General features: G+C 44.2%; 1 protein-coding gene across 1 annotated transcript; it reads left to right on the plus strand.

Moving 5' to 3' along the window:
• Positions 1-1,192: 1,192 nt before the first annotated feature.
• LOC100553275 (bactericidal permeability-increasing protein) lies at positions 1,193-47,668 on the plus strand. Its single transcript, XM_062979202.1, has 15 exons — positions 1,193-1,431; positions 2,968-3,082; positions 6,158-6,286; positions 7,611-7,766; positions 10,167-10,230; positions 21,515-21,578; positions 21,815-21,906; positions 22,452-22,628; positions 22,919-22,978; positions 37,326-37,493; positions 38,551-38,618; positions 40,007-40,049; positions 40,323-40,386; positions 44,200-44,276; positions 46,165-47,668. Exons 1-15 carry the CDS (start codon positions 1,320-1,322, stop codon positions 46,201-46,203), a joined length of 1,428 nt encoding a protein of 475 aa, XP_062835272.1. The 5' UTR covers positions 1,193-1,319; the 3' UTR covers positions 46,204-47,668.
• Positions 47,669-72,089: the final 24,421 nt, after the last annotated feature.

Below are 72,089 nucleotides of genomic sequence, written 5' to 3' on the forward strand. Positions count from 1 at the left end.
TGAGACTCTACTGTATGTATTAATATCCCGCTTTATCTTTCCATACGGAGCTTCAAAGCGGCTCACGATCAAAAACATTACAATTCAAAATATACAAGTATGCAACAATAAAACAGTATATTAACAACAACAACAACAAAAGTTTATTACTGTCCATGACCAGCACAAAGAACAGTATATAATTATGTTTTATCGGTAGCATTATATTTAATATCTTTGTATTATTATGTTACAATATTATTGTGGGAGTTGGGAGTCCAAAACACTGGGAGGGAAGACAAAGTTTACAAAGTTTAGTTATGAATTCATAACTACCAATGTAGCTGTGTAGTGACTCCTGCCACAGCCCTCCCAGTTTCCGCTTACAGGGCAGCAGCTGCTTCCGTTGTCAGAGGTCTGTTCCCCTTTTGACCAGGAAGCAGCTGACTGACAGTCCCACTCTCTTTCCTAAATGATTTCCAGTGCAACAGTCAGAAACAGTGTCCCAGTTGCAATACCAAATATCATACAGTGGAATGTTATCTGCTTCTTGATTGACATGGTCACTGTGTATCTCCTAGACTAGGAAATCCATAGAGATTGTGAACACAAAAGAGTCACAAATGCCTTGTTCTAGGTTAAACATTAGTAGATTCTGGGCCTCTTTCTTATCTTTGAAGCTTGACGTGTTGTTATTGAGAGCCTTTACAAGATTTCCACTTTATGGCACATAAAAGTGAATGGACAAGACTTACACAGAGGTTTGTCATTGTCTTCCTATGGCTGAGGAGGGATTCAGACCTGGTTTCCAGAGTGCAGATTTCAATAATATTGATCTTTCATGTGATGTGTGAATTTGAATTTAAACCTTTGTCATTTCTTCAGCAGTGAAGAAGTTGGAGGGTTATAAAGTATATAAGTTGGATATATATAAAATAAGTTGATTTGTATGTATTAGATGGATACCATTGCAATAAAAAAAAATAAAAAAAGAGATTTACTGTGCAAAGACTCTAGAGCTGGGTGTGCTGCTAAGCCCAAGAAAATGCAAGAATGACCACACACCGGAGCAATAAAATCTATTTTGTATATCACAAAACACATTACCTGAAGCCCTAGTGCCGAGTGCAAAGAGAAACCAAAAGAGCAGCCCAGTTTAAGAAAACGACACACACAAAACAATTCTGGTAATTGCGCAACTTGGGGAAAACCCTGCAACAGAAATGTAGATATACTTCTTTGGGCTTCTTCCTCTTTCGACTCATTCTCACTTCCTTTCCGCATGAGCTGAAAGCCAACAATTTGTTTCTTCTGCAGAAGGATGTTTTAGGGCTCCAAGGATGTCCCTGGCGTCGCTCCTCCTCTCCTTTTGCTTTTTGGCCCCCTGTTCCAGAGTCCTGGGTTCGAGTCCTGGGTTTGTGGGCAGGATCACTAACAAAGGCCTCGATTATGGTAAGGCACCCTGTTTCATTTTGTTACCGTCTCAAACTGCATTATATGGCAGATCCAGCCGAAGTGGTATCAAACTGCAATGATTCTACAGCGTAGATGCACCCATCTTCTGCATTGACAGAGCTCTTAAACAAAACTGCATGACACCAATATACATATATTAAATGCACAGCTATAGAAACTATTCTACTAACCTCACACTTACTGGGTTGTTGTATGTTTTCCGGGCTGTCTGGCCATGTTTCAGAAGTATTCTCTCCTGACGTTTCACCCACATCTATGGTAGGCATCCTCAGAGGTTGTGAGGCAAAGGCTTCTCCTTTCATTTCCGGCTCTGGAGGAGGTACTCATATACCTCACAACCTCTGAGGATGCCTGCTATAGATGTGGGCGAAACATCAGGAGAGAATACTTCTGGAACATGGCCATACAGCCCGGAAAACTTACAACAACCCTGTGATCCCAGCCATGAAAGCCTTCGACAACACCTCACACTTACTGTCTGTTAATTTTTAGTGAGTAAGTAAGTACAAGTAACTTTATTTACTTTATTTTTCTATCCCGCCACCATCTCCCGGCAGGGACTTGGGGCGGCTAACATGGGACAAAGCCCGAAAACAATAACCAAAATACAACAATTAAAATATTACAAAGAGTAAAAACACAATAAAAACGACATTATACCGAACAATACATCAATCCATAAAAACTCATTTAAGGCATAAAATGAGTAACAATAAAATAAAATAAGATGGGCCCCTTAGTATCCTACTCCTGTTAAGTAATACTATAGTACCACACTTTTAATAACATTCCTCTATTTCATATATTTCATATATTTGCCAACATCATTGCTGTGAAAATCCTTCTTGAAGTTGGTCACAGGTTTCTCCTTGATGGGCACAGTCAATGTGTCCAACTCAGCTTGTTTGCAGATCTTGTTTGGGGACGGGCTGTGGTGCAGGCTGTTGAGCAGCCTGCTGCAATAAATCACTCCGACCATGAGGTCATGAGTTCGAGGCCAGCCTGTGGCGGGGTGAGCACCTGTCAATTAAAAATAAAAAATAGCCCCTGCTCGTTGCTGACCTAGCAACCCGAAAGATAGTTGCATCTATCAAGCAGGAAATAAGGTACCACTTATAAAAAAGTGGGGAGGCAAGTTTAACTAATTTACGACTTGGAATGAGGAAGTGCCGTCAGAGTGGATGATGAAGCAGCTGCTCCCCCTTGTGGCCAGAATCGAACATCCCCTCAGGAGAAGGTTAAATTGCCTCTGCGTCTGTCTGTCTCTGTCTCTGTTCGATGTGTATATGGGCATTGAATGTTTGCCCTATGTGTGTATAATGTGATCCGCCCTGAGTCCCCTTCGGGGTGAGAAAGAAGGGCGGAATATAAATACTGTAAATAAATAAATAAATAAATCTTCATCCGCCGTTCTTGCATCGGGATAATGGGTTCCTTCCATGGCTTTGCTTCCGTCTTGAAGGCAACGTCCTTCTTCTGACCTTCTTTGGTGCTCTCCTTGCTCCATTTCAGCTCGCCAAGAAGGGGTTGCCGTCCTCCAGCAGGAACTGGCCAGGATAAAGCTTCCCGATTTCTCCGGCTCCTTCCATGTCAAAGTGCTTGGAAACGTAGACTACAGTTTCTATAGGTGAGAAACCCTATATGTGCTGCTAGTGAAAAGCTGAATTACTGCCTCACATAGCATGAAGAATTTTCATGGATAGTTTAACTGTAGAACACATTAAGGATAGTAGGAAAGATCAAGATTTTGTTCCTGTTCTGAATCAAAATGATGGGGAGCTGACATGAAAAGGTTCTGATTGAACTAGGAGATGTTTATTCTGTGATAAAAATGTGCATAAATTACCAAAATAAAATCAGAGGGGAAAACAGGAACAAAAATCTGGACTTTTTAATTCAGTCTGAATAGGGTTGTTGTATGTCTTTTGGGCTGTGTGGCCATGTTCCAGTCTGAATATCTTGAAGCTCCGCATGGGTGCACATCCTATCTGTATGTATAAAAGTCAACATAGATATGTATGTGATGTCGAAGGCTTTCTTGGCCGGAATCACTGAGTTGCTGTGGGCTGTCTGGCCATGTTCTAGAAGCATTCTCTCCTGACGTTTCGCCCACAACTATGGCAGGCATCCTCAGAGGCTGTGAGGTCTGTTGGAAATTAGGCAACTGGAGTTTATATACCTTTGGAATGATGTCCAGGGTGGGAGAAAGGACTCTTGTCTGTTGGAGGTAAGTGTGAATGTTGCAGTTAGCCAGCTTGATTATCATTGAATAGCCTTACATGGAAATGAACAAAATTTGGCTCACAGAATTAAAAAAAAAAACCTCTAAAATCAGGACAGTGAATAAAGAACAACTCTCAGAAAATGGGAATTCCAGACAAGAACAATCAGGGCCAGTTCACGCCTCCCAATAAAATATTCCCCCAGGCAGGAAACAACCTGACTTTGAAGTTGCAAGGCCATTCAATTCTAATCAAGATGGCCAATTGCAACATTCACACTTGCCTCCAACAGACAAGAGTTTTTTCTTTCTCCCTGGACATCATTCCACAGATATATAAACCCCACTTGCCTAGTTTCCAACAGACCTCACAACCTCAGAGGATGCCTGCCATAGATGTGGGTGAAACGTCAGGAGAGAATGCTTCTGGAACATGCCCATACAGGCCGGAAAAGTCACAGTAACCCATATGTATGTATATTTGTTGCTTTATAGCACAAAGGATCCTCTGTGACTCAATGGATCTGGGCCAGACATGGCACACTTACCCTTCACTGCCCAGTTTGAATAATTGAGGGGTTATGACCATAAAATGCACCCCATTTGAGGGTTAAAGTAAAAAAAATGCAGTATATAGATAGAAAGGATTAGCTACTGGCCTCTAGGTATGCCTATATGCAGTCTCAGAGGCAACCACAAGGGGACAGTATATAGATAGAAAGGATTAGCTCATGGGATACAAAATAGCACTTTGAAGCCTACTACACAGTCCTAAAGGCTATAGAGTTGGGGCGTCCATCCCATAAGAAAGGAAGCAATTTAATGAAGAGTTATATTTTGGAAGCAGTGACTGTGATCTCCAAGGAAAAACTGGAGGAAGGAAGACAAAGAAAAGGGGGAAAGGGATGAGGGAATGGATGGAAGGAAAGAAAGAGAAGGAAGGTGGGGAAATGGACCAAAAAGAGAGCGAAGAATTTAAAAGAAGAAAGGAAGGAACCGAAGGAAAGGAAGGAAGGAAAGGAAGGAAGGAAGAAAGGAAGGAAGGAAGGAAAGGAAGGAAGGAAAGGAAGGAAGAAAGGAAGGAAGAAAGGAAGGAAGGAAAGGAAGGAAGAAAGGAAGGAAGGAAGGAAGGAAGGAAGGAAGGAAAGGAAGGAAGAAAGGAAGGAAGAAAGGAAGGAAGGAAGGAAGAAAGGAAGGAAGGAAAAGAAGGAAGGAAAGGAAGGAAGGAAGAAAGGAAAGGAAGGAAGGAAGGAAAGGAAGGAAGAAAGGAAGGAAGAAAGGAAGGAAGGAAAGGAAGGAAGAAAGGAAGGAAGAAAGGAAGGAAGGAAGGAAGAAAGGAAGGAAGGAAAAGAAGGAAGGAAAGGAAGGAAGGAAGAAAGGAAAGGAAGGAAGGAAGGAAAGGAAGGAAGGGAAGGGAAGGAAGAAAGAAAGGAAGGAAGGAAAGGAAGGAAGAAAGGAAGGAAGGAAAAGAAGGAAGGAAAGGAAGGAAGAAAGGAAAGGAAGGAAGGAAGGAAAGGAAGGAAGGAAGGGAAGGGAAGGAAGAAAGAAAGGAAGGAAGGAAAGGAAGGAAGAAAGGAAGGAAGAAAGGAAGGAAGGAAAGGAAGGAAGAAAGGAAGGAAGGAAGGAAGAAAGGAAGGAAGGAAAAGAAGGAAGGAAAGGAAGGAAGGAAGGAAGGAAGGAAGAAAGGAAGGAAGGAAGGAAGAAAGGAAGGAAGGAAAAGAAGGAAGGAAAGGAAGGAAGGAAGGAAGGAAAGGAAGGAAGGAAGGAAAGGAAGGAAGGAAGGAAGAAAGGAAGGAAGGAAAAGAAGGAAGGAAAGGAAGGAAGGAAGAAAGGAAAGGAAGGAAGGAAGGAAAGGAAGGAAGGGAAGGGAAGGAAGAAAGAAAGGAAAGAAGGAAAGGAAGGAAGAAAGGAAGGAAGGAAGGAAGGAAGAAAGGAAGGAAGGAAAAGAAGGAAGGAAAGGAAGGAAGGAAGAAAGGAAAGGAAGGAAGGAAGGAAAGGAAGGAAGGGAAGGGAAGGAAGAAAGAAAGGAAGGAAGAAAGGAAGGAAGGAAAAGAAGGAAGGAAAGGAAGGAAGAAAGGAAAGGAAGGAAGGAAGAAAGGAAGGAAGAAAGGAAAGGAAGGAAGAAAGGAAGGAAGGAAAGGAAGGAAGGAAGGAAGGAAGAAAGGAAGGAAGAAAGGAAAGGAAGGAAGGAAGGAAGGAAGGAGGGAAGAAAGGAAAGGAAGGAAAGAAGGAAGGAAGGAAGGAAGGAAGGGAATAAAGGAAGAAAAGAGAGGGACAAGATGACAGTGTGATGGAAAGGGAGTAAGAAAAGAAAGAGCCACATAAATAATGCCATGTATTTACACTATAAGGATCATCCACTTGAATTTCTACTCTGAACATTGTCTCACAAATGGCTAGAGCTCCAGAGCTTCACTTGTTCCATCTCAACCTGACTGATCTTTCCTCTCCCTCTTTCCTTCCCTCTTTTGCTTCCCCCAGTTTGGACATTCGGAGTTTCCAGTTGCCAAACTCAGCCATAACCCCAATCCCCGGCGTGGGCCTGAAGGTCTCCATCAGTAACGCTTTTGCAGAATTGACGGGAGACTGGAAGGTGAAGAAGAGGTGGCTGTGAGTACAACTTTGCTCGTTGTCTTATGGAAAGCTTCCAAAAGGCATGGGCCACATTGGTTCATTGAGAGTTTGAGTGCTATGCTGTATCCCATGCTGTTGAAGACGTGCTGGGAGAAGTCATTTGTAGCTATGGCGTCCCATTCCATCAGTACGCAGATGACATGGTACTCTTTCTCCGCAATCCAAGGAAGATGTTTTGGTTCTAATCAGTAATGCATTAGCTCAGCATTGAAACTGGACCTAGGGATGCTGAGAAAGGTATCCCCTCTAGACATTTCCTAGATTGTCCGGTGCAATTCTATGGTATACTTCCATTGAAAGTAATTAATTCAGCAATTTTTAAATAATTTTGTGGCATGCAAAATCCCGGGAAGCATCTCCCATGGATATTGGGGTTGCACTGTAGTCTTGCCTCTCTAACATCTGTGTTTGGTGCAATGGCTGGATCTACTGAATTATATGGGTCTAGCCATATAGTGCAGTTTGAGTCTGCATTTTATGAGTCTACACTGGCCATATAATGCAGATCCAAAGTGCTTAATATGGCAGTGTAGATCCAGACAATGAGCTGGTTCTTTTGAACAGTTTTTTGTGTGTGTGGGAAAGGAGAACCAAGGGAGCATCTACACTATAACATTACTGCAGTTTGTCTCCACTTTAACTACCATGGATCAATGCTATGGAATCCTGGGAGATGTAGTTTTGCAAGGTCTTGAGCTTTCCCTGCTAAAGAGGGTGCCGCACCAAATGACAACTCCCAGGATTCCATAGCTTTGAGTCATGGCAGTGAAAGTGGTATCAAACTGCATTTATTCTCTGTCAAGAAAGGGTTAAATTGAGACAAATTCATCTTCCATCTCAATTTACTTTCTTCTCCAACGATCTGGCATCTGCACAGTCGCACAGAAATAAATGAACACTTTCCAGCTGAAGCCAGCAGCACTTGTCTTTATTGAAGTAATATACATTATTTACATAGCATTGCCGGAGCGTAGCATTTGAGCATCCGACTTCATCGATATCTGCGAGGGAAGTGCACTATCTCTCAACTGTCGCCTCCCACATTCCAGAGCAGTGACGAATGTCCTGTTACGTATCTGGAAACCACACACCGTTTCCCTCTAGCAATAACTCTCTACTCTATGTATTTAACTCTCACACTACTGGAATGCTGCATTATTAGCACATTACAGGCACACACAAACAGTTTGCTTTAAACCATAAGTGAAATTTCAAAACTACACAATACAATACCTAAAAATTCTCTAGTGTGGATGCACCTCCAGGTGCCCATCCTTTGTTCTCTTGTGTTTCCAAGCAGCAAGGACCATGGCTCTTTTGACCTCAAAGTGGAAGGCCTTGCCATCTCTGTGGGACTGAAGTTGGGCAGCGATGCCTCCGGGAGACCCACGGCCGGCACCTTGGACTGCAGCGCCCACATTGCGGATGTCCAGGTGCACATCTCCGGAAGGTTCGGGTATGTTGACTCTGTTCATAACTTGGAAGAACTCATTACAAGTAATAATGCTATAGAAGCAGTTGGACATTTTTGTCTTGTCAGAACTTCTGCATTCAGTAAAACAACATTAGTAGACAGAGGTAAAACATGAGATCGTTGAAACACATTTATTAAAAGACATAGGGTGGATCTACACGGCAAATAATGCAGTTTTGGTCAGTGTAGGCTCTTATAATGCACTTCAATGCAGTTGTCTGTGGCTTGGTCTACACTGACCGTATAATGCAGTTTCAAACTGCATTATATGGCAGTGCAGATCCAGTCATAGACACAAGATTAAAACACATTAACATAATTTGCACCAATAAGATGTGGGTTTAAATTCATAGCTTAAAGTGTTTTAATTCTGTTTTAACATTTGTATACAGTAGAGTCTCACTTATCCAACACTTACTTATCCAACGTTCTGGATTATCCAATGCATTTTTGTAGCCAATGTTTTCAATACATCATGATATTTTGGTGCTAAATTCATAAATACAGTAATTACAACATAACATTACTGCGTATTGAACTACTTTTCCTGTCAAATTTCTTGTATAACATAATGTTTTGATGCTTAATTTGTAAAATCATAACCTAATTTGATGTTTAATAGGCTTTTCCTTAATCCCTCCTTATTATCCAACATATTTGCTTATCCAACGTTCTGACGGCCCATTTATGTTGGATAAGTGAGACTCTACTGTATTTGTATATTTTAAATTGTATGCTAATGCTTTCGTGTTATGCTGTTTGGAGTCTCCTTCAGGAAAGTTAAAGCGGATTAATGATGATGATGATGATGATGATGATGATGAAAATCTTGACTGGGTATCTGCTTCAACAATCATCATCATCAACAACAACAATAACAATAACATATTTAAACACGAGAAAATTATAAACAATGTGAAGGCAATAAAAGTGTGAATATAAGATATAGAAGTTAAAAGCAAACATCAAAAAGCAATAACATGCATTAAAATTTAAATTAATTACAACTGGATTGTCTGTACAATGCTATTATGCAGCAATGGGGACTATATGGACCTAAAGGAATGAATTGCATATTTTGTATACAGACAAACATAATCGCGCATAGATATGGGCATTGTGTATCCCATAAGCAGAGGCCCATTTAGTTCCACAGTATCACAATTCAATGGGGAGGCAATCCTTTCCTCATTTTGTTTTTGAAGGATGCAATGGGCAGTCTTATCAAAAAAATTTCCTGCTGTGGGAAACTCTCCAAATAGAACACGTGTAATTTGGGATATATTCTATGCAGAATTCACCTTTGGGTTTTAGGGGCAGAAGGTTACAATTTCTCCAAAGGAAACAGCATTATCTGCTCAGAAAATCACGTTTCTCTTCTACGCATAGAATAATGCTTCTGTTCTGCATGAAAAATAAAATTTCTATTTTCTGCAGGAAATAGTGTTTCTGTTCCATTCAGAATGTAATCCTCTTCTATGCAGAAAGTAATGTGTGGGACTGGAAGTTTTCTGTGCTATGTATTTTGGAAGATTTTAATGAGGGTGATGAATTCCATGTTTTTAGGTCCGATCTCAAAGGACCCTTCCACACAGCCATATAACTCAGAATATCAAGGCAGATAATCTACAGTATCTGCTTTGAATTGGATTATCTCCATACACATCTACATATATAAAAGCATAATGAAATTTCGGCCTAGGACAAAACAACAAAATTACACATCCCAGAAACACTAAACTTGGCAGCACAACCCGTCATCCATGCCTCTAGGTTCATACAACAAAAAGAAAAGAAAAATAAAGCCCTAATTAGAGGGAGAGGAATAATTGTTTTTATCCAATTGCTGCCAGTTAGAAGGCTAAGCTCCGCCCACTTGGTCTCCTAGCAACCCACTCAGCCCAGGGGACAGGCAGAGTTAGGCCTCACTTAGGCCTCTTCCACACTGCCTATAAAATACAGATTATCTGATTTTAACTGGATTATATGGCAGTGTAGACTCAAGGCCCTTCCACACAGCTATATAACCCATTTATAATGGACTTAATGTCAGGGGAAAACCTTTATCCTTTACCTTAACTACCACCAATTCCTCAATACTTTATTTCCCATACCACCATACTTTGCCACAGCAACGCGTGGCCGGGCACAGCTAGTTTCCATATAATTCAGTTCAATGTGGATTTTATATGGCTGTGTGGAAGGGGCCTAGGTATCTTATTATGGATGTATATGGAAAGGTATTCCAAAGGCCTAAATCTGTTCCCAAGTGTTTCGAATAAGAGTAATTCGACCTGTATTTGTAAGAAAGGAAATATTTTGCTTTTTGAGAATAATTTGGATGAACTGTACGTCCCAGCTGTGTTTTCCTTCCCTCCCCAGTTGGCTGTACAATCTTTTCCACCAAAACATTGAATCGGCATTCAGGAATACTATGGAAGACAAGGTACGGTCATGGTGGGGCATAGGAGTCTCTTTGGGGACCAGGGTTCAAATCCCACACCTGGGTAATCTTAGAGGACTCACACTCTCTCAGCCTCAGAGAAGGGCAATTATGGCAAACCGTTTCTCAATAAATCTGGCAAAGGAGACCCTAGGAGCGGGTCACCCTACTAAGGGAAATCACACTCTCTCAGTCACACAAGTGGTAACAAAGCTCCGCTGAACAATCTTGATAATTTACAACTTGTTACTATAGTCAAATTTATCGCTAGGTCCGCAGTTAAAAGGGATCCGTGCCTGGTGAGCCGTATGCTAACAACCAGCTAGATTAGGACAGAAAAACCTGTTAATGTGGGATTTGTGTATTGATATTTATTTACAGCATTTATATTCCGCCCTTCTCACCCCGAAGGGGATTCAGGGTGGATCACATTACACATATTAGGCAAACATTCAATGCCTTTTAACATAGGACAAAGACAAACAACAACATAGCTCCGAGCGGGTCTTGAACTTGCTCTCCCGTCTGCGCCACAGCCCTGGGCTGTGGTAGTGTTTAAATGAAATTTGTGTCTTGCCTGTATTGCATACTGATTGCATCATCCAGAATGTACTATAGTCTGGAAAGAGTTAATTACTAAGAAGCTGTGATGACCTTGATGTGTGGCTGGAACTGGGGAGTGTCCAGACACAAGTTTGTGTGCATTGCTGATTGCATCAGTTCAGTTCTGTTCTGTTCTGTTCTGAGTTGAGTCGAGTGCTGTCTGCTGAGAAGTCAAGTCCTGTGTCCATTGTCTTCAAGTCTGTTTGTCTTTATTACTGCTTTCAGTAAAACTTGTATATAGTTTTACCATCGTCTCTGATGTCGTTTCATTCTCTGTTCCACTGACTCCATCCAACTGCTGCTGCGCTGCGTAAATTACTCTGACAAAACCAACTCACCAAGTGGAAGACAAGCCACAGAGGTTTATTTCAGTTTGGCCAAAAGGGATGCATGTTATATAGCAAAATGTTCAAGCATAAACATACAGAGAAATACAAGGTATCTTGTACATTTCTGATAATCAGACTTAATAAACAGAGAGCCACCTAATTTCCAGTCCTGATACAGAAACAATGAAAATGGATTCTTATTCAGCATCTCAACCCCCTCCTTCTGTTTCTCTTTGTGCACAAGCTATTTGACACATGGGGATCCTTGCAAAAGAAACGCTAGGAGGGAAGATTGTAGATTTTATAGTCCCAGCTCCAGCGTGGACTGAGCCAACTGCAGCCTTTGCATCTCCTTCCAAAAGCCCTGCAGCATTTGTCTGGACTCAGCAGGACCGCTCCTCTTTTAACAAGCCTCTTGCTTTCCCACTTTGAAATAATCACCCAACAATGAACCCAGGGCATCCAAGCTCTGAAGCTTTTTGAGCTCGGAAAGAATTGTGCAAATGGCCTCAGTCTCACAGGTCTTTGGGACCTGACTTTAGTGGCACATGCCCTTCACAACAATGGGATTTTCTGTCAACGAACTGGGAAACCCTGCCAAGTTTTTGCAAGCAGGCTGTTAGCAATCCAAGGGTTCGTGGCAGTTCCTAAACTGATGGTGAAATGGTAGAGAAGGGTTTCTTTGAAAATTTGTGCCTCCTTTGGCACCATCCAGATGTTGATTAAAGTCTCTGGAGCAGAATGGTGGAAGCTAGACGGACAGGAATGTTATTACAGTGGTTTGAAAACAGGCAATAAAGTCTGACATTTCCATTGGAAGTTGCAAAGTGTGTGCATGAACATATCTCAAATCCTATTTGCATCTATCTGGTAAGAAATCATAGGACCTTGGCACAGAAGAGCTCTTCATATCTCTTTTGATGCCTCACTTTCTCATGCTCCACTCTTTCAATCCTTGCAAAGTACAGATAAATACCATTAGTTTAAGTCAGTACTTCTTGATTGGATCTGCTTGCACCCATATGCTCAATCCCAAAGCTTGCCTATGGAAAGAGCAAAGGATTTCTCCTGCATTCAAAAGCGATATACCATACATTATGCCATTGACATTTGTAAGCATTGGGTTCCATTTTTCAATCGATTCAACTTTCAAAGAATTTGGCATTTGTCAGATAAGAGCGAGCTTCCTGTATTTTCATATAAAGAGAAATTGCTAGTCCTCTGTAGCTATAGATTGTGCATTCATGGATTTCACAGTCCATAGCTTTAAAATATCCGTCCGACGTCCCATAGATGAACCTTGGTTTTGCCCTTTTATGTAAGATCCACCACTGTATACAATGGGACATGAGGATCCATGGACTTGGGAGATAAGGTTCTAAATAAATGCACCTTCTTATTCCTAAAAATCACCTGGAGATGGTACGATGATGGAAAATTATTGGAGAGCCAGGACTGGTCCCCTTTCATTTAAACATAACTGCTTCCTGAAGGTTTTGAGGAACAGGAATTTACATCTTTTGAAAATGGTCAATAATTTGTCTGTGTTTTCTTCAGTTTGTGATTGTTCAAGAATCTTTAGGAAAATGTAAGATTGATTAACTGTTAGGTGTGCGCAATTTTTTCATTAGTCCTCGTAAGTCAGTTCAAATTTGTTAAATTTGTACTTACGAGGCGATATCCGACATCTGGGCATGGCCCACACCAAAATCTTAAAAATTGAAACTTACCCAATACTTGTTCGTTTTAATTTTGTAAATCTTGGAAGTCTCCCAAAGTCAGTTTCATGTTCAGCACAAGGAAGCAAAGCAAAGCCAAAAAAAACCTGCCTTTTCTCTTTGAAATAATGGCTTCTTGCTGTTAGGGAGGGAAGCAGCAGGGAGAAAGCAGAGTTAGCTGGGAAAGAGACTGAGAAAGCACAGAATTCTGGGAAATGTAGTTGGGAAGGCAGGGAGGCCTATGCCAGAGAATGCAAAAGGCCCTGCCCTAAACTACATTTCCCAGAATTCTGCTTAGCATCAGGAACCCCCAATCAGGAGAGGAGAGAGATGTGTCCCTCTGTTGCAGCAGCCAACCAGAATTCCAATGAATGGTTGAATCTGCAAAGAGGAGAACTGGCTGAGACTGGGAAGAAATCTCTCAATGGAAGTTGTATTGGTTAATATGAGAGATATTCAATGAATCATAGAATCATAGAATCCTAGAGTTGGAAGAGACCTCATGGACCTCCAGTCCAAACCCATTCTGCCAAGAAGTGGGAAAATCGCATGCAAAGCACCTCTGACAGATGGCCAATGAGATAGCTGTTGTGGCTTTAAAAAAATGTTTTGTCAATTTTTTTTAAAGATTCCCTAAAATCAGTAGATGTGTGAATATTTCTGAAAGTTGGTGGGAATGATCCCCTGTTATCTTGCGTCATTATATACGCAAGGGGCCGGGCTGTGGCGCAGCTGGCTAGTAACCAGCTGCTATAAATCACTACTGACTGAGAGGTCATGAGTTCGAAGCCCGGGTCGGGTTAAGCCTCCGACCATTAATAGCCCCGGCTTGCTGTTGACTTATTGTGATGTCTCATGGGCCTTGTAGTCCCGTTCCTAGTACTATTGTGGCAGACGAAGAGGAAAACATGGGATTTACACCGTTTCAGCCAGAAACGGAGCCCCTGCACCTGCAGGATGTTTGCCCTCAAGAAGTTAGTCAAACAAGCCTTGGGCAGAATTCTCCACCGTTTTCTAGAAAAGACAATTATAATAAAGATAGAGGCGCTAGGGAGGCGAATCGCCGAAGCGCCAGGATCGCAGCCAAACAATTAGCTGATTAGGTCTGCTTCCCTTGGGAAATTCTAAGGAGTCATGCATCTGGACAGAGTTGAGTTTCATTTCTAGTTCCCCAGGGAAAATGTTATTCTGGCGGGAAACGAGACCCTATTTAGGTGTTTTCCCGCGAAGGAAACCTTGCGGAGTCAATTCGTCAGCTTGAGGAGTGAGATCGTGTGTAGACTTCGTACTCCAGTTCCCTGTTTCCCGGACCAAGTTTCAAGCCGCCTTGTTTCACGGACCTTGCCACGGACCTAGTTCTTGTTCCTTGTTGCCTCGTATCAAGTCTTGCTTAGTCAAGTATCTAGTTGTTTTCCAGTCTTGTTGTCAAGCTTCCATGGACTAAAGACCTTGTCATCTCCCCACACTTTGCTTGGCAAAGTGTGTGTTTCGGTTATTGGATTATAACTTTGGACTCTAATATCTCATATTGGACATTGTTTTCCTGGACTATATTTGACCTTTCCTGAAAGGTCTACTTCTGAACTATATTCTTCATTTGTTTTTATTGACTTTATATATTTCCTTAATAAAGATATTAGTTTCTGGTCTCTGCGCATGGTTATTGGTGCTCCGCAGCCTGGGTCCTGACAGTTTGACTCCGCCACCCTAAGCACCAATTAACCTAAGGCCAGAATGTCTACAGGAACCGAGGCGGAAGCCCAACCACTCAGCTACACCATTTCCAAGGAAGAATTCGACAGGATCCGAGATACTCTCCGAACACAGGAGGGTGAAATTCTGGGCTTGAAGGAACGCGGAGCGCGCCTCCCTGCCCTAGCGCTTCCAACCAAGTTTACTGGAGAAGCCTCCAAGGTTCATGTTTTCCGTCGCCAGTGCCAGGCGTACATAGAAGCCCGCCAAGCCGAATTTCCCCACGAGGATGTCAAAGTGGCATGGATTTACAGTCTCCTAGATGGGCCTGCGGCCAATTGGGCGACGGCGCTGTTTGATGCGGCTTCCACGCACCTAAGCTCCGCGCAAGGTTTCTTGAACCATCTTAGGAGGACCTGGGGGATCGAGGACAACGAGGAGGCGGCCGGCCATAAACTCCGGCGACTCCTTCAAGGGGACAGGCCGTTGTCCCGGTACATAGCCGAGTTCCGGGTGCTGGCTCAGAACACCGGTTGGAACGATATCGCCCTCAGAGGACAGTTTCGTGAGGGCCTTAACTTCGAGATGCAGGAAGAAATCTCTAAGGTGGATCCTCCAGAGACTCTTGAGAGACTCATTAATCATTGTCTACGAGCCGAAGTCCTGCTTGCCAACAAAAAACAGTGGCTCCGAGGTCAGAGTGGAAGAACCGGGGTGATACTTCTACCAGTATTCAGCCACGACCAGTATGGAAATCCCCTCCGCCAGCCCCAAACCCCATAGGAAGCGAGGAAGAACCGATGCAGTTGGGCAATGTGCGCCCCAGACTGGATGTTGCCGAAAAGGCCCGTCGCCAACGTTTGAATTTGTGTTGGTACTGCGGGAATGGGGGCCACCTCGCCAGAGAATGTCCAGCCAAAAAGAAGCCTGCCGCCCGCCTGGCAGCGGCGTCCTCCGTGGAGCCGGAAACGGCCGAGGCGGCTGGAGCCAAGCCGGCGGGGGAAGCCAACGACCGGGCGTAGAAAGGCTCGCCAACCCGGTCAAAAACCCCACTCAAGAGCCGCAGACCGGGGTCCTATTTCTCCTAGTGGTCACGTTGTGGTCAGCGAAAAAGGGACCCGTCATGATCCATGCCATGATAGACTCAGGAGCAACAAACAATTTCATCGATAGAGAGTATGCTGACTCTCTGGGATTACAATATCATGATTTCAAGAATGCCCGGGTGGTGCAGGCTATAGATGGTCGCCCCTTAAAGACGGGTCCAGTAAGCCAATGGACTGAACCCACCAGAATGTGGATAAGGGAACATGGAAGAGATTTCCTTCTTCGTTACCGAGGTGCCCCACTTCCCTGTGATTTTGGGAATTCCATGGCTGTCAGGACCCAGGCTGCAAGGCACCAATAACCATACACAGAGGCCAGAATCTATCTAATATCTTTATTGAAGGAATATATAAAGTTAATAAAAACAAGTGTAGAAAATAGTCCAGAATTAGACCTTTCAGGAAAGGTCAAAATTAGTCCAAAAAAGCAATGTCCAATATGAAATATTAAGGTCCAAAGTTGTAATCCAATAACCGAAACACTCACTTTGCCAGGCAAAGTGAGGGGAGATGGCAAGGTCCTTTAGTCCATGAACTTGAACAAGGCTAGGAAATAACTTGATACTTGAAACAAGGTTTGAATCGTGGAACAAGGTAGCAAGGAACAAGAACAAGGTCCGTGGAATAACTTGGTAAAATCCGTGAAACAAGGCAAGGTTTAGTCCTGGGAAACAAGGCAAGATCCGTAGGTAAACAAAGGCTGGGAAACAGGAGCGAAGGCTGGAAACAAGGACAAGGCTTGAGCAGGAACGAGGCTTGAAACGGAGCGCGCTGTCCAGACACAACTCGCTCCGGAGGCTGACGAATTGACTCCGCAAAGTTACTTCGCGGGTAAAACACCTATATAGAGTCTAACTTTCCCGCCGAAGCAGTTCTCTGGGAACCAGAAACGAAAGCTAAACTCTGAGGCCAGATGTTTGACTCCTTAAAGATTCTCACGAAAAGCAGGCTTAATTGGCTAAATTCTTAGCTGTTATTCTAGCACTCCTGCGCGAGGCTGCTTCCAAACCTCTCTGTTGTTTACAAAATTCATGGCGAGAGAACACAGGAGATGTAGGCTCAGGGTTTGTTTGACATACTTCTGGGGCACAACTTTCTTGCAGGTGCAAGGTTCCCAGATCTGCCTGGGAAAGATCTTGCTGAGAAGATTCCAGTTCTGACTGGGAAGGTAAAAAACCCAAGTTTTCTTCTTCATCAGGCATCACAATGTCATGAGCAGGACTACAAGGCCCATGAGTCATCACAATGGCTGACACTCCACGACCCAAACATCTCCTGGACCAACAGAGAACTACAGTTTGCTTCAAAGTATTGCCAAAACCATTGTCTAGTAGCCAAGGTCTGCCATGCCACAGACACTGAGCCCATCATCACCTTGCCCAAGAAATATTCAGACTTCTGGGACGTTTTCAATGAAAAGGAAGCCGAGAAACTACCCCCACATAGACCCTACGACTGTGCCATTGACTTGGTGGAGGGGCCCCCGATCCCGCGAGGACACCTCTACTCCCTGACTGAACCAGAGCAAGAAGCTCTCAGGGAGTTCATAGAGTCAAATCTTCGCAAGGGATTCATCAGACCCTCTCAATCCCCAGCTGCTTCCCTGGTGATGTTTGTAAAAAAGAAGTCAGGGGACCTACGCTTGGTTGTGGACTATAGAGCATTGAATAATATCACGAAGCGGAACCGCTACCCCCTGCCTTTGATCTCGGACCTATTAGACCGGCTTCGAGGGGCCAAGGTTTACACCAAGCTGGATCTCCGGGGGGCTTACAATCTAGTTCGCATCAGGGAGGGGGACGAATGGAAAACCGCCTTCCAGACCAAATTTGGATTATTCGAGTCGCTGGTCATGAATTACGGATTATCCGGAGCTCCCGCAACATTCCAGCATTTTGTCAACGATATCTTCCAGGATTATCTAGATCGGTTCTTGATCATATACTTGGACGATTTTTTGGTGTTTTCTAGATCACAATCGGAGCACGAGAAACATGTCAGAATGGTGCTACAACGATTGCGGGATCATGGACTATATGCCGAGTTAGAAAAATGCGCCTTTGATCTGCAAGAAGTAGACTTCCTGGGATACCGCGTCTCGCCACAAGGGCTCTCCATGGACCCGGCAAAGGTTTCAGCAGTATTGGAATGGCGGGCGCCAACCAACAAGAAGGAAGTGCAACGTTTCTTGGGGTTCGCGAACTACTACCGCAAATTCATCCCAGACTTTGCCCGCTGGTCTAACCCAATCACCAGCTGCATCCGTGGGAAACAGCCTTTCTGCTGGACGGAGCAAGCAGAGAAAGGGTTCCAACAACTAAAGAAGTTATTCACGACCCAGCCAATTCTACAGCACCCTGATCCTAAAACCCCTTTTGTTGTGCAGGCTGACGCCTCAGATGTGGCAATTGGGGCTATACTCATGCAACCAGTGGGAGAACATCTTCATCCTTGTGCCTATTACTCCCGTCAACTAACAGCCCCAGAGAGGAATTACACTATTTGGGAGAAAGAACTTTTGGCCATAAAGGCAGCCTTTGAAAATTGGAGACATTGGTTAGAAGGTGCCAAAATTCCCATTGAGGTTCACACTGATCATCGAAATTTGGAACACCTAAGGACCGCAAGAAAGCTAAATCAAAGACAACAGCGCTGGGCCTTATTCTTTGAACGTTTTGACTTCCAGATCCATTATGTGACCCCGGCTCAGACCAAGCAGGCAGATGCCTTATCACGGAAACCTGAGTATGCTGCAGGACGCAGAGAGACCTTCGAATCTCAATTGCTGCAGCCCGAAAACTTTGCCACGCTCACAGTGGGAAACACCAAATCCACTCCAATTGAACCAACACCTCCTAACCCAGAACCCCTTTGCGCTGAAGAGATTAGAGCCAGTCAGCAGGCAGATGCCTGGGCTCAAGAACAGATTCGCCAAGGACTACGTTTCCCTTTCTCACTTAAGGATGGGCTACTGTGCTACAGGAATCATGTTTACATCCCTCCAGGCCCCGGCAGAGAAAAGACACTTCGTCTGTGCCATGACAGCAAGCCAGCAGGGCATTTTGGACTTTTTAAAACCATGCACTTGATTCTACGAGATTTCTGGTGGCCCAAGATCCGCAAGGATGTGGAGAAATATGTCAATACCTGTCCTGTATGTCAGCGCTCCAAGACACGAAGGGAGAAGCCGACAGGGCTACTGCACCCCCTTCCCACTCCTTCTAGCCCATGGGAGATAATTTCCGCGGATTTTATCACTGACCTACCACCTTCCCTTGGATTCACCACGATCCTAGTGGTGGTGGACCTTTTTACCAAGTTGGCCCATTTCATTCCCTGCGATGGTCTCCCCACGGCCAAAGAGACTGCAGATTTATTCCTTCAGCATGTTTTCAGACTACATGGATTGCCCAAGAGTTTAGTCACGGACCGTGGATCTCAATTCACCTCTCGTTTTTGGAAGGCACTACAGAAACTATTGGGCATAGACTCTCGTTTATCTTCAGCTCATCATCCCCAAACGGATGGGCAAACTGAGCGCACCAATGCCACTTTGGAACAATACCTTCGCTGTTATGTAAACTACCAGCAGGACAATTGGGCTTCCCTGTTATCTCTATCAGAATTTGCTTACAACAATGGTGTCCAAGCTTCAACTAAAAAAACCCCATTCTTTGCAAACTATGGTTTCCATCCACGTTTCTTCCCTTCTGTCATTGAAACCTCAGAAGTCCCTGCAGCGGAGGATTGGCTGCAAGAACTCACAGCAGTGCAACAACTCTTGCACCAGCAACTGGATCAAGCCAAGGAGGACTATAAACGCCACGCTGACGGCCATCGCCAGCCCAGCCCTGAGATCAAGGTAGGAGATCGGGTTCTATTGTCCACTCGCTTTTTGCCCTCCCACCGTCCCTGCCGGAAGCTAGATGCACGTTTCATTGGTCCCTATCCAGTGGTGGCACAACTTAACCCAGTGACTTTCAAACTCCAACTTCCGCGCTCCATGCGCATTCATCCGGTGTTTCATCGTTCCCTGCTCCTTCCGGCGGATGGGGTACGCCCCGATGTGGACCAGCCGGCCCCCGCCCCTGTTTTGGTGGATGGGGAGGAGGAATTTGAGGTTCAGGACATTTTGGATTCTCGCTTTCATCGCCGCCGCCTCCAGTATCTCATTGACTGGGTGGGTTTTGGGCCCGAAGAACGCTCTTGGGAAGACGCTTTCACAGTCCATGCCCCCGATTTAGTTCGCCGCTTCCATCAGGCCTACACTGCCAAGCCGCGGCCCCGCACCTCGGGAAGAGGGCCCATTTTGGAGAGGGGCCTTGAGGAGGGGGATAGTGTGATGTCTCATGGGCCTTGTAGTCCCGTTCCTAGTACCATTGTGGCAGACGAAGAGGAAAACATGGGATTTACACCGTTTCATCCAGAAACGGAGCCCTTGCACCTGCAGGATGTTTGCCCTCAAGAAGTTAGTCAAACAAGCCTTGGGCAGAATTCTCCACCGTTTTCTAGAAAAGACAATTATAATAAAGATAGAGGCGCTAGGGAGGCGAATCGCCGAAGCGCCAGGATCGCAGCCAAACAATTAGCTGATTAGGTCTGCTTCCCTTGGGAAATTCTAAGGAGTCATGCATCTGGACAGAGTTGAGTTTTATTTCTAGTTCCCCAGGGAAAATGTTATTCTGGCGGGAAGCGAGACCCTATTTAGGTGTTTTCCCGCGAAGGAAACCTTGCGGAGTCAATTCGTCAGCTTGAGGAGTGAGATCGTGTGTAGACTTCGTACTCCAGTTCCCTGTTTCCCGGACCAAGTTTCAAGCCGCCTTGTTTCACGGACCTTGCTACGGACCTAGTTCTTGTTCCTTGTTGCCTCGTATCAAGTCTTGCTTAGTCAAGTATCTAGTTGTTTTCCAGCCTTGTTGTCAAGCTTCCATGGACTAAAGACCTTGTCATCTCCCCACACTTTGCTTGGCAAAGTGTGTGTTTCGGTTATTGGATTATAACTTTGGACTCTAATATCTCATATTGGACATTGTTTTCCTGGACTATATTTGACCTTTCCTGAAAGGTCTACTTCTGAACTATATTCTTCATTTGTTTTTATTGACTTTATATATTTCCTTAATAAAGATATTAGATAGTTTCTGGTCTCTGCGCATGGTTATTGGTGCTCCGCAGCCTGGGTCCTGACACTTATGCAGCCCCGAAAGACAGTTGCATCTGTCAATTAGGGAAATTTGGGTACGCTTTATGCGGGAGGCTAATTTACAACACCATAAAACTGCCAGCAAAACACGAGGAAAGGAATGAGTACAGCCACTACTGGACGGTGAAGCAACAGCTCCCCTTGTGGCCGGAATCGTGAAGCTGGAAAAATGTGAAAAATGCCTCTGAGTCTGTCTAATGTATGTTGTTTGTCTGTTGGCATTGAATGTTTGCCATATATGTGTTCATTGTAATCCGCCCTGAGTCTCCTTTGGGGTGAGAAGGGCGGACTATAAATACTGTAAATAAATAAATAAATAAATAAATAAATATAGAAAATTCAAGGAGATAGCTCTTGTCATTTTTTCCGAAATGTTGTTTATACAAACTTTGAAAATTCCCCAAAATCTATGGATAAGTGAAATGTTCTGAAACTGGATGGGCTCACAGTAGTCAATGCGTTCTACCATTGGAGCAAGTTTCAGTCCAATAGCTAAACATGAGGGAGAACGGAGCCCCTGAAGTTTCTCCACTTATGTAATTAGTACTATAATGAAAAAATAACAAAGAGGGCTTTGAAGAAGATCCCTTTGGGTATGATTTTGTTCTGCTTATTTTAATTCTTCCTTTCTCCCAGATCTGCGATGAGGTGAGCAGTTCGGTCAGCTCCCAGCTGCAGCCTTTTCTGCAGTCTTTGCCAGGTAAGGTGATAGATCCTCAGGACAGGTAAAGAAAGACTTAAAGGGATGGAGAATGAAGGGAGCATCTGCTTAGCAGATGTGTGCTCCAAGCTCTCTTTGCTTCACATGAATACAGTTGGGTTTGGTGGTTTGGGACTCCAAGAGCATCTCTCTTCCTCTGTCGAGTATCCTTTGTCCCAGTATTCTTCCTGCACTGCCTTCTCAATTTGTCTTCTTCCTTTCCCCCTCCTTTGTAGTCACAGCACAAATCGACAAAATCTCTGGGATCGATTACTCCCTGGTTGAGCCTCCGGCTGCTACAAATAGTTCTGTGGACCTGAAATTGAAGGTAGGATGAAATTTATTTATTTTTATTTACAGTATTTATAGTCCGCCCTTCTCACCCCAAAGGGGACTCAGGGCGGATTACAATGAACACATATATGGCAAACATTCAATGCCAACAGACAAACAACATACATTAGACAGAGGCATTTTTAACATTTTTCCAGCTTCACGATTCTGGCCACAGGAGGAGCTGTTGCTTCACCGTCCAGAAGTGGCTGTACTTCCTCATTCCTTTCCTCGTGTTTTGCTGGCAGTTTTTATGGTGTTGTAAATTAGCCTCCCGCATAAAGCGTCCCTAAATTTCCCTAATTGACAGGTGCAACTGTCTTTCGGGGCTGCATAGGTCAACAGCAAGCCAGGGCTATTAATGGTCAGAGGCTTAACCCAACCCGGGCTTTGAACTCATGACCTCTCCGTCAGTAGTGATTTATAGCAGCTGGTTACTAGCCAGCTGCGCCACAACTGGGATGGACTGAGACATCTTGACCAATATTTGAGGTCCTTCATGCAGGTGTTACCTCCATTTTTGGTTTTCTTGCCCCGCAGGGTGAATTCTTCTCCTTGACCCATCGCTCTTGTCCTCCTTTCCCTCCGCCGGCCTTGGATTTCCCAGTGGATCATGACCGCATGCTGTATTTTGGCCTCTCCACCTTCTTCTTCAACACGGCTGGCAACGTCTACTATGAGGCAGGAGCAATGAACTTCACCATCACCGATGATATGGTAAAAGAGGGGCAAAAAGAAGATCATCCCCCATAATCCTTGAACAACAGAGTCCTCTTCCTCTCTGCTCGGAATAGTGGTCTCTAACATTAAAAAATATGAGCAATCCATATGAATATAATTCTGGGGCATCTCTAAGCAATGGAAGAAACCATAGTGTCCCTCAACTATGTCCTGTTAGAAAGTAGGAGATGAAGAGGAAAATTAGGGGAAATTAGGGGAGATAATTTCCCTTGTTTTCATGAATTGTACATATTTTATTACATCATTAATACCTCTTTTTCCTCCAGATTCCCAAGGAGTTCAAAATCCACCTAAATACGTCTTCCTTTAAAGCCTTCATTCCACAGGTGAGGAAGTTCTGGCCTCCATCTCCTTTTATTCCAATTTCTGGTGTTCAGGTCCAATGATGGTGCTGACTGAGGGTACTTCATGAGTCTATTTTTCCAACCTTTGCTATGCAAGAATATGCTAAAGCACTCCTGAGAGATGTCCATCCAACCTCTTATTGAAGAGCTCCAAAGTTGGTAATGCCGTGGCTCAATTCTGCGGGATCCTGGGAGTTGCAGTTTGGTGAGGCACCAGCAATCTTTGGAAGATAAGGTTAAAGACCTTTTCAAACTGCATCTCCTGTGATTCCACAACACTGAGTCATGCTACCTAAAATGGTGTCAAGCTACATTAATTCTGCAGTGTAGATGCACCCTAGGAATGTATATATCTCCTCCAGTTTGACTTTACGGTCAACTTTTTCTGGATAACAGTGGAAAACTGTAACCAAATTGCACTTAGAGAAGGAACTGAGTAAAGCTTGGAATAACACACTGAGATGGAAAGGGTTATTAGGGAGCAATGTCAAGACTCAAGTTTGATCTACACTGCCTTATATCCCAGGATCTGATCCCAGATTATATGGCAGTGGAGACTCATATAATTGTCAGAACCCTGGCAGCAGAGCACCAATAACCTTACACAGAGGCCAGTCTCTATCTAATATCTTTATTAAAGAAATATATAAAATCAATAAAAACAAGTGAAGATTATAGTTCAGAAGCAGACCTTTCAAATGAGGTCAAATATAGTCCAAAAATATATTGTCCAATAAATGATATTAGAGTTCAAAGTTTTAATCCACTTGACCGAAACACACACTTTGCCAAGCAATAGTGTGGGGAAATAACAGAGTCTTAGAGTCCAATGAAGCTTGACAACAAGGCTGGAAATAAACTTGATTCTTGGCTAGATCCGTGACTGGAGACAAGGCAAACATGAAGCATGAAACAGAGTCCGTGGTAAAACCGTGAGACAGGGCAAGGCTTGAAGCTTGATCCGGGAAGCAAGGAACTGGGATTACGAAGTCCACACACGATCTCTCTCCTCAAGCTGATCAATTGACTCCGCAAAGAATCCCTCGCGCCAAACACCTATATTGGGTCTCGTTTTCCCGCCAACAGAACTCTTTCCCTAGAGAACGGGAAACGAAACCCAACTCTGTCCAGATGCAAGACTCCTTAGAATTTCCCAAGGGAAGCAGACCTAATCAGCCATTTGTTTGGCAGCGATTCTCAGGCTTCTCCGATTAGCCTCCCTGACTCCCCTGTCTTTAGAATAATTTTCCCTCCTGGGAAACGGGGGGGAGTTCTGCCCAAGGCCTGTTTGGCTGAATTCTTGAGAGCAAACATCAACATCCTGCAGGTGAAGAGACTCCGGCTCTTGCTGAACCGGCGAAAACCCCATGTTTTCCTCTTCGTCTGCCACAATAGTAGAATCATAGAATCATAGAATCATAGAATAGTAGAGTTGGAAGAGACCACATGGGCCATCTAGTCCAACCCCCTGCTAAGAAGCAGGAAATCGCATTCAAAGCACCCCCGACAGATGGCCATCCAGCCTCTGCTTAAAAGCCTCCAAGGAAGGAGCCTCCACCACGGCCCCGGGGAGAGAGTTCCACTGTCGAACAGCCCTTCTCACAGTGAGGAAGTTCTTCCTGATGTTCAGGTGGAATCTCCTTTCCTGTAGTTTGAAGCCATTGTTCCGTGTCCTAGTCTGCAGGGCAGCAGAAAACAAGCTTGCTCCCTCCTCCCTATGACTTCCCTTCACGTATTTGTACATGGCTATCGTGTCTCCTCTCAGCTTTCTCTTCTGCAGGCTAAACATGCCCAGCTCTTTAAGCCGCTCCTCATAGGGCTTGTTCTCCAGACGCTTAATCATTTTAGTCGCCCTCCTCTGGACGCTTTCCAGCTTGTCAACATCTCCCTTCAACTGTGGTGCCCAAAATTGGACACAGTATTCCAGGTGTGGTCTGACCAAGGCAGAATAGAGGGGGAGCATAACTTCCCTGGATCTAGACACTATTCCCCTATTGATGCAGGCCAGAATCCCATTGGCTTTTTTAGCAGCCGCATCACATTGTTGGCTCATGTTTAACTTGTTGTCCACAAGGACTCCAAGGTCTTTTTCGCACACACTGCTGTCAAGCCAGGCGTCCCCCATTCTGTATCTTTGATTTCCATTTTTTCTGCCGAAGTGAAGTATCTTGCATTTGTCCCTGTTGAACTTCATTTTGTTAGTTTTGGCCCATCTCTCTAGTCTGTCAAGATCGTTTTGAATTCTGCTCCCGTCTTCTGGAGTGTTAGCTATCCCTCCCAGTTTTGTGTCGTCTGCAAACTTGATGATCGTGCCTTCTAACCCTTCGTCTAAGTCGTTAATAAAGATGTTGAACAGAACCGGGCCCAGGACGGAGCCCTGCGGCACTCCACTTGTCACTTCTTTCCATGATGAAGACGACGCATTGGTGAGCACCCTTTTGGTTCGTTCGCTTAGCCAATTACAGATCCACCTAACCGTAGTTTTGTCTAGCCCACATTTTACTAGTTTGTTTGCCAGAAGGTCGTGGGGGACTTTGTCGAAGGCCTTACTGAAATCCAGGTACGCTACATCCACAGCATTCTGTGATGACCCATGGGCCTTGTAGTCCTGCTCAGGACATTGTAATTCCTGATGAGGAGGAAAACTTGGGTTTTTTACCTTTCCAGTCTGAACTGGATTCCTCTCAGCCAGATCTTTCCCAGGCAGATCTGGGAACCTTGCACCTGCAAGAAAGTTGTCTCCCAGAAGTATGTCAAACAAGCCCAGAGCCTACTTCTCCCGTGTTCTTGCGCCGGGAGTTTTGTAAACAACAGAGAAGTTTGGAATCAGCTTCGCGCAGGAGTGCGAGGATAGCAGCTAAGAATGTGGCCAATTAAGACTGTTTCTCGTGAGAATCTTTAAGGAGTTTAACATCTGGCCTCAGAGGTTAGCTTTCGCTTCTGTTTCCCAGAGAACTGCTTCGGTGAGAAAGTTAGACTCTATATAGGTGTTTTGCCCGCGTAGTAACTTCGCGGAGTCAATTCGTCAGCCTACGGAGCGAGTTGTGTCTGGACAGCGCGCTCCGATTCAAGCCTCGCTCCTGCCCAAGCCTTGCCTTGCTATCCAGCCTTCGCCTTGCTTCCCAGCCTTTGTTTATCTGCGGACCTTGCCTTGTTTCCCAGGATCGATCCTTGCCTTGTTTCACGGATTTTACCGAGTTATTCCACGGACCTTGTTCTTGTTCTTAGTTACCTTGTTCCACGTTCAAGCCTTGTTTCAAGTATCAAGTTATTTCCTAGCCACGCTCAAGTTTTATTGGACTAAAGGACCTTGTCATCTCCCCTCACTTTGCTTGGCAAAGTGAGTGTTTCGGTTATTGGATTACAACTTTGGACCTTAATATTTCTTATTTGACATTGCTTTTTTGGACTAATTCTGGCCTTTCCTGAAAGGTCTAATTCTGGACTATTTTCTACACTTGTTTTTATTAACTTTATATATTCCTTCAATAAAGATATTAGATAGATTCTGGCCTCGGTGTATGGTTATTGGTGCTCTGCAGCCTGGGTCGTGACAGTTTGACTCCGCCACCCTAAGCACCAATTAACCTCGGCCAGAATGTCCACCGGAGCCGTACCTGGGCCGAGCGGCCAGCCGATTACCTACACCATCGACAAGGAAGAGGTGGATCGCATCCGCGACAGACTCAACGCCCAGGATGGAGAAATAAAGGGCTTGCGGGAGCGCGGAGTCCGCCTCCCGGCCATGGCGTTGCCCACCAAGTTTACTGGAGAAGCTTCTAAGGTTCATGTTTTCCGTCGCCAATGTCAAGCTTATCTAGAGGCCCGAGATGCCGAGTTTCCCCAAGAAGACATCAAAGTGGCGTGGGTTTACAGTCTTCTAGACGGGCCAGCGGCCAATTGGGCGACGGCACTGTACGATCAAGCCTCTCCACACCTAAGATCAGCGCAACACTTCTTGGACCACCTCAAGGAGACTTGGGGAATCGAGGACAATTTGGAGGCAGCCGGTCACAAACTCCGTCGCCTTTTCCAAGGAGACAGACCTATGTCTCAGTATATAGCCGAGTTCCGAGTGCTGGCCCACAACACCGGCTGGAACGATGTAGCCCTCAGAGGACAATTCCGGGAGGGTCTCAACATTGAAATGCTGGAAGAAATCTCCAAGGTGGACCCTCCCCAGACCCTCGAGGCACTCATTGATCAATGTTTACGGGCTGAAGTCATGATTGCCAACAGGAAACAGTGGGTTCGAGGCCAGGGCAGTAGAGCCGGGGCAAAACCCCCCGCTCCCGCCAGCGTTCAGCCACGACCAGTGTGGAGACCCCCACCGCCAACCCCATACCCCAGAGGAGGCGAGGAGGTGCCGATGCAGTTGGGCAATGTACGTCCCAGACTAGATGCCGCCGAGAAGGCCCGTCGTCAACGCTTAAACCTCTGCTGGTACTGCGGGAACGGGGGCCACTTCGCCAGAGAGTGCCCAGCCAAAGGGAAGCCGGCCGCCCGTCTTGCGGCGGCGTCCTCCACGGAGACGAAGGCGTCTGAGCCGACTGGCACACAGCCGGCGGGGGAAGCCAACGACCGGGTGTAGAGAGGCTCGCCAACCCGGTCAAAAAATCCATCCAAGAGCCGCCAACCGGGGTCCTGTTCCTTCTCGTGGTCACTTTATGGTCAGCAAAAAGGGGACCCGTCATGATCCACGCTATGATAGACTCTGGAGCTACCAACAATTTCATCGATAGAGAGTATGCCGACTCTCTGGGATTACAATATCATGATTTCAAGAATGCCCGTGTGGTGCAAGCCATAGACGGCCGCCCCCTCAAGACGGGCCCCGTAAGTCAGTGGTCGGAACCCACCAGGATGTGGATAAGGGAACATATGGAAGAGATTTCCTTCTTTGTTACCGAGGTTCCCCATTTTCCTGTGATTTTGGGAATTCCATGGCTGACTCTCCACGACCCTAACATCTCCTGGTCCAACAGAGAACTGCAGTTTGCTTCACCGTACTGCCAAAACCATTGCCTCGTAGCCAAGGTATGCCATGCCACAGACACCGAGCCCATCATCACCTTGCCAAAGAAGTACTCCGAGTATTGGGATGTATTCAATGAGAAAGAAGCCGAAAAATTACCCCCACATAGACCTTATGACTGTGCCATTGACTTGGTGGAGGGGGCCCCGATTCCGCGAGGGCATCTCTACTCCCTGACTGAACCAGAGCAAGAAGCTCTCAGGGAATTCCTAGAGACAAACCTTCGCAAGGGATTCATCAGACCCTCTCAATCCCCAGCCGCCTCCCCAGTGATGTTTGTGAAGAAGAAGTCAGGGGAACTACGCTTGGTGGTGGACTACAGAGCATTGAACAATATCACCAAGCGGAACAGCTATCCCCTGCCCTTAATCTCGGATCTACTGGATCGGCTTCGAGGAGCCAAGGTTTACACCAAGCTGGATCTTCGGGGGGCTTACAACTTAGTTCGCATCAGGGAAGGGGACGAGTGGAAGACCGCCTTCCAGACCAAATTCGGATTATTCGAGTCCCGAGTTATGAATTTCGGTTTATGCGGAGCTCCCGCAACGTTCCAGCATTTTGTCAATGACATTTTTCAGGACTATCTAGACAGGTTCTTGATAATTTACCTGGACGATTTTTTGGTGTTTTCTAGATCACAATCAGAACATGAGAACCACGTCAAAATGGTGTTACAACGATTGCGGGATCATGGACTTTATGCCAAGCTGGAAAAATGCGCCTTTGATCTACAAGAGGTAGATTTCCTTGGTTACCGCATCTCGCCTCTAGGGCTTTCCATGGATCCAGCCAAGGTTTCAGCAGTATTGGAATGGCGGGCGCCAACTAACAAGAAAGAGGTGCAGCGTTTCTTGGGGTTCGCGAACTATTACCGCAAGTTCATTCCAGATTTTGCCCGCTGGTCCGACCCCATCACTAGCTGCATCCGTGGAAAGCAGCCTTTCCGCTGGACTGATCAAGCAGAGAAAGGGTTCCAGCAACTAAAGAAACTATTCACCTCCCAGCCAATTCTACAGCACCCAAATCCTGGAACCCCTTTTGTTGTGCAAGCGGACGCCTCTGATGTGGCAATTGGGGCTGTACTCTTACAACCGGTGGGAGATCACCTCCATCCCTGTGCCTTTTACTCTCGTCAACTAACCACACCAGAGAGAAATTACACCATTTGGGAAAAAGAACTACTGGCCATAAAGGCAGCCTTTGAAACTTGGAGACATTGGCTAGAAGGGGCCAAATTTCCCATTGAAGTCCACACTGATCATCGTAATCTAGAACATCTAAGAACTGCCCGCAAACTAAATCAGAGGCAGCAACGTTGGGCTTTATTCTTTGAACGTTTCAACTTCCAGATCCATTATGTGACCCCAGCCCAAACCAAGCAAGCAGACGCCCTGTCACGTAAACCGGAATACGCTGCAGGACGCAAGGAGACCTTTGAATCCCAACTGCTACAACCCGAGAACTTTGCCACGCTCACGGTGGGGAACACCAAATCCATTCCCATTGGTTCAACTTCCCCTACTCCAGGACCCATCTGTGCTCAAGAAATCCGGGCTAGTCAGCAAGCAGATGCCTGGGCGCAGGACCAACTTCGCCAAGGTCTGCATTTTCCCTTTTCGCTTAAAGATGGACTGCTATGCTATAGAAATCATGTTTATATCCCACCCGGACCGGGCAGGGAGAAAGCGCTTCGTCTGTGTCATGACTGCAAACCAGCAGGGCATTTCGGACTATTTAAAACCATGCATCTGATCCTAAGGGATTTTTGGTGGCCCAAGATCCGCAAAGATGTGGAAAAATATGTCAACACCTGCCCAGTATGCCAGCGCTCCAAGATAAGAAGGGAGAAGCCCTCAGGGCTTCTGCATCCCCTTCCTACCCCATCTCGGCCATGGGAAATAATTTCTGCGGATTTCATCACTGACCTACCACCTTCCTGTGGATTCACCACGATCCTAGTGGTGGTGGACCTTTTCACCAAGTTAGCCCATTTCATTCCCTGTGAAGGTCTTCCCACGGCCAAAGAGACTGCAGATCTATTCCTTCAACATGTTTTCAGACTACATGGATTGCCCAAGAGTTTAGTCACAGACCGTGGATCTCAATTCACCTCTCGTTTTTGGAAGGCACTACAAAAACTATTGGGCATAGACTCTCGCTTATCTTCAGCTCATCATCCCCAAACAGATGGGCAAACGGAGCGCACCAATGCCACTTTGGAGCAGTATCTTCGCTGTTATGTAAACTATCAACAGGACAATTGGGCTTCTCTGTTACCACTGTCTGAGTTTGCCTACAACAATGGAGTTCAAGCTTCTACAAAAGAAACGCCGTTCTTTGCAAACTACGGCTTCCATCCACGTTTCTTCCCCCCTGTCATTGAAACTTCAGAAGTTCCCGCAGCAGAGGATTGGCTGCAGGAACTCACAGCGGTGCAACAACTTTTGCTCCAGCAACTGGACCAAGCCAAGGAGGACTATAAACGCCACGCTGACAAACATCGCCAGCCGGGCCCCGAAATCAAGGTAGGAGATCGGGTTTTCCTGTCCACTCGCTTTCTGCCCTCCCACCGCCCTTGCCGGAAGTTAGATGCCCGTTTCATTGGCCCCTATCCAGTGGTGGCGCAATTAAACCCCGTGACTTTCAAACTCCAACTTCCGCGTTCAATGCGCATTCACCCAGTGTTTCACCGTTCCCTGCTCCTTCCGGCGGATGGTGTGCGTCCTGATTCAGACCAACCGCCCCCCCCTCCTGTTTTGATGAATGGGGAGGAGGAGTTCGAGGTTGAGGACATTTTGGATTCTCGCTTTCATCGCCGCCGCCTACAATATCTCATTGACTGGGTGGGTTTTGGCCCTGAGGAACGCTCTTGGGAAGACGCCTCCACAGTCCATGCTCCTGATCTAACCCGCCGCTTTCATCAGACCTATCCCGCCAAGCCGCGACCTCGCGCCTCGGGGAGAGGGCCCCAGTTTGGGAGGGGCCTTGAGGAGGGGGATAGTGTGATGACCCATGGGCCTTGTAGTCCTGCTCAGGACATTGTAATTCCTGATGAGGAGGAAAACTTGGGTTTTTTACCTTTCCAGTCTGAACTGGATTCCTCTCAGCCAGATCTTTCCCAGGCAGATCTGGGAACCTTGCACCTGCAAGAAAGTTGTCTCCCAGAAGTATGTCAAACAAGCCCAGAGCCTACTTCTCCCGTGTTCTTGCGCCGGGAGTTTTGTAAACAACAGAGAAGTTTGGAATCAGCTTCGCGCAGGAGTGCGAGGATAGCAGCTAAGAATGTGGCCAATTAAGACTGTTTCTCGTGAGAATCTTTAAGGAGTTTAACATCTGGCCTCAGAGGTTAGCTTTCGCTTCTGTTTCCCAGAGAACTGCTTCGGTGAGAAAGTTAGACTCTATATAGGTGTTTTGCCCGCGTAGTAACTTCGCGGAGTCAATTCGTCAGCCTACGGAGCGAGTTGTGTCTGGACAGCGCGCTCCGATTCAAGCCTCGCTCCTGCCCAAGCCTTGCCTTGCTATCCAGCCTTCGCCTTGCTTCCCAGCCTTTGTTTATCTGCGGACCTTGCCTTGTTTCCCAGGATCGATCCTTGCCTTGTTTCACGGATTTTACCGAGTTATTCCACGGACCTTGTTCTTGTTCTTAGTTACCTTGTTCCACGTTCAAGCCTTGTTTCAAGTATCAAGTTATTTCCTAGCCACGCTCAAGTTTTATTGGACTAAAGGACCTTGTCATCTCCCCTCACTTTGCTTGGCAAAGTGAGTGTTTCGGTTATTGGATTACAACTTTGGACCTTAATATTTCTTATTTGACATTGCTTTTTTGGACTAATTCTGGCCTTTCCTGAAAGGTCTAATTCTGGACTATTTTCTACACTTGTTTTTATTAACTTTATATATTCCTTCAATAAAGATATTAGATAGATTCTGGCCTCGGTGTATGGTTATTGGTGCTCTGCAGCCTGGGTCGTGACACATTCCCTGTATCGACCCAACTCGTAACTCTATCGAAAAAAGAGATCAGATTAGTCTGGCATGACTTGTTTTTGGTAAATCCGTGTTGACTATTAGCAATGACCGCATTTGTTTCTAAGTGTTCGCACACCACTTCCTTAATGATCTTTTCCAGAATTTTGCCTGGTATTGATGTGAGGCTGACCGGACGGTAATTGTTTGGGTCGTTCTTTTTTCCCTTCTTGAAGATAGGGACCACATTCGCCCTCCTCCAATCTGCTGGGACTTCTCCCGTTCTCCAAGAACTCTCGAAGATAATTGCCAGTGGTTCTGAAATAACTTCCGCTAGTTCCTTCAGTACTCTTGGGTGTAGCTGATCTGGCCCTGGAGACTTGAATTCGTTTAGAGAGGCCAAGTGTTCCTGGACAACTTGTTTCCCTATTTGGGGTTGGATTTCCCCCAATCCTTCGTCCATTCCGTGTTGCTGGACAGGACTACAAGGCCCATGAGTCATCACAATAATCCAGTTCAAAGCTGGGATCAGATCCTGGGTTACAGGGTAATGTAGATCCAGCTGCCTTGAGATGTAGAGAAGGGATGATGGACACATGGATCAGGACTTGATAAGGGAAAACACCAGGAACAGCTGGGAGGCTGACAGAATGGAGAAGGGCGGCTGGAAGGATAGGCAAGAGCAATTATTTTTTTATTACTTTTTAAAATTTTATTGTATGTTGTTTATGAGCAGAAAGCAAAAATCAAGTACAAATAGTACAGTAATTAACAAAAACAGTAAAATTACATCATCATATCAAACCCATACCCTCCTTCCCCAAACCCACGAACCCACTGCCTATGACTTCTGACACTACTCAATATGAATCTTGTCGGGGGTTAATTAGCTGCGAACCACCCTGATTAATTGGTTAGTCAGGCCTCTCACCAATCCATCCTCCATCAGACTTTGTAAGCATCCGGCTAAGCAGCACCGACAAACAACACCACAGTCATTATTCAGCTGTTCACAGCGGTTCCAAGGCTTTATTATATATACAAACTATATACAACTACAAAGTCCATCGCTCATAGGACCCATGCATGTCCTCTCTCTTTGCTGATCGTCTGCGAAGCTCTTCTGCCAGCAACTCCCACATTCCATAGCAGAATGACGAATGTCCTGTCTGCCCTTCTGAGATTGGAAGGCTTGACCTATTGGCTAGGCAGGCTATCATTCAAGCTGGCCTGCCATTAACCAGTGTGCTGCTGGAAAGCATGCCGGAATACACAGTTGCAAAACTCCAACAGCAAAACACTTGATTCAACATTTCACACAAAATACACCAACAAATCTTATTAAAATCTCCACTTATATCTGTTTTAATAACCCATCTTGCAGCTACTTCAAAGTCTTGCCAAATATCCAAAAGCCAGCCCCCATTGGGAAAGAAAAAGGGAGGGAACTGGATTAAATTTCTTCAACCTTGAAGCCCTGGACTTATCACAGTGACAGACAGATAAGAATTGTAATATAAATAACAGTTGGCATGAAACAGAAGACTTTGGATAAGCAGTTAGCCAGGCTAGGACTGAACATAAGCTCCATCTAGTGGCTTGTGGTTTTATGATTTCATTGTACTGAATAGAACCAAAATAAAGACTTTGGCTTCACTTACACTGCCTTATAATACCATCTGAAACTGCATTATATGGTCAGTGTAGACTCATATAATGCAGCTAAAACTGCATTATATGACAGTGTAGATGGAACCTTTGTTACTTGTTATTATGGTTTCAAGGTTCCACTTCCTATGGAGGAGGGCCAACGAGCGACAAGGACATGGAGATTCCTAAAAAGGCGTACTCTCTAGAAATCTCTAGGCTCTCCAGCATGATCCTACAATCAGCCTCTGGATAAAGTTGACCATAGAATTGCACTGGAGGACATAGAAATTTCTAGAGAAAACATTTGTAATCAAATCCATGAAATAACCAAAACTGCAAAAGTCAAATCTGCAATTGCAATGAGTTGATTGTATTTCTTCCTTGTTTTTAGAATGCTTTACCCTGTCCTATCTATTAGTCTAACTTTTCCAAGCTGTTGGAAGACCTGGGACACCCTTTTCTCGCTATGCTTTTACAATGTGATAATAAAAGGACAAGAATGGGGTTGGGAAAAAAGGAAGAGAAACAAACAAATTTGCAAATGGCAGTCGCAGAATATTAACAATCATTTTGCAGATCCAAATGCCCCAGAGTAGCGTCGTGATTTTAGTAACTGCAACAAGGAATTGCAGAGCAGATTAAAAGTATGGAATATTTCCTCCATATGCAGCCAGTCAAATTAAAGCTGCATTAAATAGCGTTAAAGTTTTTCCCTGGTATTTAATGTGATGATCTGGGGGGCCAGATGGCGAAGAATCCTCATTTACCGATAAAATAGAAGCATGCCAGATATCCGAAAATGTTTCTTCCTTACTAAGCCTCCAGCCATTAGAGTTTCCACGTTGGTTTTTCTAAGAATGAAGTTTCTCAGCTGAGGATTTTTCCTCCATCTGGCAATTTCAATACAGGATAAAGCCAACAGCTTTGATGTAATAAGCTACCTGCTCTGCTTTGCCAATTTCAGGCCTTTCAAAGGGAAATGGGTTGGAACTGGTTGCGCATTTGCAAAATGGAAGGTGAAACATAGTATCCTAGAGGTTTTTTTGTTGTGTCAGAAGCAACTTGAGACATACTGCAAGTTGCTTCTGATGTGAGAGAATTGGCTGTCTACAGAGACGTTACCCAGGGCATGCCCAGATGTGTTACCATCCTGCTGGGAGACTTCTCTTATGTTCTCGCAAGCTAGAGCTGACAGATGGAAGCTCATCCATCTCACGGATTCGAACCGGCAACCTTCAGGTCAGCAACCCAACCTTCAGGTCCACCGTCCAGCTGGCACAAGGATTTAGCCCATTGTGCCACCATGGCTCCTTATCCTAGAGTTGGAAGAGACCCTTAAAAACCATCCATTCCAACTTCATTTTTCTTGTAGGAAAAACCAATCCAAGCCCTCCCGATTGATGGCCATCCAGCCTCTGCTTAAAAAACCACCAGAGAAAGAGACACGTATCACAGTCTCCTACCAAACAGCTCTTACTGCCAAGAAGTTCTTCCTAATCTTTAAATTGAATCTCTTTTCCTGCAGTTTGAATCCAGTTCTGCATTGTGTCCCAATATAAGAAGCACTAGAAAACCACCTTATCCCTTCTTCAATGGGATGTCCTTTCAAACATTTAAACACAACTCTCAACGTGTTGTCGAAGGCTTTCATGGCAGGAACCACAGGGTTGTTGTGTGTTTTTCGGGCTGTATGGCCATGTTCCAGAAGTATTCTCTCCTGCCGTTTCACCCACATCTATGGCAGGCATCCTCAGAAGTTGTGAACCTCACAATCTCTGAGGATGCCTGCCATAGATGTGGGTGAAACGTCAGGAGAAAATACTTCTGGAACATGGCCATACAGCCCAAAAAACACACAACAGCACAGCTCTCAACCTTCTCTTCTCCAAGCTAAACATGCCTATATCCATGTATTTCACTTCTGTTAGATAGATAATGCACCGTTAGACAGGAATGCATTGGCTGTAACCCTATTGTGTAAAACTGGTGTAGAAATACAGTTCTAATGGACATGTGGTCACAGACCTGCTGCATCATTAAATAGCTTAGGGGACAACTGAGTCAAGAACAAGTGACATTCATGATGAGGGTTGCATCATTCCTTTTTGTCCCTGGCTGATGATGACATGTTCTTTTTCTTGGCTCTCATCTTGCCATCTTTCCATCATGCTGTACATTTGTTATCTGTTGCTCATCATGAGTAAATCTTTGTATATGCCATTGACTGATAGGAGATCAGGGGATCCTAATTTCTGTGTATATATTTGTACATAGAGCAACATGTCAAGATTAAAGGCCTCCTGTTAGTTTGGATGAAAACTGAATCAGAGTTTTCTGAAACAGTGAGCAGCACAAGGTCAGACAGCACAGTTACACTCTGCTAACAACTGATAAGTACTCTGCTATGTATGGGTTTATTTTTCTATCTTGCCTCTGAGACAATCAGTCTGGAGCACAGTGTATCTAGGGAATGCATGACTAGAAGGAAAATTATAAATAACTAGCTGTGCCCGGCCACGCATTGCTGTGGCATTGTCTGGTGGTGTTGGTGAGAAATTTGAGTTAGTGGTGGTATTGAATGTCTGTTGTATGGTTGTCTTTATGTTTAGTATGTACTAGAGTCAGGCCTCTCTGAGTATACAGCTATCCTTTTTCTATGTGAAAAAGATAAGCAAACACTCTAAAGGTTCCAAACATAAAAAGAGATGTGACATGTCAGGACCACAGAAATAGTCAGCCTCTGCAAACCTTAGGATTGTATGATGATGTTGTTATTATTATTATTATTATTATTATTATTATTATTATTATTATTATTATTATTGAGAGGCTGGGTGGCCATCTGTTGGGAGTGCTTGGATTGTGTCCTGCATGGCAGATCGTGGGAGGTGTTCGCTGGCCCTGATTGTTTAGTGTCTGGCATTCCCATGTTTTAAGAGTGTTGTTTTTTATTTGGTGTTGTGATTTTAAGCTTGTTAAAACATTAGGAGAGAGATTGTGTTGTTTGTCATGGTTCATAGCATATATTTCAAATATAGAGTATTAAAATGGGTTGGATATTGTAGAAGGTTGGAGTGGAGATAAATGATTTGGATGATGGGCGGGCGCTAGGACCCAGGGGACAGCTTTTTCCCATTGCCTGCCTTCCCTGTTGCCGGCCAGCCATTATACTTTTTGTTTCCCTCCCGGGCATGGCTCCCGATGGTGTGTTGTGGGTTCTCTCCATGTGGAGGTGCGTGAAGTGATTTTGTGTTGTTTCAACCTTAAGGCGTGGATGATGGGTTGTGTTGTCCAATGTCGAGGTTGGGGGCCCCGTAGTTTAGTTGCTTTGCTCGGTGCCGCGATTCCATCACTCTTTTATATATATAGATGCATCTATCTCATCTCGAAAATTTATTCTTCCTAAATTAAGTCCTTTCCATTTCTCTCTGCTGACATTCAACTGGATGGCCATCATTCGGGAATGTTTTGATTGTGTGTTCCTGCATATCAGTGGGTTGGCCTAAATTCTATTATTCTGTTATTCGTTTTGTTAGTTTTGACCCAGTTCTGTAATCTAGATGTCCCTTCAAATCTTAAGAGGCAGATCGTATTGTAGGGACCATCAATAGGATGAAGGCCAGAGTCAACCGGATGTGTAAACATAAACAAAATGTCTTCTTTACTCTCCATCTCCAGCTGGAAAAACTGTATCCCGATATGCTCATGATGCTCAAGGTTTTGCCCTCTGCTGCGCCATCATTGACCATTACGCCTGAAATTATGTCCTTGAGTCCAGACGTTGATGTCCAAGCCTTTGCCATTCTCCCAAACTCGACCTTGGCTCCTCTCTTCGTCTTGGACGTGGTAAGTTCTCCACAAAACCTCAACAGTGTCTACATTTTGGAACAGTTTCCCAACCACCAATGGTCTCCTCCATCTTCATCTGTTTCTTTGAGTGCATCGACACTGTGGTTGGACACCACTTTAAGTGCCATGGCACAATGCTATGGAATCATAGGAGTTGGAGATTTACAAGGTCTGTGTTGTGACTCAGCTGGAGCCTCAGAGTGACTCTGATGGGGATTATGGGATTCAGGTTCAAGACAATGGGATTCAGGTTCAAGATGACTCTGATGGGAATTATGTGATTCAGGTTCAGAGTGTTCCTGCTGTGGAAGATGAGGAACAGGGAGGCTTTCCCACGGCAGAGAATGGTGCTGATGATACTAAAGCTAGCCAGGTGCAAAGGGAAGACAGATCCCAGTCTGATCACATACAGACAGACGCTAACGCTAACAAGCTGTCTGGCCTTGACGAAACAGAATCTCTGGATTGAGCTGGTCGTTTGGAATTCAGGGGTCATAGAAGTGTTAGAATAGCAAGCAAGAGGGAGGTCAAAGGCCAAAGAAATGCCTTCATGCTATGCAAGAGGTATTAAAAGAGTGTGCTGAGAGAGAAACCTTTGTCAAAGCAACTTCTCGGTTGAGTCAAGAAGCAAGCTTTTCTTTTCCCGGATTATCTGCAGCCTTTGTGTGTTCATGTTTCTGGGACTTTGTCATGCATTAATGGAACCTTGTTTTATGCCTAATGTTTTCTTGGATTATTCTTTACAGCCTTGTTTTGCAACAATCTTTTGGAACTTTACTTTTGCTTTTAAATAACTATTTATTTCCTATTTCCTAATAAATTACAAAAGACTATAACCTATGTGCAGCCTGGTGTATTTAGCAAGATGAAGCTAACCTGAGGTGCGACAGTCTTGAGCCTTCTCTGGTTAAAAGTGCCGACTCCAGATCAAACAACAACTCCCAGGATTCTGTAGGATTGAGCCATAGCAGTTAAAGCAGTGTCAAACTGCATCAGTTCTGCAGTGCAGATACCTGCAAGCTAGCTTCACCTGCCTCTCTCTTTTTCTTTCCAGTCGACTACTATATCGGTCAAAGTTGCCATCAGCTCCACCAAAATCACTGGCTCCCTGCAACTTGGCAGGTAAGTTCTAGTGCATTGTCCACATTGGTGTTCCAACACCTACACACACACACAGAAAATACATCTTTGGTTGCATTTTTTTTCATGTCAGGAGCAACCTGAGTTGCTTCTGGTGTGAGAGAATTGGCTGTCTGCCAGGATGTTGCCCAGGGGACATTGCCCGGATGTTTTTGATGTTTTTACCATTTTTGTGGGAGGCTTCTCTCATGTGCCCGCATGGAGCTGGAGCTGATAGAGGGAGCTCATCCCCACTCTCCCTGGGTTGGATTTGAACCTGGCAGCCTTCAGGTCAGCAACCCAACCTTCAAGTCACAAGGCTTTAACCCACTGCGCCACCGGGGGTTGCATAATGTTACCATGAAAATGTACTGCCTTTGCTACTTGTTTATACATGGCTGGTGAATAAGGATGCAATTCTAAAGGAAGAAATGAACAATTATAGTTATTTTCTTCCTGCACTGAGACAATATTTCAAAAACACAGTTTTCAAGGACTATTGGCAATTCAGTAAAGTAAAAATTGTACAAAGAAACAGTGTTTCCTATACAGAAAATGTTTGTTATACAAGTCTACCTAATGTGTCAATTTTCCGCAGAATAAACTCTGAATTTTGAAAATTGTAGTCAGCCCAGGATTCCCTTTTTGTGGTGCATCTATACTGCAGAATTAATGCAGTTTGACCCCTCTCTAACTGTTTTGGCTCAGTGCTGTGGAATCATGGGAGCTGTAGTTTCCTAAGGTATTTAGCCTTCTTTGCCAAAGAGTGCGGGAGCCTCACCAAAACTACAACTCCCAGAAGTCTGTACCATGGTTCCATAGCACTTAAGTGGCAACAAACTGCCTTAATTACATATATAGTACTAGCTTTGCCCGACCACGTGTTGCTGTGGCTTATGGGAATCCTTTGTTGGCCAGATGGAATAGCAGTGAATAGCCTTGCAGTCTCAAAGCCTGGCTGTTTTCTGAAGTAGCTGGAGCTTTTTGTTGTACGAACGTAGAGACATGGATGAGGGGTTGTGCTGCCAAGTTTAGTGTTTCTGGGATGTGTAGTTTTGTTGTTTTGTCCTAGGCCGAAATTTCATTACCCTTTTATATATATAGATAGATGTACCCTTTGGTGCATCTAGGATTTCTTCACTCATGAAAAACATTTTAAAACATTTTTTCAATATTTTCAATATTCTTTCCAGTTCTGTGAGCTGTCATCTTTACAATACTATAGGTTTCTTGGATTATTATGCATGTACATGCCTGTTTATTTCATATAGGCTTGCCATTATACCATGAATTTTGCTCCTCTGAATTATTTCCACTCATTTTTTACCATTGACTCTTTATAATCTTCTTTATTTAGAAAGAGGCACTTATTTTCTTCAATTCCCTTGTAGATTGCAGCTGTCCTTGAAGCACTCAGACGTTGGACCCTTCTCGGTAAGAGCTTTTGGGTATCTCAGGGTGCATCTTCACTGTAGTATTACTGCAGTTTGACTTCACTTTAATTGCGATGGCTCAATACTACCTGGGAGTTATAGTTTGACAAGTTCTTGAGTATGGTGCCTGACCAAACTACAACTCCCAGGATTCCATAGCATTGAGTCACGGCAGATGAAGAGGTCTCAAACTGCAACCATTCAACAGTGTAGATAACTTGGTGTCCCTCTGAAACGTCTAATCTTGTTTTCCCAATTCTCTCCCAATCTCCAGGTACAATTCATGCAAACCCTCATCAACTTCTTTGCTGGAAGCATTCTTCTCCCCCAGATTAATGGTAAGGATTGTAAGGCAAATTGCTTTGTTAAATCTCTTCCCAACAACACCACAAAGCACACTTCTGTTATGCTTGTTTCCTAGGCTGCTTCTACACTGTAGGATTAATGCAGTTTGACACCATTTGAACTGCTATGGAATCCTAGGAGTTGTAGTTTCACAATGTCTCTAGCCTTCTCAGCCAGATTGGAGTCCCAGGAGGTGCAATGGGTTAAACCATTGTGCCAGCAGGACTGCTGACCTGAAGGTTGAGCTGCTGACCTGAAGGTTGCCAGTTCGAATCTGGGGAGGGCAGGTGAGCTCCTTCTATCAGCTCCAGCTCCCCATGCAGGGACACGAGAGAAGCCTCCCACAAGGATGGTAAAAACATCAAAACATCCGGGCGTCTCCTGGGCAATATCCTTGCAGACAGCCAATTCTCTCACACCAGTAGTGTCTTGCGGTTTCTCAAGTCGTTCCTGACATGAAAAAAAAGCCAAAGATTGCAAACTTCAGCTCTCCAAATTCCGTAGCTTTAAACCATGGCAGCCAGAGTGTCATGAAGACTTTTACAACAAAAGTTAAAACATCCTGCTCAGACTGAACAGAATATCCCACTTCTGACACCAAAAATGTTATGAATAACTTTTCAATAACTTTAAAGCATAGGTTCTTTTTATTGCAATTTCAGTCTGAGAGGTAGCAGAACAAAGAACATATTTAGACATACAAACATACAGATTCTATGCAACTACATTGGATTCACAAACAACCTACAGTTACATTGGCTAAGAAACAAACAAAGGGGGGGGGGGTTACATTTTCATTCTTCATTCACACACAACATGCATCCATCTTCATGCACACAAATATTACCATATTCTTTCTCCCTCCTTGGAGAAGCACCTGCTTAGGCCAGACCCAGCTTCCACTGCTGCCTGCCAAGACATAGTTCCAAAACGCCAAAACTTCAAAAAGACCATGACTTCAAAATGCACTCCTTCCTCTTTCCCTGAGAAAAAGAGGCCCCAAAGAGTGAACTGCTGAATCTGCTTTCCCAGAGCAGATCTGCCACTCCCAAGGACACCATCTCCACTGAGCATGGCGGGTGAACAGCGTCGCTGTCTGTCACACCTTCTGGACTCTCATAAGGTCACTTATATAGCAATATTTTGCTGATGATGTTGTCCCAAAGTTGCAAATGAGTGATAGACGTCTTCCATCCTGGAATGTCCTCAGTTTCCTGGACCAGATGTTGATTCCTCTTGATTGGTGTTAGCAAACACAAGCAAAAGTTCATCAAGTCAGCAAATGTTGACAGATGTTAACAGATGTAAACATTTCTCTTATCAGTCACAGTTCTTATCACAGTTTGCTGGGCAGGTCAACTGTTTCAGGTCTCGTTAGCAGGTTTTAATTACAATTCCTGTGCAGGTAGTTAATGGTTTGCAGGCCTCAAATTTCTAGCTCTCTTTCACTCTTCCATTCATATCACATATCATATATGCATATTTTGGTCACAAGAGTGGTGTCAATCTGCATTCATATTACAGTGTTCTAAACTGTATTCATCCCCCTCCCCCCCCCCCATAGGAAAGGGATTAATTGGGGAGCCGGGAATGAATACCTTTAATTTGGATTGCAATTTGCCAGTAAGTCTCTGGACAAAGCATGGAGACAAATATCACATATGTGTATTTATTATTATTATCATTTTATTATTACTATTTTACATTTAAATGCTTAATATATATTGCTACAAAACACAAATAACACACCAGAACACCAGTTGTCCTCAGTCACACACTCTTCTGCTTTGATCAGACCTCCTCACCTGAAATAGTCTTGTGTCCATTTCAAGAAGGAGATGGATAAGATGGAAAGTGTCCAGAGAAGTTCAACCAAAATGATCAACGATCTGGAGCCATGAATCCCTTTGAGGATCATCTGAGGGAGCTGGAGATGTTTGCCTTAGAGAAGGAAAGGGGACATTAGAGCCATGTTTAAAGATTTGAAATGAGATCCTAAGAAATTGCCTCCTGTGGACAGGTAGTCCACCTCCTTCTTGAATTGCTTTGTCCAGAACTGTGTGACAAATATGATGTGTGGACTGAATGAAATTGAATGAAATTTCAATTGGCAGACCTCAATTGAATGGCCCTTGAGGTCTCTTCCAACTCTATGATTCTATGCTTCAATGATTCTATGAAATTGTGACTTGAAGGTTGGGTTGCTGATCTGAAGGCTGCCAGGTTTGAATCCAACCCGGGGAGAGTGTGGATGAGCTCCTTCTATCAGCTCCAGCTCCATGCGGGGACATGAGAGAAGCCGCCCATAAGGATGGTAAAAACATCAAAAACATCCGGGCGTCCCTTGGGCAACGTCCTTGCAGACGGCCAATTCTCTCACACCAGAAGTGGCTTAGAGCTTCCTAAGTTGCTCCTGACACGAAAATAATCTATGAAATTGTATGAAAGGTGTAAGAATGGGGTTTGCCAAAGACTGAAGACACCATCCTGGAAAACTACAAAAGGAGGTGAAGAATTAATGAACTGCTGAGCTTCTGACATGACCAGAGACAATGATTAACTCTTGGGTTGAAAACAATATGTTTACATGGTCAAAGATTCTTTAAGTCAGGGGTCCCCAAAGTTTTAAGTGGAGGGCCGGTTCATGGACTCTAAGACTGTTGGGGGCCCGGATTATGATGATATAGTCCAAAGTTAGGATTGTTGTTGTTGTTTGCCTTCAAGTTGTTTCAGACTTAAGTCAACACTAAGTCTAAAGTTTAGGACAGGGAGGGCCACATCCGGCCCATGGCCTTAGTTTGGGGACCTCTGCTTTAAGTCAACACAACAGTTCCTTACATTAAGAAGAAGAGCCAGCATCACTTAAGAAAGAAACCAAAATCTGCCAGGAACTGGTGGAGCCGGCATGTTTTAGTTGCAAAACAACCTGTCAGTCATTTACAACATTTTGGAACAACAACAGCAGAAAATTGTTATGCAAAAGACCTTTTTACTATCCAAAAGTCTGGCAGACAGTGGGGTCTGGTCACCTACCGTTTTCTCCAAGGGACGGAAAGAGATTATGTTTCCACAGAATGGCAGATTTGCAGAGAATGCATGGAAGATGAATGAGTGTTAGAATACATGTGAATGTTTTCCCTTTTGTGTTTGTTTGTGTAACTATGACTTCTCTCAATAGGAACACTATTGATACAACCTAGAATCAAATTTGCTTTTTAGCTACCGCATCCCACTGTTGACTCACTTTCAGCTTGTGTTCTTCTCAGAGTCTATAGAGTAGATTTTGTGGCTGCGCTCCAATCCTTCTGTGTCTCTTTCCAAATCGCAAAACTATTCATTGAGATCTTGTATCAGAGTTTGCATAGCCTCAATGTCTAGATATGGAAGTTCAGGACTGCATGAGCCTTGCGTTGAAGGGCAGGGCAGTGAGTGGAGTGTGCAGCCAAGTGTGCAATTGAGTGCACAACCCAATGCTCATCCATGTGCAACCTCCTAGACATTTGCCTGCGCAATGATACTGTGAGCACAACTCTACTTCTGCAATCTCGAAAATAATGCATCGGATAAAAATGTCCACATGTATAAACACTCACAATATTTTGGCCATACAGAAGGCATTTCGAGTGCATGCTCTACTTGGAGGGCAGAGTTAAGGTCTTCTTTCTCACAGAACTTGGCCTGGGGGAGATTAAAACCTTGGCTTAAGCAAAGAAAGGTGCCAATCTGGAGATGGCCATTTCTGACTTGACTCCCATTAGGTTAGTCCTGTGCAGGTCTTGATAATCACTCTGAATGTTATTTTCCAGCCCGGCTGGCCGAGGGGTTCCCGCTTCCTCTCCTGGATCACCTGCAGCTTTCCAACCCAGTCCTTCAGCCTCACAAGGTGGGTCATTTCAAAGTCAACAAAAATATGGCTGATCAGTGAAATTTCCCTAAGGCTGCAGTTAAGAAAGATGTGCAGGAAAACTCCCTAAAAATGAGATCCATTATGTCAATATTGCAAAACATACTGGATGGGGGGAAACCCCAAATACATTCAATAAAATTATGATGATGACGATGATGCCACTGCTCACTGGCTGCCTTGGCTTTAAGATAATAATAATAATAATAATAATAATAATAATAATAATAATAATAATAATAATCTTTATTTATACCCCGCCACCATCTCCCCAACGGGGACTCGGGGCGGCTTACATGGGGCCATGCCCAGAACAATACAATATCACAAAATATAATAGAACAACAAATCATAGCACATTAAACAACACAATAAAAGAAAATATACACTACATTAAACAAGATCAAAGAACAATAAAACCAAGGGCAGGCCACATGATAAATCATGGCGCACTCATAAATTAATTTGGACTTTCATTAGTGCCAATGAAAATGCCACAAAATTAGCAAAATTTAAGTACTCTAGTGCCCCTGGTGGCGCAGTGTGTTAAAGCACTGAGCTGCTGAACTTGCCGACCGAAAGGTGCCAAGTTCAAATCCCGGAAGCAGAATGAGCGCCCGCTGTTAGCCCCAGCTCCTGCAAACCTAGCAGTTCGAAAACATGCCAATATGAGTAGATCAATAGGTACTGCTTCGGCAGGAAGGTAACGACACTCCATGCAGTCATGCCGGCCACATGACCTTGAAGGTGTCTATGGGCAACACCGGCTCTTTGGCTTAGAAATTGAGATGAGCACCAACCCCCAGAGTCACATGACTGGACTAAACGTCAGGGGAAACCTTTACCTTTACCCTAGTGCTTTTAGGGTAGAATTAATGCAGTTTGACACCTCTTTAATTTCCATGGCTCAATGCTGTGGAATCCTAGGAGTTGTAGTTTTTTGAGGCACCAGCCCACTTCAGCAAAGAAGGCTAAAGATCTTGCAAAACTATAGCCCCCAGGACTCCATAGTGCCAAACTGCATTAACTTTATAGTGTAGTAGATACTAGGGTTGTGCAATTCGGCTGGACCGCAATCCATTTTAGTATCCGAATTTTGGTGGATACCCAGATCCATTTTTGGGAGTCTCCTGAAATTGGCTAATGGAAAAAGATCTGGGAAGATCCAACCCATTGGCGGTAATGTGAAATTTACAAGGCTCCGCTTTCTGGTATTGGACTTAAGAATCCACTCTTTCTGGGATCCTTTCCTTTCTGGCTTTCAAGAAGATCAGGGTTTAAAAGCAAAGGGCTTAAGAAAACACCCGTCCTGGGATTCTTTCTCTTCATGTGTAGCCAAAAAAACCCCTAAAAGCCGTCATTTTTGACAGCTACTGTTCTGATGCGGCTGGGAAAAAAAGTCAATGTAGCCCATGTTGTTACGGGTGTCCGAAGCAGCCAAAGATTGTTTTTGAAAATAGATCCATGCACAACTCTAATAGATAGATTCTTAATCAAAATTATAAAAGATTAGAGGCTGTGAAAGGACACAAGAGCTGCCCAGAATCAACTTAAATTATTAGCCATTAGATCTGGACAAAAGTGAGGATCATACTTAATGATATGTGCATTTTTTAAAAAGATGAAGTGCTTCTTGAAATGAAGAAGGTTAATTTATCATAGTACATGATACACTCCAGTTGCACATTTTGCCTGTGGCGTGTTTTCTTTTGGGAGCAGTGGGATGAGCATTAATATAAACTGATGAAGGTTAACAAACCCATAATTGTTATTACCAAGAATGTTAATGCACTCGGAGGATTTCAATTATCTTTCCTTGTTTATCCAGTGGGGATGTTTCTAAATGTTTGCCTTTGTATCCTTGCAGGACTTCCTGCTCTTTGGAGCAGACGTTCAGTACAGCTAATGGCCAAGATGCAGAAGACAGAGAGAGAATAAAGAATATTTTTCCACTTTGATGTTGCCCCTTCTCTTGGTATTATTTTTGGCAAAGATGGAAGAGTTTTCTACCTGCCTTTTCTCTTGGAATTTGCTCCTGGGCTTGATTGTTTCTTGCATGCTTTCTGAATACAAGCACAAATCTTGCAGAAGGAAAAAAAACTGGTTAGCCAAATGCTTTTGCTTCTAATTGATGTTTTTCACGTTGGCATCAGAATTGGAGAAGATGGAAATAGGATTTGGACATTATCACATGCAGCTTCTAGCATGAGTTTGGAGCTCCCTGGCTATGACTGGAAACCCTTACCATTATATATATTCATTAACTGTATACAATTTCTGGATTCCAAAACTTCTCCACCTTGATTTGCATGATCCCGCCCACTGCCACTACCGTAACCCTTTCCTACCCTTTCTTACCCTTTCTTATGACACACAGTTAACAGAGGAATTGACCAGCGACTGAACAAGAGCTTTGGGGAGAATTCACCATGATTTACAAGAGTTGTACTTGAGCGACACCCAGACAGCACTGCAAACCCAACCAACGATGGATCTGGACCAAACTTGCCACGGATAATGGGACTTGCAGTACCTTCGCTGATACTGTGACCCCCACCAACAATGGATTGGGACCAAACTTGGCACAGAGAAGCCCCATGGACAACTGAACACACTACAGGGGTTTTTGTGAATGGACCTTGATTTTGGGAGTTATAGTTCACCTGATCCAGAAAGCACCGAACCCAGCTGATGTCAGATCTGGACCAAACTTGGTACACAGACCCAACACGACCAACTGTGCATATGGGCCTAGTTTGGCGGTGATTGACCTTGGATCTGGGAGTTGTAGTTCACCCTTATCCAGAGAGTCCTGAACCCAGCTGACAACTGATCTGGACTAAACCTGGCACACAACCCAACATGGCCATCTGCAAATACTGTCAGGGTTTAGGGGTGAGTGCCCTGGGAATCTGGGAGTTGTAGTTCACCCTTATCCAGACAGCACTGAACCCAACCAACAACAGATCTGGACTAAACTTCAGTGATATAACCTAACATCCCAAAACAAACAGTGCTTTCTTCTAATAACCCGGGCACCGCCGGATCCCCAAGCTAGTAGTCCATAAAAATAAGAGGAGATGCAAATAATACTTCACTAAAAGCTGGGTTGGCTGTGGGTAACTCACACTTGGGCTCGGACTGTGGCGCAGGCTAGAGAGCAGCTGCAATGAATCACTGCAATGAATCACCCTGACCAGGAGGTCATGAGTTCGAGGCCCGCTCGGAGCCTATGTTTGTCTGTCTTTGTTCTATATTAAAAGGCATTGAATGTTTGCCTATATGTGTAATGTGATCCGCCCTGAGTCCCCTTCGGGGTGAGAAGGGCGGAATATAAATGCTGGAAATAAATAAACACTCTCTCCGCTCTATATAGGTTTGCCTTTAGGTCAATACAAGCGAGAAATGATTTAAATGTACAGGAAAGCAAGAAAACTTCCTGTATTAAGTCTAAAACAATTTAGCTTTATTTATTCTGGGTTTTCCCCAAAAATGCAGCCTTACTGGGTTTTGCAATCAAGGAAATTGGCAGCATGCTTGGCTCTGCCAACGTTGGGTTATTCTTTTGTAAAAGTGGCTTTACCTACATACAGATCATGGGATGAGGATGGATTTGCTGCCAAGCGCATTCCTTGCACGGAAGACCAGGCGCCTTGCACACAGAGCGCAGATAACAAGATGAAAGGTGGTTCTGGTACAAGGAGACAGATGGAGAACCTCATCGAGAGCAGGAGCTGGTTAATTGCCAGGGAATCGTAATTCAAATCGATAAATATGATTTAGTAGATGCATTAAACAGCAGATGCTGACAAAGGAGAGGACACGCTGCTATTCTTCTGCAGGGAGGGCAGGAGGTTAAGCGGCTAGTTTAGCAGCCTGCAGACACAATGGTATATTGTTGAGAGTATTTCCATTTCCTCTTTTAATCTTTTATTCTATTTGCAGCTCTGCTCCCTTCTACACTGCCATATAATGAAGTTCACCGCAGTTAAGCTGCATTATGTGAGCCCACACTGACCATACGATACAGATTCAAATTGCATTATATGGCAGTATAGTTAGCCATTGTGTTAGCGCCAAAGCATGATCCATTGGAATGAGATATCTAAACAAGTCACCAAATTCTTTTGCAGAATTCCCGAATCTTAGCATTGCAAGAGTACCCCAGAGGTCATCCAGTCCAACCCTTTCTTCTATACAGGGAGCCCCAGAAAGAACCCTCCCAACAGATGGTCATCCATTCAACCTCTGCTTACAAACCTCCAGAGAAGCAGACTCCACTGAACTCCCAAGAAGCAATGAATTCCACATTTGAATGGCTTTTACCATTAGGAAGTTATTCCTATTATTATGTTTCGCCTGCATCCAGAGCTGGCCCTAGGTATTTTTCAAGTGTAGGCGAACAGAATTTTGGTGCCCCCCCCCCCCCCACCAATCACTGAAGAATAAAAGCGTTGGATAAGCAAAAATGTTGGATAATAAGGAAAGATAAAGGAAAAGCCTATTAAACATCAAATTACATTATGCTTTTACAAATTAGGCACCAAAACATCATGTTTTACCACAAATCAATAGAAAAATAATAATAATAATAATAATAACTTTATTTTTATACCCCGCCTCTATCTCCCCGGAGGGGACTCAGGGCGGCTTACATGGGGCCAAGCCCGAATAAAAACAGTAGCAGTATAAAACACAGCAATAGACAACAACTTGCACAATAAAAAAAAATTAAACATTAGCCAATAAAAAACAAGAACTAATAAAAACATGGATTAAAACGGAGAGATTGTAAAAGTAGACTGGGTAAGGTGCACCATATAAATATTGTAAACACAAGGTGACTGATAAAGTGCTGCAAATTCTGGAAGTGCAAATTGGGATGGGAATAGACCCTGTGACTATATCGAGTTGACAAAGGTAAAAGGTGCAAACCGGTACAAGAATGGTCACAGATACAGATTGCTTCTGGATTAGCAATCTTTATCTAAAGGCTTGAGTAAAGAGCCAGGTTTTCAAGCTCTTTCTGAATGCTACCAGGGTGGGGGCTTGCCTGATTTCCCTGGGGAACAAGTTCCAGAGCCGGGGGGCCACCACGGAGAAGGCTCTCTCTCTCGTCCCCACCAACTGTGCTTGTGACGGAGGTGGGAGCGAGAGGAGGGCCTCCCCCGACGAACGAAGAGATCGCGCAGGTTCGTAGGGGGAGAGGCGATCACTAAGGTAGGAGGGTCCCAAACCGTTCAGGGCTTTGTAGGTGATCACGTGCACCTTGAATTGGGTCCGGAAGGTGAACGGCAGCAGTTCACTACATGGTAATGTTATGTAGGAATTACTATATTTGCGAATTTAGCACTAAACATTGAACAGGGATATAGGGCAGTGTGGACTTAGATAACCCAGATAGCCCTCAGTATTGAAAAAAAACCCTCTAAAATCAGGACAATAAATAAAGAACAACACTCTGAAAACAGAAGAAATCCAGACAGTAAACAATCAGGGACAGCTAACTCCTCCCAAAAAAAGATTCTCCCAGGCAAGAAGAAGCCAGGCCTTGAAGCCACAGGGCCATTAAATGCTAATCAAGGTGATTAATTACAACATTCACACCTGCTTCAAAAAAAGTTCTTTCTCCCACCCTGGACCTTCTACAGATATATAAACCCCACATACCTAGCTTCTAAGTTCCCACAGACCTCACAATCTCTGAAGGCCCCGAAGGTGGGCTCCCGTGGTGTGAAGGTGGGTGTGCGCTGGCCGGAAAGCCCAGCACGGGCACCGGGAGGCCCAGCGTGGCCGCCGGAAGGCCCAAAAGAAAAGGAGGTGGAGAGTGGTACCCTCCTCCCAGGACAATGGCGCCACAGGCAAGTGCCTAGTTCGCCTTATGGTTGGACCGTCTCTGCCTGCATCTCTGGCTGGCATCTTCAGAGGCTCTGTTGGCAGTGAAGCAAGTGGGTTGTATATATACCTGTGGAATAATGTCCAGGGTGGGAGAAAGAAAGAACCCTTGTCTATTAAAGCAAGTGTGAATGTTGCAATTAGCAAGCTTGAATAGCATTGAGTAGCCATGAAGCTCCAAAGTCAATCAGTGAAGATATCTGAATAAGGGTAGCCTGGCCTCTATTGGCTGAAGGCTCTCTCTATTTGGGAGGTGTTAACTGGCACTTGACACAGAATATTGTGAGAACCCAGACATGCTGGACCACTCTGACAACCATCATGCCAGACTACACAGAGAAGCCTTTGAAATCCACAAGAAGCATGTGGACCATTTCAACAGAAATAAAGAAACCATGAAAATGAACAAAATGTGGTTGCCGGTACTTTTTAAAAATCCAGATCAAGACAGTAAAGAAGGAACACCACTCAGAAACAGCAAACTATCAAGGGCCAGTTAACACTTGCCTAACAGAGGATGCCTCCAAGCAACAGAAGCCAGGCTACCTCTATGCCACCGGTTCTCAACCTATAGGTCCCAAGATATTTTGGCCTTCAACTCCCAGAAATCCTAACAGCTGGTCAACTGGCTGGGATTTCTGGGAGTTGTAGGCCAAAACAACTGGGGACCCCCAGGCTGAGAACAACTGTTCTATGCAGATATCCTCCCTGATTGATTTTGCAGCTTCATGGCTATTCAGTGTATTCAAGTTTGCTAATTGCAACATCCACACTTGCTTCAAACAGATAATTTATTTATTTATTTATTTATTTATTTACAGCATTTATATTCCGCGCTTCTCACCCCGAAGGGGACTCAGGGCGGATCACATTACACATATAGGCAACCATTCAATGCCTTTTAACATAGAACAAAGACAAGACAAACATAGGCTCCGAGCGGGCCTCGAACTCATGACCTCCTGGTCAGAGTGATTCATTGCAGTTAATTGCAGCTGGCTTGCTCTCCCGCCTGCGCCACAGGGTTCTTTCTCCCATCCTGGACATTATTCCACAGATATATATACAGCACCCCACCTGCCTCACTGCCAACAGAACCTCTGAGGATACCAGCAGCCTCAAATGCAGGCAAAACATCAGGAGAGGATACTACTGGAACATGGCCATACCGAAAAAACACAGCAACCCAGTGATTCTGGCCATGAAAGCCTTTGACAACACAATTTTCCTAATGTTTAGGTAAAACATCTCTTCCTGTATCCATTGCTTCGTGTCTTGCATCTTGACTGGCCATAAAAGTGATGCTGATATGGGGTGGGGTAGAATCATAGAGTTGGAAGAGACCCAAGGGCTATCCAGTCCAACCCCCTTCTATCAGGCAGGAAGACACAATCAAAACACCCCCAACAGATGACCATCCAGCCTCTGCTTAAAACCTTCAGAGAATGAGACACCACTAGACGCCCAGGCAGCATCAGATGCTGCCATTGAACTGTTCTGACCACCAGATAGTAACCCCTAATATTCAGGTGGAATCTCTTTTCCTGGAGTTGTTGTATGTCTTTCGGGCTGTGTGGCCATATTCCAGAAGTATTCTCTCCTGATGTTTCGCCCACATCTATGGCAGGCATCCTCAGAGGTTGTGAGGCATGGATAAACTAGGCAAGGAAGGTAAATATATATTTGTGGAGAGTCCAGGGTGTGACAAGAGTCCTTTGTCAGTTGGAAGCCAGCGCTACTGTTTCAGTTAATCACCCTAATTAGCATTGGAAAGGTTTGTCTCTTGCCTGGAGGGCAACCTTTGTTCAGAGTCATTAGCTGTCCCTGGGGCTCCTCTGCCCTCAGAGTGTTGCTTCCCATCTATTGTTCTGATTTTTGAGTTTTTTAATACTGGTAGCCAGATTTTGTTCATTTTCACGGTTTCCTGGAGTTTGGATCCTTTGCTTCATGGCATCCCAGTCTTCTGGAGCAACAGAAAACAAGTGGGACATCCTTTCTGATATTAAACTTGACTCTCGTGCTCCTTCTGAACCTCTTCTTCAACAAGCTAAACATCCCCACTTCTCTCACCGGCTCCTCAAAGGGATTCATGGATTTTAGACCTTTTCCAGAGTTTAAAAGAAGAGGAGAGCTTGTCTTAGGATAAGCAAGAGGTCACTCTGCACATCCTTCAACTCGGTTTGGCAGGTAAGTGATAAGAAGGCATGAGGTCATGTGTTTCATTTGAGAAGCTGGGAAGAAGAGGACGTATTTTCCTTCTAGTATCTCCAGAAGAGTAGAGGCGCTATCTCCTTCTGTGAAAGTGGAATTCTTTTCTACACAATGTGTCACAACACAGACTCCTCTTAAAGTGCCACACACACAAGTAGAATTAACAAATGTTTATTAAATGATATTTTAAACTCAGAAACACTTAACTTCAGTGTTTCAACCAAAAGAAAACGTCTTTGCTTCAAGAAAAGCACTTTAGTTAGAACAGAAAGATAATCCGGATTATCTAGTATGATAATCCGGTTCAAATGCAACCAAAACGTTTACAGAAGCAAGTGCCACGCTATGCTGTGGTACAGAGAGTCAGGGAAGAGCCAAACGCTTTCAAGTAAAGAGTACAAATGAAACCGTTGTCAAAAGCCAAGCCAAGTTCAAAAGCCAAAAGGGAAGCCAGAAACGCCAAGCTAGGGGCAAACGCTGTCATTGTCAGAAAGTAGACCGGATTCAGGAGCCAGTGGAAGCCAGAAATGCCAAGTCGGAATCACCAAACCAGGAGCAAATGATGTCGTCGTCAGAAAGTAGACCGGATTCAGGAGCCAGTGGAAGCCAGAAATGCCAAGTCGGAATCACCAAACCAGGAGCAAATGATGTCGTCGTCAGAAAGTAGACCGGATTCAGGAGCCAGTGGAAGCCAGAAATGCCAAGTCGGAATCACCAAACCAGGAGCAAATGATGTAGTCGTCAGAAAGTAGACCGGATTCAGGAGCCAGTGGAAGCCAGAAATGCCAAGTCGGAATCACCAAACCAGGAGCAAATGATGTCGTCGTCAGAAAGTAGACCGGATTCAGGAGCCAGTGGAAGCCAGAAATGCCAAGTCGGAATCACCAAACCAGGAGCAAATGATGTCGTCATCAGAAAGCAGACCGGATTCAGGAGCCAGAAATGCCAAAGCAGGAATGCCAAAGCAGGAACGAACAATGTCGTCAGGAGCCAAACTGGATTCAGGGTCCAAAGGAAGCCAGGAATGCCAAAGCAGGAACGAACAATGTTGTCAGGAATCAATCCTGATTCAGGAACATGAAGCTGTACAGCTAGGACCCAAGGAGACAGGCAGCAACAAAGCAATGTCCCAAAAAGACACCTTGCCTTCTGCAAGGAACCTCCATTTCCAACTCCACTTTTAACTTACACCTTGGAGTTCGATGATGATGAGGCCTCCGCCCTGTCATCATTATCCACAGCTGATCTTGATCTCATATGTGCACCTCGCCCATCAGCCCTCCAACTACTCCATCTTTGTTCAAGACTTAGATCTCCCCATGTCCCTGGCGTATCAGTAGTTTGCCAATCTTCTGATGCACCCTCGGAAACTGGTTTTGCACCCACATTTACTTGAGTCCAGTCTGCAGTATCTTCCATCCCACTCCCAGACCCATCATCCCCAGAAAAACCCTCAAACATTTCATCAGTAAGTATTTCCTGGATATTCTTCCTTTCCCTTTCCTCATCTGATTCTTGCTCCCGAGTTGACCTCTTAGTTCCTCTATTTTCTGTTAACTCATCATTCTCCAGCATTGACTTCTCTTCACTAGAGAATCCTTCAAATGTTTCATCCTCAGAAGGAGCCATAAGTATTTCCCGAATCCGCTTTACCTGCTGTTCCTCATCAGACACCTGCTCACCATTACCCCTTTTCCTCCTATTAGCAGTAATATCAGAACTGCCCCTTGGGCCAACTACAACACAATGTGTTGTTGAAGGCTTTCATGGCCAGGATAACAGGGTTGTTGTATGTTTTCCGGGCTGTCTGGCCATGTTCCAGAAGTATTCTCTCCTGACGTTTCGCCCACATCTATGGCAGGCTTCCTTACAACCTCAGAGGATGCCTGCCATAGATGTGGGCAAAACATCAGGAGAAAATACTTCTGGAACATGGCCACACAGCCTGGAAAACACACAACAACCCTTTGTTTTGGTTCTTGTTTGAGGTTCCAACCTTGAGACAGAGGTCCAGAAGAAAATGGAGAGGAAGAAAGAAGGGAGGATAAAAGAGAGGGAAAGGGAAGAGGGAAGAAAGGAAGAAACACCAAACTATATCTCTTAGGATTTTCATGCAAGGGCAAACCATTATTGCAGCTTAAATGTGCTCCGAGATCTCTTTTTGTGCCGATCCAGAAGAGGGAGACATGAGACCAATACATTCAGATCATTGAAAAGGGAAATCAACTCTGTGTCACATAGCAAGTACAGTACTACTGCTTTTCAATAGAGAACAGTACATTTAGTCTACAAACCCTACAGAGATTGCCCCATCTTCTTTTGGTAGACCCATTTCAGACCAGGATCACTTAAGAATTGAGACATCGAGATAAGACAAAATAGTATTATTATCCTAAAAATGATGAACATTTTTTTCTTTTAAGGAAAGCTTATCTAAGTATCCTGAAGACCCCTGATCCCATTTGATCTTGGAACCTAAGCAGGGCCAGCCTTGGCTCGCATTTGGATGGGAGGCCAAGAAGGAATACAAGCTGCTGGAGGCTACATTTCAGAGGCAAACCCAACTCTGATTTTCTTTTCTTGGGAAAATGCGACAGAGATAATGTGGGTCAAGGGTGCATCTACACAGTAGCATTAATGCAGTTTGATATCAAATTAACATTTATTATTATTTATTTACAGTATTTATATTCTGCCCTTCTCACCCTGAAGGGGACTCAGGGCGGATCACATTGTATACATATAGGGCAAACATTCAATGCCCATAAATACATCAAACAGAGACCGAGACAGACAGACGCAGAGGGAATTTAACCTTCTCCTGAGGGGATGTTCGATTCTGGCCACAGGGGGGAGCAGCTGTTTCGTCATCCACTGTGATGGCACTTCCTCAATCCAACATCGTAAATTAGTTAAATTTGCCTCCCCACTTTATAAGTGGTACCTTATTTCCTACTTGCTAGATGCAACTATCTTTTGGGTTGCTAGGTCAGCAAAGAGCAGGAGCTATTTTTTTATTTTTTAATTGATGGGTGCTCACCCCGCCACGGGCTGACCTCGAACTCATGACCTCATGGTCAGAGTGATTTATTGCAGCAGGCTGCTCACCAGCCTGTGCCACATCATTTATTATACAGTGTAAAGATGCACCTTGAGATTCCATGGTCTTATTAAATTTATATACTTAAATTTAAATTTATATACTTTAATTTTATACTATATTTAATAGTTTTTAACTGATTTTATGTATTGCGGATTGATTTTGCATAGGCCAGTGTTGCAAGCCACCCTGAGTCCCTTCGGGTGAGAAGGGCGGGGTGTGGCGCAGCTGGCTAGTAACCAGCTGCAATAAATCACTACTGACCGAGAGGTAATGAGTTCGAAGCCTGGGACGGGTTAAGCCCCCGACCATTAAATAGCCCGGCTTCCTGTTGACCTATGCAGTTGCATCTGTCAATTAGGGAAATTTAGGTATGCTTTATGCGGGAGGCTAATTTAATTAATTTACAACATCATAAAACTGCCAGCAAAACACGAGAAAAGGAATGAAGAAGTACAGCCACTAGTGGACGGTGAAGCAACAGCTCCCCCTGTGGCCAGAATCGTGAAGCTGGAAAAAAATCTTAAATGCCTCTGTATCTGTCTATATATGTTGTTTGTCTTTTGGCATTGAATGTTTGCCATATATGTGTTCATTGTAATCTGCCCTGAGTCCCCTTCAGGGTGAGAAGAGCGGAATATAAATACTGTAAATAAATAAATAAATAAATAAATAAAAATATTTGAAATAAATAAATAAATAAATAATGTCTAAACATTGAGTGTCGAGCATTCGGTTTCAGTCCCAAGAGGTTTTTCTGCATTCTTTCGGTCGTGCGGAAAGCCAGGTTTGTGATCCCACGCATTTAGACTCTGATATGGTTTGATGAAATGCAATTAAAAGGTTTCAAGAACAGCTTGTCTCGGTTCCTCCCCTCTCTGTGAGTTTACAGCCTGGTCTCAAAGAGATATCAGTGTTGTTGTTTTTAAAAGATGCTATCAAAGGTATTGAATGCAGTGCAAATAATCTCCGCTGCCAACTTTTCTGTTCTTTCTACTTTTTGTTTAACTATTTTGGAAAGAGCATCTCAGAGGCTAATGTGATGTTAGTTTGTATAGTTTGATATATTTGACTGTTTATGAATGAAATTGAGACCCCAGCATTCTGACAAACCAGGGCCATGGCATGTTGGGGGAGGAAGGGGACTGCTGCAAGATGGAGACAAAACTTGGCAGTTACATATGAGATGAAAATTGTAATTGAAAATGAATTCTGGGTACAATTCCTTAATGTTTTTCTCCAAGTTTGGTTTCAGTCAGGGGAATGGCAGTGATTAAAGTAGTGGTTCTCAACCTGTGGGTCCTTCCCTAGATCTTTTGGTCTACAACTCCAAGAAATTCCAGCCAGTTTACCAGTTGTTAGGATTTCTGGGAGTTGAAGGCCAAAACATCTGGGGGCCCACAGGCTGAGAACCACTGGATTAAAGGTAACCATATGGGAATGTGTCCAGATCAAACAATGGCGGGATGGCCATCTGTTAGGAGGGCTTGCATATCTAGGGCTGGGCTGTACCACAGCTGATAAATCAACAGCAGTAATAAGATCTACCAACCGAAAGGTGGCCAGTTCAAAGCCTGGTTGGGGTGAGCACCCGACCATTAAGCCCAGCTCACTGTTTACCTAAGCAGTTCAAAAACAACTTATAAGCTGTATGTAGAGAAATTAAGTATTGCAAATTGCGGGGGAAACCATAAGTAACAAGACCAGAAATGCAGTGACAGAGAGGAAGGTGGAAGGTGGAAGTAGGAAGTCCTGATGTCTCTTCGTGTTCTGTCACGCGCTGGGCCTGTAGCTATTGTCTTTGTGTAGGACATATACTTTATGCCCAGCTGGAAGCCAGGGCGCCTCAAAGAGAGGCTCTTGAGGATTTTCCTGAAAAGGATAGTGCTTTGAGATAGTTTTAATGAGATAACAAAGTCTTTATTATTGAACAAATAATAGATCTTCAAGGAGTCAAATAACACTTCAAGGTTTCCTTAATAAACTGTTGGCCTTTTCCGTCTTGTCCCCAGGGGACAGACAATTGGCTTTGGATAACTGTGCTTTCTCTATAAGAAGAAAACCCCCTTATAACCTCTCCCAGGCTGTCTATTATATGGGCCTAGCTGATGTGGGACCCACTACCGATTCCAAATGCGTCTGGGTATCGAGTGGACCTACCAACCAAGGCTTGCAGATGTTTCAGCTGGGGTTCCGTGGATCTGTGGTGCTGTTCGCTCTCCGAGGTTTCTTTGGAAACTTTAGGGCTGTTTCCCTCAGGAGCTGTGAGGCTGAAGGGCTGTGAGCTCTTAGCCAGAATCTTTGGGACCTTTCCCCTGGAATTTCTGTTTCTGATTCCTCTGATGTTCTATATCCCCAGATGTTCTTGAGATATTAAGCTTTTCTAGGGGACGAGCTGGTCTACGTCCTATAGCTTAGCTTCCTTAAGTGAGACTGACTTAAAAATGGCTCCTTCCCTCCCAGAGCCCTGAACAAGGGGCGGAACCAAACTTAATGATGATGGACAGGCGGTCTGCCCTATGACTGCAAACATTAGCAGAGAAGAAAATAAAGTTGGAGCTTCTGGTATAGCCGTACCAGCACACTTCGTCATACAGAATGGAGCAACAGGACCCCCTGTGACTGAATCTGAGGGCAACCTCAACCTCCAAAAGCACCAGAGAATTGGACTTCAAGACTACATACTTACTGCTGTCTGTCTTATTCTGTCCTGTCCTGTCTCCAAAGGTATTGAATGTGTTTAGTGTATGGGTGCTGTGATCCGCCCTGAGTCCCCTTTGGGAGATAGGGAAGAAAATAAATAAAGTGTTGTTGTTGTTGTTGTTGTTGTTGTTGTTATTGTGTACCCTCTAGAATCCTATGACTCCATGAATGTTGAAGGGGGCAATGTCTAATGTTTGGAGAGCATGTGGGAGGGTTTCAAGTGGGCAGTGGAAATCCATGGAAATCTGGGCAGCCTCACATCTGTCCCGCTAGTCGCTAGAAGAAGAAACAGGAACAGATTTCCAAGCAAGGGACATATATTTGCACCATGCAACCTCTCCTCCTCATGCATCCAAAATCAAAAGGCAGCAGAAACTCCCGGCAGCTCCACTATGCCCTTTGGATGCTCAACGGAATGCTCAACATCCCAAAAGTCTGCTTTCCGTTTAGCAGCGGCTGGCCTTGGCAAGGCTGACTCAGTGGGAAACCCGTGGCATCACCGGTGCTTCTGGATGCAGCTCTTATGGTAAGCCAAGCCAACCAAGAGACATGGCAGGCTCTCAGAGAGAGTCAAGCGGTCGGGTGATATGACATCTTCCCCCTGCAAAGGCAGCAGATGGAGGCAGATGTTTGGGGCCCAAGAATTCTTGGCTGCTTTTGCAGAGGAGGATACGCTGGCATGCTGGCAAAACCCTGGCTTGCGGCTCTCTCCTGCCTGAATCTTCCTGTGAAGGTTGCGTGTTCATGTGTATGCTTGTGTGCATTTGAGACCCATGTCCACCTAGAGCAGCATTTCCCAACCTGGGAGTCAGGACCCTTGGCAGGGTCATGAGGGGGGTGTCTGAGGGGTCGCCAAAGGCAGTCAATTCCTCCCAAATTTTCTGTTCGTCACGGGAGTTCTGTATGCCAAGATTGGCTTGATTCCATCATTGGTGGAATTCCAAATGGTCTTTGATTGTAGGAGAACTATACATCTCAGCAACTGCAACTCCCTAATGTCAAGGTCTATTTTCCCCAAACTCCACCAGTGTTCGCATTTGGACATATTGAGTATCCGTGCCAAGTTTGGTCTAGATTCATCATTGTTTGAGTCCATAGTGCTCTTGAATGTTGGTGATCTACAACTTCCAGACTCAAGGTCAATGTCCACCAAACACTTCCAGTATTTTCTGTTGGTCATGGGAGTTCTGTGTGCCAAGTTTAGTTCAATTCCATCATTGGTGGAGTTCAGAATGCTCTTAAATCCCAGCAACTACAACTCCCAAATGTCAAGGTCTCTTTTTCTAGACTATTCCCTAGAGCTTGAGCCAAGGAAGAGCTAAAGCCACGTTCAATGTCTGCCTCATTTCCTTCCTCCTGGGAAGTCTGCTAAGAGCATCGTCAAAGGCTTTTGCTTCATTTCCTTCGCAGCTTGCATTCCTTAAGACAGTGGAGGTCAAAAGAGTTTTTTAAAATACTGGTACTAAGATTTTCCTCCCTTCAGTTGAAATTGTCCACATGCTTCTCTGTGTCGTCTCACATGATAGTTGTTGGAGTGATCGAGCATTTCTGTGTTCGCCAGTAATACGCTGTGTCCAGGTTGGTTCATCAAGTGCTCTGGTCTGGTTGACTTCTCTGGTTGAATCCTTTGCTGACCGTAGCATTTGTTGGATTTTCTTGGTGTGTCTGTTGATAGTTTGTCGGTTGTGCTTCTTCATCACTTTGCCTATGCGGTCAGTGGTTCCCTTGATGTATGGTAAGAACACCTTTCCTCTGGGTGGAGCTTTGTCTTGACTCTCATGGTTTGTTCTTGGCCTTGCAGCTCTTCTGATGTCTGTGGTGGAGTCTCCATTGGCCTGGAGAGCCCAGTTTAAGTGGTTTAGTTCACCTTGGAGGAGGTGAGGTTCACAGATTCTTTGTGCACGGTCTGCCAGGGCTTTAATTGTGCTTCTTTTTTTTTTACTTTTTTGAGTGATGGTTGGAGTTTTTATGAAGGTGTCTATGTTTGTTTGTAGGTTTTCTGTAAACTGTGTGGCCCAGTTGTTGATTGGGTTTGCGGATGACCAGAACATCTAGAAATGGCAGTTTTCTTTTGTTTTCTTTTTCCATGGTGAATTGGATGTTTGGGTGGATGCTGTTAAGGGGGTCCAGGAACTTGCTGAGTTCTTCTTCCTCATGGCTCCAAATGGTGAAGGTGTCATCTACAAGGGTTGAATGAAAAGTAATGCCTCCACCTTCGTAACTCCTCAACAGATGGCAGTCCTGGTATGCGGCAGGTCCTGGCTTGTTCAGTAGACTCTCCTCTATAGTTCCATTTGGCGGGAAGCCTTAGCATTGAATGGTTGTGTTGTTAAAGTATGAAGTATGGAACTCTGCGCAGACACTCAGTCATTGCGACTTAAGCAACATGCAGTCATTGAATTCTTGACAGCTGAAGGTGTCACCCCAAAGGAGATCCATCAGAGAATGCAAGCTGTTTATGGGGATTATGTTGATGTGAGTCCTGTGTGTTGTTGGCTGAGTAAGTTTAAAGATGTTGAAGTGGAACATCAGACTTGCAGGACAAGCAAAGAGCTGGATATCCCATGACAGCAACCACCGAGTTTCACAAGCAAAAGGTTGACAGATTGATTCAGGGCGATTGTCATATCACTTGGAGAGAAATGTCAAGCATAATCAGCATTTTGCAGGAATGTGTGGGTCACTATTGCTCTGCTTGGCTATCGGAAGATCTGTGAACAATGGGTCCTGTGAGATGCTGGTTGCAGAAACAGAGTGTCGACTTCTTCCGTGATGGTTACAGAAAACTTGTTCATCGTTGGCAGAAATGTGTCCAATTTTCTAGTGATTATGTGGAAAAGTGAATAGTCGTAGTAAAAGAGCACATTTTAAGGATTATTTCTGCATTTGATTTATTAAAATATTCCCATCCAAACCCAAGTAACGAAGGTGGAGGCATTACTTTTCATTCAACCCTTATGCATATCTGAACCATGTAGTGAGCTTTTTTGTTGCTGTTTCCAGCGCTTGTTTTTCAAAGTGTTCCATGTAGAAATTTGCTACGACCGGGCTGAGAGGGCTCCCCATGGTTACTCCACCTTTCTGTTCATAGAATTCATAGATGTGGGTGAAACATCAGGAGAGCATGCTTCTGGATCATGGCTAGACAGCCCGGAAAACTCACAGCAATCCAGTGATTCCGGCTGTGAAAGCCTTCGACAACACAATAAAACATTTATTTATTCATATTTTAATAAATGAAGCCACATGCCATTGGTCACATTTTGTATTTTAAATGTAAATATTTTAAATTCAGCTGATCGAGGAAAAACAACCCTGTCTGCCAACTGGCTTTCTGACATGAATCAATGCAGTGCTTAGTCCCTACAATCCTTATTTATTGTGGCACAAACTTTCACAGATGGAAGCTTACGTCTATTCTGTGCAAGTTTATCCAACAATAATTTTCTGAGGCTTTAAACGATGGCATTTGAATCCTGTATATAGAGAACATGGAAAGCTGTTGCTTGGATGAACTATTTATGAAGTCTCTTTTAACTTTAATTGGGGCGAAAAGGCAGAATGTTGTGGCTTTGCATGGAGTGATGGATAGAGCCATCCCTGGAACGTAGCAACAAAAGAGTAAAATATACACAGAGTTCAGAAATTGGACCTTTTGGACCACAACTCCCAGGATTCCATATCATTGAGCCACAGCAATTAAAGTGGTATAAAACTGGATTAATTCTATGGTGTAGATACACCCTAAATCAAATCTTTAGAGACAAGGAGTTACCGCAATGGGAATGCAGCTGAAACAGCAGTTAAATTCCAAAGAAAAGTCATGAACTCGCTCCCATGTCAACATGCAAAGAGCAAAGCGGGAGTTCAGCTGCATTTCTCCATGTCTTTGGCTTTTGCAATGCTAACATTTTTGAACTCTTAAGGAAATGACAAGCAGTGACTCCTTGATTCGTTTCAAGAAGAAAACTCGTGCCAAGATAAATTCTACAACAAATCTCCCCTTTCATATCCATTTCCCAAAAGTGCTTCTCCTTTTTGTCTTGCATTCAAAGCTCTTGGTGCAAGCATTGTCCCCGGGCGACACAAAGCAAATTTGTTCGATCGTTTGCATAACAGCTCTTCAAATATTTGGCTCCCGTGTTGCGTTTCAATCAGGTCCAAAAAGCCAAACTGTCAGAGATGTCGTTTAGCCTTTGAGATGAGAAGCAATGCCCTTTTTGCCATTTGGCTACCTTGATGATTTCTTGGTTTGCCAACCCTTGGCTTGTGCTGAATTTCCACCTTTGGGGTTTTAGGTGACATGTTGGACATCTTCAAAGGGTGCATCTACACTGTAGAATTAATGTGCTTTGACCCCACTTAAGCTGCCATGGCTCAATGTTACGCAATCCTGAGATTTGCAGTTTAGTGAGGTTCTTTTTGGCAGAGAAGGCTTGGAAAATTACAACTGCCGGGATCCCATAGCATTGAACCTTGGCATTTCAAGGAATGTCAAATTGCATTGATCCAATAGTGTAGATGCACCCATAGTCTACAGCAATTGCTGTATTTTATGGGGGTTTTTTTAATCAGTGAGATTATGATGTTGTGTTGACTGTTTATTGCCTATGTCTTGTTTTGCACTTGTTGTATTTTGTTGGATTTTTGGTTGTGTGTATATGAAATGTAAATCAAGTGTTTCTGCTGTTTTGCAAGTGTGTGTTTCAGCAATGAAACAGTTAACAGCAGGCCAGTTTGACTGATAGCCTGCTGTGACCTATGGGGCATGATTTCCGGCCTTGGAGGTCGGAACTTCCTTCAGACTAAGGAATGTGCCTTCTTATCTCTCTGTTGTGCTGTGTGTGCCAAGCCAAGAGGCAAAGGAAAAAATGCCTGCTTCCAGCAATGGCTTTTGCTGTTTGTAAATAGGCTTTGTAAATATTAAATAAATGTTTAAACTACAGATGTTTAATATTAAACTACAGATTGTAAATATTAAATAAATGTTTAAACTAGTCTGTACTGCTTCTCAGGACGAGAGCAGCAGTCTGACATTAGAGGAGAATTGGTGAGGGCAGAAGTTCATCAATTCATCAGGGTCCTGATCCGGAGTTGATGATCGATGGTTTTGAAGAAACCCACCAACTCACACCCTGACCCCGGCTTTTGTATTCTGACATATTTTGTATTTTGTGCCACACCTTGAGTGTTTTGGGAGATGGTAGTGGTATATAAATAAAGTTATTATTATTATTATTATTATTATTATTATTATTATTATTATTTAGTCAGAGTCAAAATCCACAATACTGGAATACTCAGGAATCTAAATAATTTCCTCATCTACTATATTCTTAGCGATTAGAGAAAGAAATAGAGGTCTGAACACCTTAAATGCACCAGATCTGGTCCGATCTTGGAAGCTAAGCAGGGCCAACCCTGGTCAGGAAATGGATGGGAGACTGCCAACAAAACCCATATGGTTTCGGTGATATTTCCAAGGAAGGGACCAGAAGAGCTACTCCTTGCCTAAGAAAGCTCTACTAAATTTATAGGTCAATTGGAGACTTGAAGGTGTGCATCACACATAAGAACTGAATTGAATTGCCATTGGTCAGGAGGGCTTTCGTTGTGTCTTTGTCTATGGCAGAAGGGGGTTGGACTGGATGGCCTTTGGGGGTCACTTCCAACTCTAGGATTCTATACAATGGAGGAATGGCTTCCGTGTTTGCATCGCTCCCAATGTGCAGACTCAGGGCGCCTGTAGTTTCCTTAATGGAGCCAATCTATACGCACTTCCTCCAGCTCCCTCTCTATTAAGTATTATTAGTCATTTCCCGTGAGTCATGTTAATCTACAATAGTAAAATGCATTCAGTTTAGTCATTCTATAGCAGAGGTCCCCAAACTTTTTAAACAAGGGGCCAGTTCACGATCCTTCGGACCGTTGGAGGGCCAGACTATAGTTGGCCACTGAGCAATAATAATAATTAACAACAACAACAACAACAACAACAAAGAGGGTTGGAAGAGACCCTTTGAGCCATTGAGTCCAATCCCCTTCTGCCTTTGTGCACCGAAAGCACAAGCAAAGCATCCCTGACAGATGGCCACCCAGCCTCAATGTTAATAATAATAATAATAATAATAATAATAATAATAATAATAATAATAATAATAATAAAGAGGGTTGGAAGAGACTCCTTGGGCCATTTAGTCCAACCACCTTCTGCCTCTGTGCACCAAAAGCACAAGCAAAGTATCCCTGACAGATGGCCACCCATCCTCAATGTTAATAATAATAATAATAATAATAATAATAATAATAATAATAATAATAATAAGGTTTGTAAGAGAAGAAGAGACCCCTTGGGTCATTTAGCCCAACCCCCTTCTGCCCTTGTGCTGTGGGGGCCGGATAAATGGCTTCGATGGGCCGCATCCGGCCCCCGGGCCTTAGTTTGGGGACCCCTGTTCTATAGAGAGGTCAGGCTTGATTTGCTCTATGGTCCACTTCTTGGTCCAAGACTATCTGCAAAAGGAGTTGACATTTTCACCTGTTTCTTTCTTCATTTTTTGGCTTTAGCATTCATAAGAGGTTTGAATGAAAAGTAATGCCTCCACCTTCGTAACTCCCAAATAGATGGCAATCCTAGTCTGCGGCAGGTCCTGGCTTGTTCAGTAGACTCCCCTCTACAGTTCCATTAGGAGGAAAGTCTTAGCATTGAACGGTTGTGTTGTTAAAGTGCGAAGTATGGAACCCTGCACAGACGGTTGGTCAATGTGACTTAAGCAATGTGCAGTCACTGAATTCTTGACAGCAGAAGGTGTCACTCCAAAGGAGATTCATCAGACAATGCAAGCTGTTTATGGTGATTGTGTTGATGTGAGTCCTGTGCGTCGTTGGGCGAGTAAGTTTAAAGATGTTGAGGTGGGAACATCTGACTTGCATGACAAACAAAGAGTTGGATGTCCTGTAACAGCAGCCACCAGATTTCACAAGCAAAAGGTTGACAGATGGATTCAGGACGATCGTCGTATCACTCAGAGAGAAATTTCAACAATAATCGCCATTTCACAAGAAAGTGTGGGTCACATTATTGCTTTGCTTGGCTATCGGAAGATCTGGGCACGATGGGTCCTGTGAGACGCCGGTTGCGGAAACAGAGTGTCGACTTCTTCCGTGACGGCCCCAGAAAACTTGTTCATTGTTGGCAGAAATGTATCCAATTGTCTGGTGATGATGTGGAAAAGTGAATAGTGGTAGTTAAAGAGCACTTTCTGAGGATTGTTTCTGCATTTGATTTATTAAAATATTTCCATCCAAACTCAAGTAACGAAGGTGGGGGCATTACTTTTCATTCAACCCTCGTACATAGGAACTTCTGAGGTTGATTCTATGCACATCTACACAGTAAAATGAATGGAGTTTGCCACCACTTTCACTGACATTGCTGAGTGCTATAGAGTTATACAAGTTGTCATTTTTATGGTTTTAGCCTTTTCTGACAAAGAGTGCTGAATGCCTCAAACTACATCTCTGAGGATAGCATAGCATTGAGTCATAACAATGTAGAATGCTAGAGATGGAGGAGACCTCAAGAGCCATCCAATCCAACCCCCTTCTGCCAGGCATCATCCAAGCCCTCCCAACAGATGACCATCCAGCTCCGCTTTAAAATTAATTTGACAGTGCAGTTCCTTTGTCTGACTGGTGGTTATGACGCATCTTTCTGCTCAGGATCCTATCATCTTCAAAGCACTTTGGGGCAGAGAAGGCCTTGTAAAACTACAACTCCCGAGATTCTATAGCTTTGAGCCAAGGTAATTGTTCTGTCACGCGCTGGGCCTGTAGCTATTGTCTTTGAATAGGACGTATACTTTATGCCCAGCGGGAAGCCAGGGTGCCTCAAAGAGAGGTTCTTGAGGAGTTTCCTGAAAAGGATAGTCCTTTCAGTCTTTAATAAGATAACAAAGTCTTTATTATTGAACAAATAATAAATCTTCAAGGAGTCAAATAACACTTCAAGGTTTCCTTAATAAACTGTTGGCCTTTTCAGTCTTGTCCCCAGGGGACAGACAATTGGCTTTGGATAACTGTGCTTTCTCTATAAGAAGAAAACCCCCTTATAACCTCTCCCAGGCTGTCTATTATATGGGCCTAGCTCATGTGGGACCCACTACCGATTCCAAATGCGTCTGGGTATCGAGTGGACCTACCAACCAAGGCTTGCAGATGTTTCAGCTGGGGTTACATGGATCTGTGGTGCTGTTCGCTCTCCGAGGTTTCTTTGGAAACTTTAGGGCTGTTTCCCTCAGGAGCTGTGAGGCTGAAGGGCTGTGCGCTCTTAGCCAGAACCTTTGGGACCTTTCCCCTGGAATTTCTGTTTCTGATTCCTCGGATGTTCAATATCCCTGGATGTTCTTGAGATATGAAGCTTTTCTACGGGAGGAGCTGGTCTACGTCCTATAGCTTAGCTTCCTTAAGTGAGACTTTAAAATGTCTCCTTCTCTCCCAGAGCCCTGAACAAGGGGCGGAACCAAACTTAATGATGATGGACAGGTAGCCTGCCCTATGACTGCAAACATTAGCAGAAAGAAAATAAAGTTGGAGCTTCTGGTACAGCCGTACCAGCACAGCAATTATGGTGGCATCAAACTGCATTCATTCCATAGAGGAGATGCCATTCCAAGTCTTGCAGTTTGACACCACTTTCACTGCCTTGGCTCAAAGCTATAGACATTCTGGGAGTTGTAGTTTGATGAGGCACCAGCCCTCTTTGGCAGAGAAGACAGAAGACTTCGTTGAGCTACAACTCCCAGGATTCCATAGCATTGAGCCATAGTGGCGTTTCAAAAGATTAACCCGGCATGATGTGAGTTGTAGTTTGCCCACAACCTTATGCATTTGCGACAATTAAAAACTGACTTTTTCAAATAACCTGGGCAACGCTGGGTACCCAAGGTAGTATATAATATAAACATGAGGAACTTTGGCTTCAAAAAGGACTTTGTGGCTGAAAACGTTTGAGAACCCCTGATCTAGATGCACCTTTACATTCATTACCTTCCTGCTTGTTGATGGATGGAGGATGCCGGAGACAGGCCAAGAATGGGATTCTTTCTGGTGGTGAGCAGCAGGTATGGGCACCTGGGCATGAGCCAGGAGCCTCAGGTCACCGGAGGACGAATCCAGGAGAGAAGAAAACACTCAATGGCCTGTGGAAGTGAAAGAGATCTGTGTGCAGAAATGCCCACGCCCTGAGAAGATGGGGAACAAAGGGGCCTTATGGGGAGGAAAAGCGGAGGGAGGAAACAGCGGCATCGCTGTAGCAACACAGTAGCTCTCCGTTGTGTGTTTTTGTTACTTGTGTTACCTAGCAGGAAGGGAAGGAAGCTTACCTGTTGGCCTGTTAGTTACAATTCCAATGTTGACCCTTTGCCTCCAAAGGAAATTCCAGGGTACATAGAAACGGCATGATTTGACAAACAAGGAAATTAGAAAATGGAAACTGAGGGAAGGAATCTAGCAGTCCCTTTAAGACCAATTAGTAGTACAGTAGAGTCTCACTTATCCAAGCTAAATGGGCCGGCAGAAGCTTGGATAAGCGAATATCTTGGATAATAAGGAGGGATCAAGGAAAAACCTATTAAACATCAAATTAGTTATGATTTTACAAATTAAGCAACAAAACATCATGTTAGACAACAAATTTGACAGAAAAAGTAGTTCAATACACAGTAATGTTATGTTTTAATTACTGTATATACGAATTTAGCACCAAAATATCACGATATATTGAAAACATTGTCTACAAAAATGGCTTGGATAATCCAGAGGCTTGGTAAGCGAGACTTGGATAAGTGAGACTCTACTGTAGTAGTATTTCAAACTCATGTCTGGACTTCAGTCAGTTTTGCAGACTAGGATCCAGAGATGATAAAATAAATCTGTTTCTCTTAGGGCACATCTATACTGTAGAACAGGCATGGGCAAACTTCAGCCCTCCTGGTGTTTTGGACTTCAACTCCCACAATTCCTACCGGCTGTTAGGAATTGTGGGGGTTGTAGTCCAAAACACCTGGAGGGCCCAAGTTTGCCCCTGCTTGCTATAGAATCAAAGCAGTTTGGCACCACATAACATGCCACTGGATTCTTAACCTTTGCATCCTGTAATGAAACAGATTAAACTGGCTCTCTTTTTGCAAACTGCTTCAAAAGCAAAGAGGAAAGAAACATAAATTCATGCAATTCATCCAAAATCGGTTTAGAGTCAATTAAATTTAAGAGTTCAATATTTCCCCTTGTAAATGCCTGGGCAATGAAGCATATTTGGGTTTGGGCCCAAAGGAAAAATATTCAATGCCAATGGTATTTATCTTGGGGTGCATCTACCCTGTAGAAGGAATGCAGTTGGATACCACTTTAACTGCCATGGCTCGGGATGGAGCTACACTGCCATATAATCCAGTTCAAACCAGACAATCTGGATTCAGAAACTGGATTATACGACAGTCAAGATGGGATCTCAGTAGTATTCAGTTCTGGGAGTTGCAGTTCAAAAAGATGAATGCTCCTCAAGCTCAGAAAGACTGTCAAGGAATCTCAGTGCCAAGGCTGCATTTCAGAATGTAAATATTTCAGCTAGGACTGCATATAGGAAGGTCCTTGCCTGGCAAGCTTCTGCTAAACCAGATCAGCCAAGACAGAGAACAAGGACTCCAAGTTGAAGGCAAAGCTTTATTAAGATTTGGCCAAATAGGATGCAAGTACAATCAGCACGCTTTCAAACGTACAAGCACAAGTTCATTGAAAAACACAAGACATTTTATGCAAGACATTTTGCCATGTCAGCAGGTAATTTGAAGGCATTTGCACACAGAAGGCCTAATACCCTCAGTGTTCTGGATCCTGTCTGATTTTGGTCAGCTTTGGTTAACATTTGGATGGGAGACCATCAATGAATCTTAGGTGCTGGAGATGATATTTTATAGGAAGAAACTGGCAAAACAATATCTGTGTGTTCTTCCTTCCCTAAGAAAAACCATTGGAATTCATAGAATTTTGATACAATAGATTGATTGATTGACTGATGGGTTATTTATTTTGTTTTATATCCTGCCCTCTCTCCCTCATTGTGAAACAGCAGACAAAGGTTTGAGGTAATGAGACAAAGAGAGTTCCGGGTGTTGCAGAAAAATGACGTTTATTCTCAGTGGCCAGAGAAAATAAGTATAGGAAGGACACTTCTGTCTCCAGGAAAAAAGGGTACCGAACAAAGAAACACCGGACTTTTTATACCATTTTGCACCCATCTACATACGTCATATGGGCATTATCCATCATCAATTAGTGTCAAAAAAGTCTTACTTTTGCACTTTACTAAAAGCTACTTTTGAATTTTTCTAAAACATAGGCTACTTTCAAGACCTGTGACCCTCCATTAGGCCTTATCTAAGGAATTCCCCTATCTAGGCTTTCTGGGGTCCCATTAACTGAGGAATTTCCCAATCTAAGCTTTTAGGGTCCCATTAACACCCCCTCATGGTGCCAGGTTACCCCAAGCTTATTTTGACACCCAAAAGCCTTAATTTGTCTTTTGTCCATTAGCATGGAGCTTATCTTGCTTGTTGACGCTGTAACAGATGGTCTCTGTCACTTAGGGTTGAACCTTGGTCTCTGCTATGAGGAGACTAGGCAGAATATATTTTGGGGAATATATGCACACATTCTGCTTGTGATTATATATATTTTCAATTCCCATTTCTGATATGATTACATTCGATATATAGTTTCCAATACAAGTATTATATTTTCCCAGTATACCTTCATCAAATGAGGGACTCAGAGTGGCTAACATATGGCACAATTCAATGACGTGAAGGCACATAAATGCAGAGTCTGAAGGAACCAGATCCTATCTGATCTTGGAAACTCTCCGCAGTCAGCTGTGGTTGGGAAAACCAACGAATATCAGGCTCTGTTTCAGAGGAAGGAATGAGCAAAACCACCTCCAAGTCTTCCTTGCCTAAGAAAATTCACGGGGTCACCATAAATCCATAAGTGACCTAAAGACAGAAGCATACATATACACAAAAGCCACCTTGGGACCCACTTTTGGGGAGTGAATAGGATACAAATGGATAAATCTCGAACTAAAGTGGGATCTGAATTGCAGCCTCCTCCCAGCAGCAGAAGCAAGTGGTGTGTCCCGTCCAAGAAAGGTCAGATCAAGGAGGCAACAGATGGAAGGAGAGCTGCCACTCGGCAACTTCTAGAGGCCTGGATCTCCCTTGCCTTGTTGACATGTCTTTTTTAAAGGGTGACGGCTTGTTCCTTCGGTGTTTATCCAGCCTTCGGAGCCAAAACCCCGTCCAGCTTTCCTCGCCCTGTGCAGGGAGCTGCTCTGTTTTGCTCACTTTGCCTTCGGCGGCTGAAGTCATGGAGAGGAGTCGCTCCAAAGCCCAGCCAGGAGAGGAAATGCCTTGGCAAGCGGAGGCCACGCTGGGCCAGCCGTGGCACACACAGGGAGGCCAAAACACCACTGGCTGGAGTCTTGTAAAATCCTATTCACGGAATCACAAAATCATAGAGACCCCAAGGGCCATCCAGTCCAACTCCCACCATGCTGAAAGACACCATCTAAGCTCTCTGAGCAGATGGCCATCCAGAGAAGGAGACTCCACTGGATTCCCATTATTAATCGAAACTTGGAGTGGGAAGGGATCCCTAAAGGACATCTAGTCTGATCCTCTGCTCAAGGCAGGAATGTGCAATTGATGACAAATATCCATACTCTGCTTGAAGGCCTCCAGAGAAGGAGATTCCACCAACCTCAAGGCAATCCATGTTATTCTCAGTCAATGTTTAGGTGGAATTACTTCTAATGTAATTTTGAATTAATTGGTTCCATAATTGGGGTGTTATAGCAAATAAGGCCCTGTATAGTGTATCTCTTAATTCTCATGGAATCATAGAATTGTAGAGTTAGAAGAGACCACCAAGGGTCATGCAGTCCAACCCCCACCATGCAGGATGACACCATCCAAGCCCTCCGGGCAGATGGCCATCCAGCCTCTTCTTAAAAACCTCCAGAGAAGGAGACTCCACTAGATTCCCAGGGAACAGATCCCACTGCCAAACTGCTCTTGCCACCAAGAAGTTATTCCTAATGCTTAGCTGGGATCTCTTAATTGCAGTTGGCTCCATTGGGCCCTAGTCTCCTAAGAAGCAGAAAACGAGCTTTCTCATTCACAATGTGACATCCCTTCACATGTTTAAATCTGGTTCTCGGGTCCACCACCACTTTTTTTTTTGTCTCAATGTGGTTTCTATTGACCGTTCTTTGCTGAACTCAAAATTCCTGCCCAATGGAAACAAGAAATAAAATGGCTCGGAGGACATCTCTCTCCAGGGAACTCCATGGAATCATAGGAAGGCACAATCAAAGCCCTCCCGACAGATGCCCACCTAGCCTCTGGCCACCTCATTTGTGGCTGATGGTGGGGTGATGTCGTGCGGCACCTCCCTCGTGTCTCGCCAGAGAAGCAAGAGCTGCAGCCAGAAGGGCAAACATGAGTCAGGAGGTTGACAAATACAGACCTGATGCAGTCGGCGCTGAAGGAAGGGAGGGACCCCGATGGGCTCAATCATCCTTTCAATGGGAAACAGTCACTGTCGGTTCACACAGACTGAAAGCCATCTCTATCTCTCTCCTTTTAAAAGATGTTTAATTTCATCTTACACGCCCATCAAATAAACATCAAACATCAAATAAAGAAACCCAACAAGAACAGAGATGAGTTCATAATCAGGCTAAAAGGCTCCAACCTGTTGCTATAAATATTACATTAGGTAGAGATAGACATAGAGGAGCCCCGGTGGCAAAGTGTGTTAAAGCG

The sequence above is a fragment of the Anolis carolinensis genome, chromosome 4 (assembly GCF_035594765.1).
Source record: "Anolis carolinensis isolate JA03-04 chromosome 4, rAnoCar3.1.pri, whole genome shotgun sequence".
NCBI classification, from domain to species: Eukaryota; Metazoa; Chordata; class Lepidosauria; order Squamata; family Dactyloidae; genus Anolis; species Anolis carolinensis.

Excerpts from the sequence above, each read along its gene's own strand:
- LOC100553275 (XM_062979202.1), top strand. The coding sequence starts at position 1,320 with ATGTCCCTGGCGTCGCTCCTCCTCTCCTTTTGCTTTTTGGCCCCCTGT. Across the intron at positions 21,907-22,451 it reads CTGTGGACCTGAAATTGAAG|GGTGAATTCTTCTCCTTGAC; the intron begins GTAGGATGAAAT and ends CTTGCCCCGCAG. Across the intron at positions 40,050-40,322 it reads CAGACGTTGGACCCTTCTCG|GTACAATTCATGCAAACCCT; the intron begins GTAAGAGCTTTT and ends CCCAATCTCCAG.